The sequence below is a fragment of the Eumetopias jubatus genome, unplaced genomic scaffold (genome assembly GCF_037043125.1).
Source record: "Eumetopias jubatus isolate StellerSeaLion01/CBP00866 unplaced genomic scaffold, mEumJub1_p1.0 scaffold_3, whole genome shotgun sequence".
Lineage (NCBI taxonomy): Eukaryota > Metazoa > Chordata > Mammalia > Carnivora > Otariidae > Eumetopias > Eumetopias jubatus.
The window spans coordinates 174,337,590-174,409,678 of record NW_028274809.1 but is presented as its reverse complement, the minus strand read 5'-3'; the positions used below and the strand labels follow the sequence as shown (position 1 = coordinate 174,409,678).

At 35.3% G+C, this 72,089-nt stretch overlaps 1 non-coding gene and 1 pseudogene across 1 annotated transcript; both read left to right on the top strand.

The window, feature by feature from the left end:
- The first annotated feature begins 37,005 nt into the window (after positions 1 to 37,005).
- On the top strand, positions 37,006 to 37,112 carry LOC114211563 (U6 spliceosomal RNA). The gene has a single exon (XR_003609790.1). It is a non-coding gene; the product is annotated as a U6 spliceosomal RNA (small nuclear RNA).
- Positions 37,113 to 60,868: 23,756 nt separating this feature from the next.
- On the top strand, positions 60,869 to 61,211 carry LOC148164775 (acyl carrier protein, mitochondrial pseudogene; annotated as a pseudogene).
- Positions 61,212 to 72,089: the final 10,878 nt, after the last annotated feature.

The window sequence follows — 72,089 nt, the reverse complement described above, 5'->3', positions numbered from 1 at the left end:
AATATTGTCTTCTTATCTCATTTATCACTGTATCATCTTGGGCAATGCACCAGGTATGCACGTTTCACTTTGGATTCCATCCATAAAAAATGAAGCTTAAAGTTTATTGGGCATAAGATGAAGGGGTTTGTTAAAGTTTAACAAGCCCCTCTGGTGACTTTGCTAGAGATGGTGTATAGACTACAGAACATCATGTTCTGAGGTTAAAGCCATCCCCTCGAGTTCAATGCAATCTGTCAACAAGTTACCATTTCTGGCCTCATTTCCAGGCTTTCCCTTTTGAAACCTATTATCTGCAGTTCACTCACAGCCATTCTTTCTCACATCTGCCTTTGAACTTGATGTCCCCTTTACTGGAATATTCTTTTTATGTTTTTAAGATTTATTTATTTATTTGAGGGAGAAAAAGAGAGAGTGTGCGCATGCACTCATGCCCTCGTGAGCAGGGGGGAGGGGCAGAGGGAGAGGGAGAGAGAATCCTCAAGTAGACTCCCTGCTGAGTTTGGAGCCTGAAGCAGGACTCCATCCTACGACCCTGAGATCATCACCTGAGCAGAAATCAAGAGCCAGACGCCAGTCAGTCAGTTGACTTGAGTCACCCAGGCGTCCCCTGAATATTCTTACTTTACCTATCTAGTGAACCCACTCAGTTCAATACCAACTCAAATGTCACCTGCTTTAGGAAGATGAATGGTGATTCTTTGCATTCAAACAAAACTTTCTTTATAGTGTTCTATAATTTCAAATGCTTATCCTTCTAAGCTAAGTTCTTTATAGCCTCACATAAACACAAGATGTTCAATAGATGCTGTCATGTTCACAAGAAACACTTAAATTATCAAGAACCATATTATAACAATAATCATGGCTCAATGTAGAAAAGTAGATGAGGAAGTACATATTTTCAGATTCCCAAGTTATTTTCCCTACCTATATTAAAGATTTGTTTTTCTTTTTTCTTTTGCTGTTGGGGTTAAAGTGGACAGTTTACCCAGCAACACCAATCCAGATTTGATCCTATCTAGATTTACCCAAGAGTAATGTCCTGTCTTTTCTTATCACAACCATTAGCAGCACACAACTTCTTATTAGCCTTATCACCCATTGTTATGATAAACGAAGCACTAAACCATTCAACCAAATCTGCTGTCTTTAGAGGGTAATAGCTTCTTTATCTACTTGCTGCAAGAATCCTGACTTTTGTTAGTTGAAGACTGAAAACTTATTGTAAAACTGTCAAACTAGGCGAGTGTGAAGATGTTCCTTAATTAATTTTTTGAGCTTCCAAATTCTCTCAAGAAAACTCATTTTATAGAAGAAATGCCAATATTACAAATACTTAATACTTTTGGATGCAGAATATTAAAACCTTCCTCGAACATTTGAAGTGTCTATATGTTGTTCTTGTCCTGAGCAGAGTGCAATGTATAAACTTTTGAATCACTATGTTGTCCACCTGAAACTAATGTAACATTTTGTCCAATATACTCAAATAAGAAGGAAGAAAGAAAGAAAGAAAGAAAGAAAGAAAGAAAGAAGAAAGGAAAGAAAGAAAGAAAGAAAGAAAGAAAGAAAGAAAGAAAGAAAGAAAGAAAGAAAGAGAAAGAAAGAAAGAAAGAAAGAAAGAAAGAAAGAAAGAAAGAAAGGAAGAAAGGAAGGAAGGAAGGAAGGAAGGAAGGAAGGAAGGAAGGAAGGAAGGAAGGAAGAAAGAAAGAAAGAAAGAAAGAAAGAAAGAAAGAAAGAAAGAAAGAAAAAACAGGAGGGAGGAGGGAGGGAGGGAGGAAGCAAAGGAGGGAGGAAGGAAGGAACGAATGAATTAACAAAGGAACACATAGCGTTATTATAGGAAATTGTGAAACTGAAATTAAGACTTCTATTTGTTGTATCCATAACTGGATATGCACTTACATATGTTTATTTTAATATATTCATTTATAATCTAACTTGTTCCAAATTAATTTTTTGAAATGGTAATGTACTTAATTTTTAAACATATTTTAATTTTAAATATAGAAGTACCATTTTTAAGACCACAGAGATAATATATAAGATAATATTCAAAGAAAGCAAATTTTATATTTTTCTCACATATCAAAAATATAGAACAAAAATTAAAAGGCACAGCATAAAGAAGTAAGATATTTGGGTGATTGCTTTACTCTTCTAATAGTATATTTCATGATTTTCATTTGAATTGATAAAGATTTTAGTAAGAAAAAATGTGTCATAAGCTAGAAGAAGTGCTAATAAGTTACAAAGCACTTTATGATACAATGATAACTCACATTCTAAATATCAACATATTTTATTTTCTGTCCATATAAAGGTTAAAATGTCAGGGTAATGAAATGGTGACAAACTGTAGTTGCAGAACTAGAATGTAATCTCCAGGTTTGGAAAATAAGCATATAAACCTGTGAAGGTGTAGAGCACAATGTTTACACCTTTTATAGAGATAAAAATAGTGAAGCAATACTTTTACACAGATAAAGCCTATTTCTCAGTGGTTAATGATGGAAAGTGGGAAAAAGTGGTTCAGTCAATGGAAAAAAAAAGGATTTTTGAATAAATATCTGTTTTTTTAATCTCTACAAATTTTGGGTGATTTTTTTAAACAATATTTAAATAATTTAAAATAGAGCCTGGCACATAATCATTCTGAAATAAAAATGTGTTTTCCCTCTTCCTTTCCAATGTTTCTGGGAGGAATAGAGGAATTGTTATATATATATTATATATAATATATATTTTATAATATAAATTTATATTTATATCATAAATTTAATATGTAGGGAAAAATAAAGTGAACACCAGTAAACCCAGGAGTGATTATTTTGAAGGCATACATATATATATATAAATTTTATATTTTTTTCTTGGTGAAGTATCTGTGCTTTAAGAACTTGTAACTCTCATAATGTTTGACTTTACTAATAACAACTGGTTATTCTAGTGAAAAGGAAATTTTATTTGTATTTAAAACATAAAAAAACGTGGTGAAAGCATTTCTATACTATATTCAGAAAATTAGAAAGGTAACACCCCATAAGATATAATAACCAGTATCCTACATTAGATGGAAAAGCACTGTGTTTATGCTATATGTCAATTATTCGAACTATGCAGTTTGTTAACTTAATAGATAAAATAGATGCAACAGAAGGTATACATACGAAATAAGTCATTATCTGGAATTACAGACTGCTTCCTGGTATTATGTCATGTCCACTTTGCCCACTAGACCAGCAGATTACACTTATTACTGTCTTATACTACATACTTGTGTATCATGTTAATATGGTCCAGGGCTTAAATTTTTTTAAAGACGTCCTATTTTATATTCCTCTAAAATAACACATATATAGCTATCTGCCTAAACACCTATTTTATTTTATGCATTTATATGTGACAGATATTTTTTGCAGCTTCAAATATATTGACTTCATCTTGAATTCTGATACCTATTAAAAAGCCTCCAGATGCCTTCAAGTAAAGCAAATAATCACCTTGAACAGCACATCGCCAGGCATCAGTTTACATCTATGAGAAAAGAGAGTGCCTTGATTTTCATGTTACTAATCTCCAGAGTATCAGAAGATGGTGATGGAGAGACAGTGCTGAGATGTATACCACACCTATTTAGAGTATGATATATGGAGTCAATCTTACTTTCCTTGTGTTGTTTTTCTCACTTCGTGCCTTGCCTAAATATAAAGCTATCCATAACTCAGAAGATATATCATAAAGAATCACATGGTTACTGTTCTCTACATTTAAGATAGTTCAGGTGTGTTACTCCCTTCTGTATAACTAATAGTGATCTCTGACTCTTTTCAATTTTAATTCTGTACCCAAATGGAGCATTATGAGCAACTTTACCTCTGGAAAGACTGAGGGAGAGGATAGTATATTGTTGGCTGGAATCATATTTTGTCAGCTTCAGAGATGTCCTGAAAAGGCAGAAATAAGGTTAAAATTATTCTGACCAAAGATAAAAATTGCCAGTAGAGACAACCAAGGCAGGGATTTCTGCAGCACCTGCCTGCGTGCATCCCTCCCCTACTCATTTGTTCATAGCCCTGCAAGACAAAACCTCTGCAAAAGACGGTTTTTGTAGGAACTGGCAACATTGGTGTCTGAAGCAAAGAGGGAAAGGTCCTGGGGCATAAAGAAGAAATATCTAACAAATTGTTAATGGTAGAAAACAAGATGATGGTTATTTCTTAAAAAGTACATTGAAATCTCAGGATTTCTGGGCAGATAGAGGCAAGCCTGGAAACAGCTGCAAGGTCTATTAGCATGTTGCTAAATCTAGAAATTAAGACAAAACATATTTAGTTTCAGCTACAACATGGCAGGAAAATTTAAAGGAATTAAAAACAAGTAAAGGAAATATAAAACAAAGTATAACACCAAGAATGAATGTATACCAAAAACTACCTAAAATACTCAATTAGGAACATACAAACAATTGAAAGAAACAATGGTGGTAATAAAGTAATTTAAAAATAGAACACATTGGAAGAATTAAAACTAATTGGAAGATCTTATTATTGTATCAATTTAGGCTGTGTTGCAAAATTCAACCACTGTTATCAGAATGTATATTATAATTGAACTGAAATCTATTGTTTAGAAAAGTACAGTGTGTTTGGGAAAAACTTAGGCTTCCGAGTACGATAAACTTGGATAAGAGCACAGCTCCATCACTTACTAGGCTGGTACTGGAGTCACTGAGTTATATTCATATTCATATTCAACCACAATTTATACCTCTTCAATAATATTCCTTAGATTCAGATCCACTAATTTATTTCATGTATTCAAGTAATACTTATTGAAGTCTTATTATAGCCAAGTTACTCTTCTGAGCAGTGAGCATAAAGTGGTGGACAAGACCAATAACACCAAAAGACAATCCCACATGGATGAATTTTACATTCTACTGGAAAAAAAAAATACCCAGACATGCAAATGTGTTCATATACACATATGCATATATGAAATGTTGGAGAGTGTTCAGTGATAGGAAGAAAATATAAAATAATGTAAGGAGAAGTCTTGCTAAGATTTGACTAAAGTGAGTGAGTAACCTTTGCGAACAACTGATGGATGAATTTACCTGAGAGAACGGTGAGTGAAAATGTCCTGAGGTGGGAATATGCTTGGCATAATTCACGGCCCATATGGCTCAAGTGGATGAGAGGGCTAATGGGCATAAGAAATGCAGCCAGTGACATAACAACGGAACAGATTATATGGCTTCTTTAAGCCTTGGGAAAGATTTGGTTTTAATCTAGGTGTAGAATCATACTGACAGAAAGCATCGATGCCTGACTCATTTCCCATCCTAAAAATTAACACAATGTTATAAAAATAATTTTAGGAAATCTTGAAAAAGCAGAATAAACTAATATAATTTGGTCTCAAAACGGTTAAAGATAAGACTATTGGGAAGATAGGATATTTTATTTTTTATTTTTTTAAATAATTTTTATTGTTATATTAATCACCATACATTACATCATTAGTTTTTGATGTCGTGTTCCATGATTCATTGTTTGTGCCTAACACCCAGTGCTCCACGCAGAATGTGCCCTCTTTAATACCCATCACCAGGCTAACCCATCCCCCTACCCCCCTCCCCTCTAGAACCCTCAGTTTGTTTTTCAGAGTCCATCCCATCGTCTCTAATGGTTCGTCTCCCCCTCCGACCCACTCCCCTTCATTCTTCCCCTAATTTCTTCTTCTTTTATTTTCTTAACATATATTGCATTATTTGTTTCAGAAGTACAGATCCGTGAGAGGAATTCTTAATCTCAGGAAACAAACTGAGGGTTGCTGGAGTGGTGGGGGGTGGGAGGGATGGGGTGGCTGGGTGATAGACATTGGGGAGGGTATGTGCTATGGTGAGCACTGTGAATTGTGGAAGATAGGATATTTTAAATTGATCCAATTATAGTACTACATGTCAATAGCATTCATTACTGTGATAGTGGACCTAAGAGGTCCAACTCAACCGCACCATGCAAAATTTCCAGGTATGGCAGGAACTTTCCCTGCCTGGACTCTCAAATCATGGTAGGCACTTTTCCCCAGCAGAGGTGCCATGTAGGAGGCAACAGGGGCTAAGGTGCAACTAGAAATTTTTCACTTAGAAATAATTTTGTGCCAGGTTAGAATCAGCTGGGTTTGAGATAGAAGAAATTAAATGTCACACCACAGCAGAAGGCGCGGGCAAGGTGACTTTTCTTTGATAAAGATTCTGAACATAGAAGGGACATCACTTTCTTGAGTTGTGAACATGCCGCAAATTACAGAGCAAAGCACAGTAATGGTCCCATGTGATCAAAATAAATCAGATATTACAAAAATCTAGATGCAGAAAACAGTTTCTTGATGCAGCAATTTGTGTGTGTTTGTGTGTGTGTGTGTGTGTGTGTGTGTGTGTGTATTCATGGTCTACATCTAACAACTATAGAAGAGTAGTCATAGTCTGAAGCCTATTTCCATAGTTATTGAACATTTATCGTGTGTTAATGTCAACCAGAGCCACAATAGAGGAGTGTGGTAAATGATACAAGCAGAGAAAAGATTATTTCATCACGATTTTTTATAGTTTCCAAAAAGTTGCGTAGACTTTGCATCACTTAATTATGAGAACACGTATGGTGATAGTATGAGATTATGAGGCCAAGGACTATTGAAAAAATATGAGGGACGCCTGGGTGGTTCAGATGGTTGAGTGTCTGCTTTCGGCTCAGGTCATGATCCCAGAGTCCTGGGATCGAGCCCCACATCGGGCTCCCTGCTCCTCGGGAAGCCTGCTTCCCCCCCCACTCCCCCAGCTTGTATTCCCTCTCTTGCTGTGTCTCTATCTGTCAAATAAATAAATAAAATCTTAAGAAAACAATGAGAATCTTCAGCATTTGGGAGATCTCAGTGTAGACTCTGGGTATGAAACAATTTACAGGGCACATAGATTCTGGTCTTATAATTAGAACAATTTGCACTTGCCCTGACACTTGAGAGCTAAACAAATAAACAAATCATTTTTTGTTTGAAATGTTTGGTGTCCAATTACCTCCCTGCTTATAATGGAAGGATTAATAAATTTTACTGTGTTAATGAAATATTTGTGAATGAATTAATGAATTTTAGCATTGTTTCTTTTTTTTCATCTTGCTCATCAATATATATGGTGGCATATGTTGAACCAAAGCAATGTAACTTTGGAAATTAAACTTGATGATATATATGAATTTTTGGCAAGTATGGAAATGATTACTACAAGTCAATAATCTCTTTGATCTCAGTTTAGGAACTTGTTATGATTGTACTTTATCAGAAACTTACAATGATAATAATATTTAAATATTTCTTTAAATGTATTAATGTATTTTCAAAATATTAAAAATTTTAGTATGCAGTAGATATCTTCAAACTGTATTCCTGAAAACAATAAAGTGTTAAAAAACAATGGACTCGCCAAGAGGAAAAGAAAATATTAGCAAATACTTTTGTATCATTACATAAGCTATCAAGGCCATATACTATCCAAGAATACACCATATGGTTTTAATAGTTACTAAGTGTTTTGTTGTTTGACAAAAAAGACCCATACTTTTTTGAAATATATTATATCTTTATAAATCATATTTCTCTGGCATATAGAACATTGGGTAAAGTAATATAAAATACACAAGTGTATGTACATATTTAATAAATATGAAACACAGCATCATGATTACAAAAAAACTATTTTAACAAGTAAAATTTAACAAAGCTAATCAAGGTAGAAGATTTATGTTGTTAGCTTTCTGGAAGTCAAGATATTAAAAAAAGACTTGAAAAGATGTTTAGTTCTCATTGGGTTATAGATAAAAGCGTTTTAGTGTTTTACTTATATTTACTTGTTTAGTGTTTCAGTTATAGTGATTTGTTTTGTATTTTTGTAAAGACAAAATTTTTCCTAGCATTGAACTCTTATAAAAATGTAGCACATGGGTCATTTTATAAAAATCATAAAGTAACATAATAAACATTCTCCTCAACTTTATTTCTGTAGTGTATGAATAAAATAGACATGCTTTATAATGAATTTCATCAATTCAAACACATAGTATTTGGAATTGTAGCCATGCCAACAGATTGCTATAGGAAGCTAGAGAGTTTTAAACCAAATATAGAGTTTCAGGAGATTTAACTTGATAGAAATATAATAGTTAAAAACATTAAAAAATGTCCCTGGTATGATCTCTTATGTCTTGTAGGTAGCTTTTAAGTAGATTTAAGAGTTGTAACAATGCAATTTTAACTCTTCCTTATGTATTTGCATAGGCTAATTATGTTTATCATGTCACTTTAATAGCAGTATGGAGAAAATTAAAAACAAAAATAGGTATTTACTGTCGTTCTGGCTCCTTCCTTTCCTATCCCAAGCCACAGGACCTCATATTTTTATGTACCATTCACGTCACTTTTAAAATGGAAGCATGTGCCAATATATGCATAGTTTGTTACTGTTATTAAATCATTAACTAACTCATGATTCCCACTTACAATGTCTCACCAGGAGATAAAATAGGTCAATTTATTCATAGGAAATGAGCAAATCAAGAATAATGTGCTAGTTGCTGATAATTCAGTTTCTTATACAATAATCTTACTCATCTCTTACCTTCTTGTTTTTTTATAGATTTAATCCTAAGAGCTCCTAAAGTTCTTTAGTATTTCTAAAGATAAAGCGATTATATTGTTTTCAAATATATAATTTGACCAATCATAAAAATATATGGGAGATAACTTCCTACACTAGACTATATTTAAGAAGATATGTTAAACAGAGAAGTGTCTGAGGTATGAATATTCTTTACTGAAGGCTGACAAAGTTATATATGCTTAAAAAATAAATGATCAAAGCTCAAGGTTATACTCTACTGAAAGCTAAGAATGCTGACTTATATCTTTGTTTTGGTGAACACTCAACATATCTTCTCTGGGACATAAACACATATTTCTTTAAAAATCAATAAAAATACGTGTATCTACTGAAGAAATAATACTCATTTGAAATTTGAGATTAAATTTGATCTGAAAGGAGTAAATAATGATAATACCAACTATAGTCTTCACCATTAAACACTTCAACTTACATTATAGGGTTTTGAATAATATTACCACCATTTGGGAGTTGGCTGAAAAATATATTTTCAATTATATTTGATCTGCTGGACATAAACACTTTATATTTTAAATTAATATCTAATAACATTTACCAGAAGTCACATTATTTTTTTAATATTATGAATGTGATACTTAAAATATGTTATCTAACACATTTGGAAATTATCAGTTCTCTAATTTATCTAATGAGGTAAATGATAAACATGAACTTAGTGGGTTGTCTGTGTTCCAGACTTCTTTTATTAGAGAGGAGGTCTAAATAACCCTGAAAATTTGGGGAGATCTCCCCCTAAGAACTAAAGAAAAGAAGGTAATTGAAATTTATTGAATGCATACTCTCCTATGATTATTATTATTTAATTGAATACATAAGCCCAATGAATGGTGTCTTTTAATACAGTGACTCTACATTTTTCATTACAACTGGTCATTTGCAAGAGCTAACCCAAGGATGAAATAGGCAAGGATGAAATTCCCCACTGATATAAGACAAATATTCAAAATAGATTCAAGTTAACCTAATGATTTCAGGTGACCCTTGAGAATGTCAATTTTATATCCTCTTGTGTTACAATATATCCTCAGAACCCAAGTAAGTATATGGGTAACTCACTCTGCTAAATTTTCTTGACTTCTTAGCTTTGTGCATTTTTGAGGGTGTTATTTGTCATTCTCTCTGCTATCAGTGTGTTAAATGTTATTTTACATTACTTGTCAGTGTGATATCCCATTATAAACTTCCCTATTCACACTTTTCTACATGGTCTTGAAGACTGAATAAGCAGGGTTGTTAAAATTATATATATATATATATATATATATATATATATATATACACACATATGTATATTTTATACCTGTTTTAGATTCAGAGATACTATGTAAGGTCCTAAATTAAAGAATATGCAATTTTGAAAAATACTTCACATACAGGCCATTATGTATACAAATGCTAAAACAGTCCTTATGGATTCTAAAGTTTAAATTTTCTTACTAAATTAAATAAATGAGAGAATTTTAAAGGTTAACATCTGGGTTTTATTAATTTCTTCTTTTGTTTGTTTGTCTACTAATTAGTATTGCCTTGAGGATAGCATCCTCAGACCTAAGGAAATGGAGAATGTATAGAAAAATCTACAATATTTCTTCTGGATGGAAGAGTTTATTAAGAATATGCCTTCATCAGCATTATTTTCAATTAAGTTTATCTTTTTATAAGATTATAGAATATAACAGAGAGAGGGATAAAATGGACAGTCTATCTAAAAACAGTAGTCTTTTGTATAGGAAACATTTTCACAGAAGTGACTGTATATACACACACATGCCTAGATATTGAAAGTAATTTACGTTATAGAGTAAATACCTCATAGTACAATTGTTGGGTCATAGAGTAGTTCAATTTTTAACTTTTTGTGGAGGCTCCATACTGTTTTCCACTTTGCATTCCTACCAGTAGTGTAAAGAGGGTTCCTTTTTCCCCATATCCTTGCCAACACCAGTTGTTTCCTGTGTTGTTAATTTTAACCATTCTGACAGATGTGAGGTGGTATCTCATCAGAGTTTTGATTTGTATTTCCCTGATGATGAGTGATACTGAGCATCTTTTCATGTGTCTTAACCATCTGGATATCTTCTTTGGAAAAATATCTAATCATGTTTTCTGCCCATTTCTTAACTGGATTATGTGCTTTTGGGTGTTGAGTTTGATGAATTCTTTATAGATTTTGGATACTAACCCTTTATTAGATATGTCATTTGCAAATATCTTCTCCCATTCTGTAGGTTGCCTTTAGTTCTGCTGATTGTTTCCTTCTCTGTGCAAAAGCTTTTTATCTTGATGAAGTCCCAATTGTTCATTTTTGCTTTTGTTTCCTTTTCCTCCAGAGATGTGTCTAGTAAGAAGTGGCTATGGCTGAGGTCAAAGAGGTTACTGCCTGTCTTCTCCCCTAGGATTTTGATAGTTTCTTATGTCACATTTAATTTTTTCACCCATTTTGAATTTATTTTTGTGTATGGTGTAAGAAAATGGTCCCGTTTCATTTTTCTGCATGTTACTGTCCAGTTTTCCCAACACCATTTGTTGAAAAGACTGCCTTTTTTCCATTGGATATTCTTTCCTGCTTTGTTAAAGATTAGTTGACCATATAGTTGTGAGTCTATTTCTGGGTTTTCTGTTTTGTTCCATTGATCTATGTGTCTGTTTTTGTACCAGTACCACATTGTTTTGATCACTGTAGCTTTGTAGTATAACCTGAAGTCTGGAATTGTGATGCCTCCAGCTTTGCTTTTCTTTTTCAAGATTGCTTTAGTTATTTGGGGTCTTTTGTGGTTCCATACAAATTTTAGGATTGTTTATTCCAAAAAGCTGTGGGTATTTTGATAGGGATTGCACTAAACGTATAGACTGCTTTGGGTAGTATAGACATTTTAACACTGTTTGTTTTTCTAATCCATTAGCATGGAATGTTTTTCCATTTCTTCGTGTCATCTTCAATTTCTTTCATCAGTATTCTATATTCTTCAGAAAACAGATCTTTTACCTCTTTGGTTAGGTTTATTCCTAGATATCTTACGGATTTTGGTGCAACTGTAGGTGGGATTGATTCCTTGATTTCTTTTTCTGCTGCTTCATTATTGGTGTATAGAAATGCAACAGATTTCTGTACATTGATTTTGTACCTGTAACTTTACTGAATTTGTGTATCAGTTCTAGTAATTTCTTGGTGGAGTCTTTGGAGTTTTCTACATTGAGTATCATGTCTGTGAATAGTGAAAGTTTGACTTCTTCCTTGCTGATTTAGATGCCTTTTATTTCTTTTTGTTGTCTGATTGGTGAGGCTAGGACTTCCAGTTCTATGTTAAATAACAATGGTCAGAGTGGACATCTTGCCGTTTGCAACAAGATGGATGGAGCTATAGTGTATTACGCTAAGCAAAATAAGTCAGTCTGAGATAGACAAATACCATATGATTTCACTCATATGTGGAATTTAAGAAACAAAACATAGAACATAGGGGAAGGAAAAAAATGTGAGGCAAACCATAAGAAACTCTTAGCTATAGAGCACAAATTGGGGGTTGCTAGAGGGGAGATGGGTGATGGGTGGGAGGATGGGCAAAATGAATGATAAAGAGGGCACTTGTTGTGATGAGCACTGGGTGTTATATGTAAGTGATGAATCACTAAATTCTACTCCTGAAACAAATATTAAACTATGTGTTCCTTAATTAGAATTTAAATAAAAACTTGAAACATGGAAAAAAAAGCTCTTAAAACAGCTAAAATAGGATTGATTTCAAAATAAAAGAAAATTAATCATGAATTTGCTACTTAAATTTTTCCAATAAAAAAATCTTTGATCTTTATAAAGGGTTGAAACAGCTACTTTGTAACTTAGAAAAAGAAGAAAATGTAACTCTGATTCAATGACAAATAAAAATTATACACTTGAAATATAAAAATCCTATAATATGGTTTATTCTATAACTTTTCTAACTAAACAAATGGTTCAGCAATTTAAAAGCTGATGATACTCTTGAGGCAGATAGCAGAAGTGAGTACAAAAATTGCTCAGGAGGGTCACTTTCAAAAGCAAAGCCTACTTGAGATTACCTATAGTAAACAAGTTTCCTGAAAATGATCACACAAACAAAACTACCAAACATGAAGTTACAATATCATGAATGTAGGTCAACAAATACAATATGAAAGGAAAACTAGCATTGGAAGATTTTTAATTAATTGGATAATCTAAAAACAATATATAATATGTATACTGAAAATAATAAAGAAAATTGCAAAAAGGAAAATAGAAGCCATAAAGCTGCCACTACCCAGCCTTTCCCTTTCATGGCCACCTACTTCTGCCCTCTATTATCTGGTGGATGTTATGCAGAACAGTGTTGTGTTGATCCCTCAAAATAGGAGACTTCTAATACTGTGGACACACAATAGATTTTTTTGCACTCCTCTGAAAGTGGAGGGGGTTTTGTTTTTTTGTTTTATTTTCCCCTTCTTCCAGACTCAACTCATGGGTCTTTCTTTACCTGTGCCCTGGAGATATGAGAGCATTTGCTGTGTAGTTTGGTTAAAATTGCTTTCTGTGACTTTCTTGTAGTGGTGGCCAATCCTTCCATCTCAGGCAAGATAAAAAATTGTTAGAACTACTTGGAAAATAGTTTTCCAGATTCTTATAAACCTCTTCAAAACCTCAAGTATGACCTAGTAATTCTAATCTTGGGTATTTGCTCAAGAGAAACTAAAACTTGTGTTCAGACAAAAATCTGTACTTGAATGCTTATAACACTTTAATTCATAATCACCCCAAATTTGAAACAATTCAAATGTCCTTCAGCTGGGAAATGGAAAAAGAAATATAATATATCTATACAATAGAATATTACTTAGAAATAGAAGGGAGAGGCACCTGGGTGGCTCAGTTGGTTATGCATCTGCCTTGGTCCAGGTCATGATCTCAGGGTCTTGGGATTGAGACCTGCATTGGGGCTCCCTGCTCAGGGGAAAGACTGCTTCTCCCTCTGCCCCTCTCCCACTCATGCTCTCTCTCTCTCTTTCTCAAATAAATAAATAAAATCTTAAAAAAAGAAATACAAGGGAAAATTACTGATGCATGAAACTATAAGGATGAAATTTCATCACATTATGCTAAGTAAAAGAAGCCAAATTTAAAATGTAACATGTATGTTTCAATTCTTATTGTATTTTTCAGTTAGTTAATTTATATTATTGTCTATCTTACTTCCCATTTTCATTTGTTTCGTATGCTATTTTATTTTATTTTTTATGTGCTTTTTTAATCTTCTAAACACGTGAGTAAAATATTTGCAACTTTCTATAACAAAGTTTTATTGAAGTATAATTTACCAATAGTAAAATTTACTCTTTTTTTGGTAAGAGTTCTATGAATTTTGACAAATGTATACAATCATGCAACCACTACAAATCAAGATATAGAATATTTTCAGTTCTCCCCAATTTTCCTTTACACTGTTATTGTCAACTCTTCCCCAAAGTCCCATCATGCAACATCTATTTTCGGTCAGGATAGTTTTGTCTTTGCCAGAATGTGATATAAATTAAATTACACATTTCTTTGACCTATCTTTCTGCTTTCTTCCATTTCTAAGGGCCCATGTGATTATCTGGTCCCATCCGGTTAATCCAGAATAATCTCCCTTAGATTGTAAAATCTAAAACCGAATTCCATTTGCAAAGTTCTTTTTCATGTAATATAACATGTTCAGAGAATTAGGGCATGGACATCTTCAGAGGTTATTACAATCTATAATCTAATAGAGGCTGCCTCCATAGTTAATTCCGTTGTTTGAAGACAGGGGCATAAATTCGCATGGCAATTTTTTACCATGGCCTTTAAGATCCTAAATAATCTGCCATTCTACTGCTTCCCTGACCTCATGTCAGGCATTTTCTTAACACTAAGACAGCAAATGTGTTTGTAATTCAGCGTCATTACACTTGCTCTGACTTCTCTCTCAGATATTTTCTTCATCTTTGCACAAATAAAGTCTTCATCTCTGTATAATACATGTCTTAATGTAAATGGGATTTATTTTTTTTTAAGATTTTATTTATTTATTTTGAGAGAGAGAGAGAGAGCATGAACGGGGGAGGGGCAGACAGAGAGGGAGAAGCAGGCTTCCTGCTGAGAAGGGAGCTTGATGTGGGGCTTGATCCCAGGACCCTGGGATCACCATCTGTGAGGAAGGCAGATGCCCAAATGACTGAGCCACACAGGCACCTCTGTAAATAGGATTTAAACCCGTGATATCTAAAATAACTACTTTCCCCATGCAATCTCTGTGTCATATTACCCCAGTTTGCTGTCTTCACAACATTTATTGCTTTCTAAAATTAACTAATGAAGCAAGAATTAATCTGGCAAATAACTGTATAACTGAACTACAATGCATGCAATTCTTATTTGACTGAACAAACAAGAAAGCTATTTGGTACTTCTATAGGAAATGGAACAGAAGAGGGTTTCATGGAAAAATCAATCCATGTAAGAAAACAAAGCCCGATATAAAATATATTATACCAGCAATCTATTGTAATAAATGCATAATAAAACAGCAATGCAAATGGGGTTATATTAGAAGAGACAGGAAACTAACCAGAAGTCTGCTTTTAAAGATGCTTTTGGAATAGAAGGTCCATAAATTCCCTCATATAGTGTTACCATATGCAGAGCAGTGGAAACTTTTCCCTGACACTCCCTTCTGTTTTCAACGGCTTGATGTTACTATTTTAGCTAAATGAATTAGATGTGTGAAATTCTAACCTTATAGAATATGATTTCTAACTGAAAAAAATTACTTCCAATTTTGCCTCTTTCATGAAAAGAAGGAAGTACATTGTGAGTAAAATGTTCTACCCCTCTATGACTAGCAATAAATTCTCAAGTCTATGGCTTCCAGGATTTCTTTGCTCTTCCTGCTAGGACGTAGTAAATCCTACTAAGTCATTTGTTATAATTTTCTATATATAGGTATTGAGAAATATGTTATCCTGTTCCATAAAGAAGAAAACTAGCCAAGCAATTATTATTGATTTTATTAAATGATAAAGTTATATACAGACTATCAAATATGCCAGGAAATAATACTGTTAAATGTTGTTTAAATAAGCATTCATATACATTTTTCATAAATCATATTCTCCTTTCAGGTCAATATTATAAATCAATATCTCTAATATTTTCATTTTCACATTGAATAAGAAAATTTGTTAACTTATAATTTAAATTTTGATTCAAATCTCCATAAAATGATTCTGAGTGCTTGATGCGTATTTTCAATGAACCAAGCTGTATTTATTAACCATTCCTAAAGAGAATAAGAATGTACTCATTGAATGATAAGCCAGTATTTACAACAATCTAAATTTTTAAAATAATGTTTTAATGGTGTTTGATTTCATTCTCATTTATTTCATTACCAAAAGAATTACCCATTTTTAATACTTTGGCTAAATAGAATCACATAGATATATTTTGGTTTATTTCACATGTCACCTTCTAGAGATTCATATTTTTCTTTTAATTTAATGAATGATCTGAAAAAGCATATTGGAAATAAATTTTGATATTGAAATTTAATTAATGTTCCTTTAAAATAACATTTTAACTTAAACAACCTGGTATTTAAATGTTTGAGATTTACATAAAATAGAATCAAGTAAAATATACAAATATTCAAGGATGGGGGGACAAATATGTGGGGCAGATAGCATCTGACAACTAATTGGAAAAAATGTCCTTATGTATCCATTAGATGTCCTCATTTATAGAGCTGACAAATTTCAAGCATTTAAAATAGTTTATGGCCAAATTTTCAAGATGTCATCAATGAAGTTCCAGAAGATTCTCAAATGACACAATCCAATCTTTTAAAATACAATAGAACAACCATAACGAAAATCATTTCTGCCATCACAAAACCTTTTTTGGGTATCTGGGGTGTTCTGTTTGTGTCTCTGGTCTTTTAAGTGCCTTCAGATTTCCTTGGCCTCTACACTGAGAAGCACAGAAGCTCCAGGCTACATTTTTAACGCATTTGCCCTAGACAACTGTCTTTTTTAATTGGCTGATCTGTTGATCTATTGTTCCCTGCTTATATGACTGTCTTTCATGCCCTGCCTCTCTGTGTACTTTTAAATTTTGCAATTCCAATTGAATTGTTATGCATATGCATAACATATCCCAGATAAACAAAAATGGTTTTAGGTTGTCATTACTTTTTAAGTGTCTAAGACCAAGCTTGAGAACATATACTCTGCTGCATATGTCTTGCTTGTGTGTCTTACAAAATTTATAAGTTGTGTGTTATACTCTACATCAGTTTAGGTGTCAGGAATGATATATATAGTAATTTGTAGAGTAGTAGACCAAACTTTGATGAGCTGACAGGTGTTAGATATGTGCTATCTTTCTAAAGATGCTGTATTGCATCTGATTAAATTTACATTTCTGCTTTAGCAGGGTATATGTCTGTACATACAGTAATGAAAAAAAATGATGTAATGAGAATCTTAAGTCTGTGATCCTGAGGGTGTCATTGAAGAGATGGAGTAAGATTGGTTTTAAAAAATAAGTCATAAAAATCTGAGCCTATAATCAGCAGTGCTGTAGTTACAAAGTTTAATGCTGGGATATGTGAATCAGAACATAGCATGTACTATTTTTCATGCTTCCAATCAAAGTCACTGGTATATTATTTACTGCAAAAATTCTCTGTGAATAAAATAGAATGTGGAAGGTACTCAAAGCAACTTCAGTTTATTATGGAGCAGTGCCCACACCGAAGCCTTCATCTGGTGCCCTCTTAGCACAGAACCCCATCTCCCTTTCCAAGTAATGGCATGCGGAGCAAACTACTTGTTATAGTAAATGAAATATTCCTCCCCACCCTGTATGTACTCCAGGTTTCAGGAACTTCCCTCTCATATCTGTACAGTTTGTTGTGCTGAGAAATTCATGCCTTGTACTTGAGAATAGAATTGTAATCTGCTCACTAATATCTCCGAGACTGATGCATTCAATCTTGCAGTTATTTAGTGTGATGTGGTCATTGATTTCCCAGATGGTCAGATGGAATACTAACAATGTGAGTTGGGATTATTAATTTAGTATAAATAATGAACAAATTTTAAAAGTGTTCTGCAAAGTGAAAAAAGCCAGACACAAGAGACTTTCTATTGTATAATTGCATTTATGTCATATTTAGAATTAAATGGATGCATTTTTTGTATATAAATTAAATCTTGTTAAATTTTACTTAAATATTAAGTGAATATTACTTAATATTTACTTTTAAAATTTACTTACTTAAAATTAAGTATATTAAAAAATAGTTACTAGAGCATGTTTTACTTAAACTACCACTGCCTTTTACCATATTCTTAAATATTTTAACTTTTTATCTGTATTATTAAGTTTTTATAGGCTAAGTAAATGAATTGTGGTTAGACAAGCACGGGTAATAAGCAAAAGCTCTGGAACTAGAATCACACCGTCTCTAAGATGTAGGTTTTCATTTACTAGTATATTCTGATTTTTAGTATCTATACTTACAAATATTATCCTAAATATCAACATGAGGTTTCTGGAGCAGAACAGATTATTCTTCCGTATAGTAATCACCACACTGGTACCCTGTTGCCCCAGTTCTAGCCCCTGGTCTAAGTTGATGCGAGGTAGGTGACATCTTACACATAACTGAGTCTATTGCAGGTGAGGAGCCCACGGAAAATGAAGCTGCTTGGTTATATAGAAGAAAGAGAGCTATTTCTTATCCTCTCTTGAGTAGGAGGTCTTTCATTCCCTAGAGCAAACAATTTCTCCTTGGAAATACAAAAGAGAAAGGTCCAGACCCTTTACTCTAAAATGTAAATAAATTACTCCTCCAGGAAGTGAAACCCTTTTCTTCAGTTTTACAACTCAGGAATGATTTCAAGAGTTCAAGCTCTTATTCCTCCTGGAAATGTAATCCTTCAAGGGAGGTAAATCTCCCTGCAGGTATCACTAGTTACAGTCATAATTTAACTCCCAGGCTCAACCTTTAACGCAGGTCCCAAATTTTAATAAAATTTGCTTAGAAAGCCCAACAGAACAGAAATGGTATTTTTGCTACAGTTCAACATCTACGATCCCTCTTTATTACATATTCTCCTAAACAGTATTAATTCATGCATATTACTATATTATGCTGTATGAGACAAACTTATTTACCTATCCCATTTTATTGGACATTTAGTTTCCTTGCTTCTAATTTCTTGCGATTTTAAATAATATATAAGAATTGCAAATGATATCCATTTCAGGTATTTCCCCAGAATAAATTGACAGTGGTGGAATTGCAAGATTGTAAATTATTTCTTCAGGTTAAATTCATTCAAGTGGGATAGTCTTTTCAAAAAATTATATTATAAAAGTGCCCTCCAAAAAAGTGATGACAATTTATACCTACAAAAGAACAATATTTGAACCATAGAATATTAATATCAACTTAATGCATATTGCAATTATTTTTGTTTTTTCTATTTTCTTCAATTTTGGTTTATTGAGTGCTTTGATCTCAGACATTTTGAATTATATATTGTAAATTATGCCATTTTCATCATTTATATCCTTCTCATTTATATTTATGGTTGTCATGAAAGAACAATCCAGATAAAAAATGACATTTTCTTCTAGTTATCTTAGAGTGTTTTTTATAATATATGATTACTTACTACATTTGATAATATCAAAAATAACAAACACACAGGACAGGAACCTAACAATAAAACTTTGTATTTATACCCAGATCCTGCTTAACTACTTTAATGACAATTGACCAAAATGGCTTTATGTTCATTGTTTTAAATGCAGTAAAAATTCAAACCATATTGTATATGGCAATTTGCATATAGTAAAACTTGTACTGTATTGCATACAGGAATTTGAATAAATTAAGTAAATAATCTACAAAATAATTTAAATATAATAATTTAAATGTAGTAAAATTAAATTAGGTTAAAAATGGAGTGACAGGAAGACATATGATCAGCTTTTTGATACAAAAAGAGGAGGATGGGAGGAGAACCATCAGAATCAAGAAATGAGCTTGCTAATAGTAGGTCTGGGTACCGCAGCCCCAGGGGCTCTACATTTCCATAAGGGGCTTCAGTTTTACTAATGTAAGAAAGGGAAATGAGAGGAAGCCACAGATGTGGAAGGGATGTCAGGTAAATCCTCCACCTCTTAACTGGGGCCTAGTACATGGAAGAGGAGTGGCAGTTCATACAGTTTGGACCCAAACACAAGGCCCACTTACATGGGGAAAGCCTGCTTGACCAGAGCAGCAACCCGTTAACGCTCCAGCTCTGTAGGACAGTCAGCCAACGGTCACCTTCAGAAAGAACAGCCAAAATAATCCCAGGAATACAGAACATTCACAATAGAGATTTAATGTATCTGCAGAGGGAGACCATGCCCTTGCTGAGCAAAGGGGGATATTTTTACCAGGCAAGAGATATCAGAGTGAGGTTTTGTTTATGCATAGCCACACTGTGTGTACAGAGAAGGAGACAAAACTCCAGGTGTGGGGGGGCACCTGGGTGGCTCAGTCATTAAGCGTCTGCCTTCGGCTCGGGTCATGATCCCGGGGTCCTGGGATCGAGCCCCGCATTGGGCTCCCTGCTCTGCGGGAGGCCTGCTTCTCCCTCTCCCACTCCCCCGCTCGTGTTCCCTCTCTCGCTCTCTCGCTCTCTCTCTGTCAAATAATTAAATAAAATCTTTAAAAAACAAAAAAAACAAAAAACTCCAGGTGTGGGAGAATAGAGGAAGCAAAGGATGATTCTATCATTGCTCTATTATGGCATGGGATTAACATTTATCATCTCTTATTTCTTAAAAAGTTATCTTTTGTACTATTTAGTGCTCAGGGAATATTTTGTCACATAAGTAAATCATCAAAATTTAAATAAATACATAGAAATCTTTTTATAGATGAGAAGATAAGAATGAGAGAGGTGGAGAGAGATAAAAACAAGGGGGGATGCAGTCAGAAAGAAAATGAATTAGGGGTGCCTGGGTGGTTCACTTGGTTTCAGCTCAGCTTGTGATCTCAGGATCCTGAGATCGAGACTCTGTGATTAGCGGAGAGTCTGCTTGAAACTCTCTCTCCCTCTCCTTCTGCCCCTCCATCCCTTGCTCTCTCTCTCTCAAATAAATGCATTAAAAAAAGAAAGAAAGAAAGAAAAGAAAGAAAGAAAGAAAGAAAGAAAGAAAGAAAGAAAGAAAGAAAGAAAGAGAAAGAAAGAAAGAAAGAAAGAAGAAAGAAAGAAAGAGAAAGAAAAAGAAAGAAAGAAAGAAAGAAAGAAAGAAAGAAAGAAAGAAAGAAAGAAAGAAAGAAAGAAAGAAAGAAAGAAAGAAAGAAAGAAAGAAAGAAAGAAAGAAAGAGAAAGAAAGAAAGAAAATGAATTAGGGGCAAGTGAAGTAGGCTCTGACTTCAATCCTGAGATAGAGATGTATGTCAGGAGTGAACATTTCAAGTGATGAAATTAATTGCCATAAATGGTTATATGCATTTAAACACATTATTTTTGCTAAAGAAAAAACTGGTAAAAGTCATAATGAGGAATGGATATCGGAAAGAATATAGGAAAAAACAATAACATTTTTTTAAAAGCTTAGACCATTATTTCTTTTCCTATTTTCATTATTTTCTATTCCTAACAAATGTATTACTTATAAGTACTTAACTGCATGTGGAATCTTTGGTATGTTATGATATTCATTTTATTATCATTCTTTATATGCATTTTGAATATGTATACATTTATACATTTTATATAATTCTATATACATATTTTGAATATATTTTTGAATATATATTCATATATACATAGAGAGAGAGAGAGACTGAGCGAGAGACAGCTTAATCATCACTCTGATCGTGGCTCACATTATCTTTTTCAGCAACACTCCTTTTCCTCGCTCACAGCATGAGGTTTTTGCTCATATTGAGTTGCTCTGTCTCAGACACCGGCACGACTCCATGGGATGTTGGAAGGTCTCACTTCTCATCAGTAGGGAGTTCTGTTATATTGTTTCCCACTGTGCTTCACTGAGTCCTCGGTACTATTCTTCAAGCTCCTTGCTTGCATCAATCTCCTTTCATCTTTCTGTGGTTTTGTACTGTTATCCATTCTTTCCCCACACTCAAGCCAGCTCTGCTATTTCAAGGGCATCTTTGATACCAGTGGATTGAGTAGGATAGAAAGCAATCTAGAGGTAGTCCTTCACTTTCTTTCGTTAGGAAGGAAATTAGTATAACTCTTTTATAAAGACTTTGAGATTTTGATATACGTCCTCAAGGGAATATAATGAAAGCATGTTGGTTCACAAACAGTCCCCTCAACACAGAGAGCAAAGGGAGACCAAAGAAAGAGTCAGTCGTTCCAGATTGGTAGGTAGCCGTTTGAACAAGCAAGGGAACTTACTATGTGGCTTGTCTTGCATAGCCACAAGATGAGTAGATCTCTGCCCCCACCTGCCATGATGTAAACATTTATAGAGAGGTCTTAACCGGGTTCAATCACAGTATACGATCCAGACTGTCTCAACAATACATTGCCTTTCAAGTCTGGTCCTTGAAACAGCTTCCCTGTGGGAACAGTGGGGAGAGTACACGTCAAGCACAGGGGAGAAGGTGAGATGCCTCTGATTGCAGAGTCCAGTTCCTGGGGCAACTGTGGGTCATGTCCTCTCTGTTACTTCCTCCAAAAAAGCAAGAGAAATTTGGTTTGTCTTTTTATCCCTGACCATGTTCAGTTATATAGGTTTATTTGCTATTTTTGCTTTGCTCCTTCCTTAAATATTTTTGGGAAGTTATAATAGAAGATCAAAATAGGCAAAGAATGAAATTGAATTCTCTAGCTTTCTGATCCTAGACTTCTGTACTAATCTTGCTTCACCTTTGCATGCTCTTGCTACTCTAGTTGGTCTCAATATTTGATTAGCCTGATCATTATGCATGTGATAAGCATATGAGTGAGAAAAATGATTGCCTCTATCAAGCAAATGATATTTCATTCATCACTCTCCTTCCTCCCAGGATAAGATTTTTAAGATTCCAGGTACTCTGGGTTCAGATAGCCTCTATTTGTATTAAATTATTAGCTGTGTGATCCTGGATAAATGACTTAATGTCATTTTCTCAAATTTATTAAGTTTATAATTTCTTGAATTTACCAATAATAGCAATGATAATAGTAATAACACCTAATCAATACGATGAAGATTAGATTAATAATTTAAATAATTTAACTTAAAATTCTGACACATGGTAAGTGCTCAAGAAGTGACACATCATTATATTTATTGCATCATTTTTCTCTGCCTACAGCGTCACTATGTCCTTCTTGTCTTCTAAACTCTATTTTCTACCCTTTCTTCTTCCTGACACCAACATCAGCTTTCTACTTCCCCAATAAGCAAAGGTCTTGAAATAAAACTCTACATCCTACATTTTAAACTCAGCATATTCCTCATAAACAATTTCAAGGTTGTTTCAAACATGAGACTATCTTGAAAATTCATCTATGACCTGCTAAGTTCCAAATTAAATTGTACAAAATCTTTAAAGTGTTTGATAAGGAATTTTAATGAACACTTAAAGAAACATGGGAAAATCATAAGAGACTCTTAATCATGGGAAAAAAAACTGAGGGTTGCTGGAGGAGAGGGGGGGTAGAGGGATGGGGTAACTGGGTGATGGATATTAAGGAGGGCACATGATATAATGAGCACTGGGTATTATTAAGACTGATGAATCACTGACTTCTCCCTCTGAAACTAATAATACGTTATATGCTAATTAATTGAATTTAAATAAAAATTAAAAAAATAAAAAAATAAAGACCCCCCTCTCCTAAAGAAGGAAAAAAATGTGGTACCACTGATTTAACCCTTAAGCCAGATGAAAGGGCATGATGGGAGGGCAAGCCAGGGAACTGACTTCCTCTCAGAGATGGAAGATGTTGAGCTCCCCTGCCTATAAAATGAAATTTCATACGAGGTTTCACATGAAAAACTATAACATGAACTGCTTATCCTAGGATGTTTACATAAAAATGAAACTCCCCCCACACACACAAAACAAAACACAAAACAACAACAACAGGAACAAAAACAACGCTTGAGGGGGCAAAGAAAACCACGTGGGACCATCTGTTGGGTTGATATCTGAGTCTGTGCTGTTTTCCATGTTACCACAGGGCAGGAGTCTTGAGTTACAGATATATAATGTCTTCAGGATTTCAGAGCACATCATCAGCATGGAGGCAACTTGAAAAACTACAAAACATGAAGTGTGGAAAGAGACAAAGATGGCAAAAGAAAAACTCAAGCCAAGATAAGTTTACCAAATAGAAAAAAAAATAGAAAAAGAAAAAAAAAAGTAAATTTAAAAAAAAATTAAAAACCCATCTTGAGATGGTTTGATTGCAGATGAAATGAAAATAATTCAGTAATTTATGAAATGAGTATAAAATTGCATGTGTAACATTTGCAAATATCAAGCGAGAAGCAATGTCCATTCCAAAATTATTTAAAAAACAAAAAGAAAGTATAAAATATTTTTATTCCTGACTGCCTGCTCTATAGATTTCAAGCTCCAGTATCAGATACAATGACAAGAGCCTTAAAACAGTTTTTATCTCCATTCTAGTGGTTCTGTTTTCTGACTGAACATGAACTGACAGATTATTTTCTACTAAAAGTGTTTTCAGAAAACAGAACCTTAATGGATATATTCTGTGAATTGATTCTTAGATATCTGGAGTTGTTTTCCTAATCTGATTAGATGTTAAGGTGTTATTGACTCTGTTTATAGTATTAAAGGGGTATGCAGTGGCAATATATTTATGGAGATAATCACATAGTAATCAACTGGCAAAATATTTGTTTCCTATCCCTGCAATGTTAGGTTCTGGTGATGTAGAGTTCTTAATTCCAAATCAGGGATACTTCCACCACTGTGCACAAACAGTGGTTCTCTTCATGGAGAAGTTGAGACTGCCACATAAACACTTGGGGGGCCTCATCCCGACAAACCAACTGGCAAAGAAGGGTGTTCCCGTACCCGTGATTGATTTTGATAATTGAGGCAGGATTGGGGTTGCTACCATGCAGAAGGAGGAATGAGGAATACATCTGGAAGGTAGAAAATCTTCCAGGGGTGTTCCTTAGTATTCCCATGTCCTGTGTTAGAAGTTCCTGGAAAACGACAATAACCCCAGTGTGGTTCATTCTCTAGGGACTAAGGCTTTGGTCATCCCAGCTGGTAAAAAACAAAACAAGCAAACAAACAAACAAACAAAAAAACACAGTCAGCTGAAGTTCTTTCTAACACCAAAGACAGAGATTGGATGGGGGAGAAGGTAATTATAAATACCAGCTATAATTATGAGAAGAGTTGCAGAAACAAAACTACAATGGTTATCAATAGTTCTTTCTTATTTTCATAGGAGTAGATTTGTTTGTGTATGTATGTGTTATGGCTTTGTTAAATTAACATTTAAGTAAAGCCTCTGGGTGTTGGATGGTGAACCAAGTTTTAAGAAAAGGGAGTAAGAGAAATTGAAATAGAGAGGTTTGTCCCTCATAGGTCCTGGAGGAAGTACATGGTGTACATGGAGGGGCTGCAAGGGGAGATCCAGGCAAGGTGCAGGCAGAGCAAATGATAGAACCTGGGTCAAAAATCTTTATTAGAGTCCATGAGTAGAGTGCTTTGGGATTCCCAAGCTATGGCCAGATTGGGCAATTAAAACAAACAAACAAACAAAAGTGGGGTTTTGGTGATCTCCATGGGCTCTTATCTAAGGGGCCTGGGAGATGGAAGAGACTGTTTACCAAAATGGCTCTTTGGAAAGTCATTTCAGGAACTCAGATTTGCTTGTGACTTTGCAGGCTGCGACCTAGAACGCGTGCTTGTGTGGGGGTTTAGTGTCAACTTGGATCCAAAGGAAATGGATACTGAGGCAGCAATAAAATGGAGTGGCTTAGCTAAACTCCCAACAGTATGTATGTATAAGAATTTCCCCTTTAACCTTCTCCTATCAACAACAACAAAGTATGTTAACAGTAGTTAACTCAACATCTCAGTATCTATGTTGTAAGCAGGGGAATGAGACCCACGTAGAAAAACAATGAACATCAACTAAACGTGGAATATAGTTTACATATCTTTTTGTGGGAATAAGAGCCAGCTTGTTTTCAGTTGCACTTATGACAATTGTATCAGAACTGGTGGAACATGACTCCATTCGTGTTTTATTTAGAAGCTACATATGGTTTTCGGAGTCCTGTTTGGAGGCTGGGTTTATGAGTTGTACTGCGGTGGCTTTATGATACATCCACATGACTCTGCTAAATTACGTTTCCTAAAATTTTTCCTCTCGATATATTCCAGTTAGGAGAGGACAGGAGAGATATAATGTGTGTGATTTGGAAGGTGAACATGAAGCAGCATCCGTATCTTTTTCATAATCAGAAGGCAATGAAGAAGCACCAGGTGCTGTTTCAGTTCGCACAGGTTGGTAGTTAAATGCTGGCTCACCTCATGGGCAAAGGGACAGCGGTTCCCCAGAAGCTATTGTACCTTCCCCAGCTGTGCAGCTAGATACAGGTTTAGGTCCATGCCGAAATTTGCCAAGTTTTCTGCAGGACACGGGCTTTATGGAATTGGGAGGTGCTGAGACACAAACACAGTTAGTATCCACCTGTTTGCTGTGTGTGGCAATGGGTCGTTGCTCTCCTCCACTCTCTACCAGCTTTTTTTTTTTGACCGCTTCTTCTTCATGCTTTATAAAGGGTCCAGCCTCAAATCAAAAAGCAAAAGACAGAGTCTTTTCGCTCATCTCCCACAGTCACACACACACTTCTATAACAAGTACACAGGAAAGTTGGCTTCTCCGATTGAACCCTGAATCATGTGCAGGTTTATCAGCTAGTGAAGTTTATCACAACACTTCTATATTTTAAATAGTTATTTGCTGCAATATGAGCTTTCTTTGGAACATAATAGAAAATTTAGATATGGACTCTTTCATACAGAATTTTCACAAGAGCTAAAAGTGGCATCTCAAATTCATAGAGAAATGAGATGATCTAAAAATATATCATGTGGAGCTAACTGGACAGTTATTTGGGAAACAAGGTAAAACTGGATGCACATGTCACACTGTATGCAAAGCTAAATACCAAATGGATCAGAAATCTAAACTCTGGAAAGGGAATCATGCAAATACTGAAAAAGGAGAGCATACAAGCACTAAACAGGTGATTTCTATCATAATATTCCAGGAATAAGAAAAACCTCCCTAACTCTGCCCTGAAAACTCCAGAATCTATGGAAGTCTGTATAAATAAATTCAACCACTTATTGCCTGTATGAATGTGGGTAATTACAATCCCCTATATGTAAAACATGATTAATATGATTATGACTAATACACAGCATCTTATAAATATGAAATATGATGTTACCTGTGAAATGTATATGGGCATATATCATGTCCAGAGAAAGAATGGAAAATCTCTTATTGTTATGATTGCCATTACTATTGGTAGTAGTAATAACAGCAGAATTAGTATTAGTAAGGGTAAAAGTACCAGTATTATATCACGTTATTTAGGTTGAAGACAATTTATTCTAAGAAGAATTAAGGACTGAGAATGAAAAAAATATGTGTGTGCATGAAAAAATTGCACATGTACATGAAAAAATTATGGCTTAAAAAATGACTGGGAAATATCCAAACATTTCTGGGTTGAAATATGACTGCTATCTGAGTAGTCTGGCTGGCCTGTCAAATAAAATTCAAAAGACTTAAAAGAAACTGTGATAACATTTTGAAAGACACATTGAATAGTTTTTATGAAAAGTAGTTCATTAAAGTCAATCTTAATGGAAAATCCAAAATTTTTAAAACATTATTAAAATTCTCTAGTAATAGCTCAAACAGTAATTAAAACACAAAAGATATAAAAATCACTTTTGTATTTAACTCTTTTTGCTGTTTAAAAGAAGCCAAGCATTATTTTCCTGTCCTGATTACAAAAGTTTCATACACCGGCAACAAAACAAGTTAATATGCTTTACTGCTTTTCTTTCTGGCCTAACGATATGCTTACAAATTTGAAATCATTGCACTTTCCTCAACAACCTTTAATGAAGATATATTGCTGCTAATCTCACTCGGAACTGTCTTCCATATCATAAAATTGCATCAAACATGAATACGTGAGGTTGTGTGATTGAAGATGCTTGTACAGCTGCAGTTTGCTTCTCCTAAACATCCTCTTATTACAGGAAAAATAAACATGCTTTATTTAATAAGATAACTTACAAATTAGGTAAAATGCAGTTATGAGGAGTCAAGAAATATGGGGAAATGGCACTTTGAATCAACATCAAAGTCTGGGTAAACAAATATTCTGATGGATGGAAAGAAAGCACAGGACTACATTTGTGATCATTTTAATTTCGTTAAACATTTTGGATTTTTATGTTTCATATTTTTAAAAAAGGAAAGCATGTAATTTACTAGGGTATGCACTATTATTAGTGTTCATTCTTTAGGGAGGTAACCTCTACCAAATATCAAACATTTCTGTGGGGACTAGTGTATTAAACCCTGATGAACAGGAATACCTTACTTGAATTAAGGAATCAGTGTGACTTTTTTCACTCAGTAGAATATTAGAGGCAATGTGGTCGAGGGTAAATCCAAATGATTTGGAGTCATAGCACATGGTTCAAGTGGAAGCTAGAATGCCTTTATTACCTTTTTTTTCCCCTCCGAGTCCATAGTCTCTCATGGTTGTCTCCCCCTCCGATTTCCCTCCCTTCGTTTTTCTCTTCCTACTACCTTCTTTCTCTCCCTTTCTTTTTAATGTATCATGTATTATTTGTTTCAGAGGTACAGGTCTGTGATTTATCAGTCTTGCACACTTCACAGCGCTCACCATAGCACATACCCTCCCCAATGTCTGTCACTCAGCCACCCCATTCCTCCCAGCCCCCCGACTCCAGCAACCCTCAGTTTGTTTCCTGAGATTAAGAATTTCTCTTATCAATGAGATCATATGATACATGTCTTTCTCTGATTGACTTATTTGGCTTAACATAATACCCTCTAGTTCCATCCATGTGGTTGCAAATGGCAAGGTTTCGTGGTTTTTTTTGATGGCTGCATAATATTCCATTGTATATAGATATACCTCATCTTCTTTATCCATTCATCTGTTGATAGATATCTTGGCTCTTTCCACAGTTTGGCTATTGTGGACATTGCTGCTATAAACACTGCGGTGCAAGTACCCCTTCGGATCACTACATTTGTAACTTTTGGGTAAATACCCAGTAGTGCAATTGCTGGGTCATAGTGTAGCTCTATTTTCAACTTTTTGAGGAAACTCCATACTCTTTTCCAGAGTGACTGCACCAGCTTGATTTCCCACCAACAGTGTAGGAGGGTTCCCCTTTCTCTGCATCCTCGCCAACATCCGTCATTTTCTGATTTGTAAAATCTAGCCATTCTCACTAGTGTGAGGTGGAACCTCATTGAGGTTTTTATTTGGACTTTGCTGATGCCAAATGATGTTGAGCCCTTTATCTTGTGTCTATTGGCCATTTGGATATCTTCTTTGGAAAAATGTCTGTTCATGTCTTCTGCCCATTTCTTGATTGGATCATTTGTTCTTTGGGTGTTGAGTCTGATAAGTTCTTTATAGATTTTGGATACTAGCCCTTTATCTGATATGTCATTTGCAAATATCTTCTCCCATTCTGTCGGTTGTCTTTTGGTTTTGTGGACTGTTTCCTTTGCTGTGAAAAAGCTTTTTAGCTTGATGAAGTTCCAATAGTGCATTTTTGCCCTTGCTTTCCTTGACTTTGGAGACGTTTCTAGGAAGAAGTTGCCGCGGCTGAGGTCGAAGAGGTTGCTGCCTGTGTTCTCAAGGATTTTGATGGATTCCTGTCTCACATTGAGGTCTTTCATCCATTTCGAGTCTATTTTTGTGTGTGATATAAGGAAATGTCCAGTTTCATTCTTCTGCATGTGGCTGTCCAATTTTCCAGACACAATTTTTTGAAAAGACTGTCTTTTTTCCACTGGACATTCTTTCCTGCTTTGTTAAAGATTAGTTGACCGTAGAGTTGAGGGTCCATTTCTGGTCTCTCAACTCTGTTCCATTGATCTATGTGTCTGTTTTTGTGCCAGTACCATACTGTCTTGATGATGACAGCTTTGTAATAGAGCTTGAAGTTCGGAATTGTGATGCCGCCAGCTTTGCTTTTCTTTTTCAACATTCCTCTGGCTATTCAGGGTCTTTTCTCATTCTATACAAATTTTAGGATTATTTGTTACATTTCTTTGAAAAAAGTGGATGGTATTTTGACAGGGATTGCATTGAATGTGTAGATTGCTCTAGGTAGCTTTGACATCTTCACAATGTTTGTTCTTCCAATCCATGAGCATGGAACGTTTTTCCATTTCTTTGTGGCTTCCTCAATTTCTTTCATGAATATTTTATAGTTTTCTGAGTACAGATGCTTTGCCTCTTTGGTTAAATTTATTCCTAGGTACCTTATGGTTTTGGATGCAATTGTAAATGGGATCGACTCCTTAATTTCTCTTTCTTCTGTCTTGTTCTTGGTGTATAGGAACACCACAGTTTCTGTGCATTGATGTTATATCCTGCCACTGTACTGAATTCCTGTATGAGTTCTAGCAGTTTTGGGGTGGAGTCTTTTGGGTTTTCCACATACAGTATCATATCATCTGCAGAGAGTGAGAGTTTGACTTCTTCTTTGCCCATTCGGATGCCTTTGATTTCTTTTTGTTGTCTGATTGCTGTGGCTAGGACTTCTAATACTCTGTTGAATAGCAGTGGTGATAGTGGACATCCCTGCTGTGTTCCTGACCTTAGGGGGAAAGCTCTGAGTTTTTCCCCATTGAGAATGATATTCGCTGTGGGTTTTTCATAGATGATATTGAGGTAGGTACCTTCTATCCCCACGCTCTGAAGAGTTTTAATCAAGAAAAGATGTTGTACTTTGTCAAATGCTTTTTCTGCATCTGTTGAGAGGGTCGTATGGTTCTTGTTCTTTTATTAATGTATTATATCACACTGATTGATTTGCAGATGTTGAACTAACCTTGCAGCCCGGGAATAAATCCCACTTGGTTGTGGTGAATAATCTTTTTAATGTACGGTTGGATCCTATTGGCTAGTATTTTGGTGAGAATTTTTGCATCCATGTTCATCAGGGATATTGGTCTGTAATTTTCCTTTGTGATGGGGTCTTTGTCTGATTTGGGGATCAAGGTAATGTTGGCCTCATAAAATGAGTTTGGAAATTTTCCTTTTGAATATTTTGGAAAATGACAGAGGTTGAATCTCATTTGAACAAGTGACATAATATTATATGACTCAAATATTTTGGAGTATGATTAAATCAGAGTTATATGTCAAAAACACAATATAGATCATTAAGTAACCATCAAATATGTCCTATTAGTAGTAGGATGTTACTCCAAAAAGGTGTTAAATACATCTTTAATTCCTGGATCCTAGGTAACACCCTACACCGAATAGGTACTTTTGACTTCAATTCTCATTAGAGCATGGTTGAGATTGTTTTTATGTCCCCTATAACCAATTGTAAACATTTAGATACTGTCTAAGCTAAAATAAATGTTTCTTTGATGAATATATTGAAAGTGTGTGGCATTTATTTTTTCTTTTAATATCTGTGAGCTGAATCTTAAAATTTGGTTCTGCTTCAGGTATATCTTAGGTTCATGTTTATTTGTGATCAGAATAGAAATCCATCTAAATGAAGGTCTAAAAACATGTTTTCTGTTTGGTTCAAGTATGCCATGTTTATTATGTTCATTTAACTTCCAAGTTTTTGTTTGAAATGATCTCATTAGCCATGGAGGTATTCTCTCCCAATTTTTTGAATATTACTTCAGGAAACATGGAAGTATATCAGCATTCACATTTACACTAACATTAACTCAATTTTGTATCACTACCACCATAAGAGCAATGTACTCTGTATCTCCATTTTTCATAGAAAATAAAAACATACAGAGAAAGGTAAGCAAATTGTCCTATATCACCCACTAGTAAGTAGCGGAGTGCCCTTGCAAGCAGTCAGATTCAAATGATTACAATCTATTGTGCTATACCTTAATACCTTTTCAATCTATAAGGCAGATGGAGTTGAGTTGAGAAAAATATTGTAAACATTTTTCTCAGTACAAACACTTGCATGCACACACACACACACACCCCTCTTTAAACAAAATAGGAAGATACTGTAAATCATCCAGCTGGGCAAGTTGTCAACTTGCCATACAATATGGAGCCCATACAGCTCTCTATTTGGCATGCATAAATCAGGATGCTGTTTGAATTCCACAATGACTAAGCTAATAAATAGGTTTTATTGCAGAAGGGAGCCACAATAACCAAAAGTCAGCAAAAAAAGAGAAGACATGGGTGCTCCTAATCTGCCCATCATACCACAGAAAAGCACAGAAGTAGGCTGACTTTTAAGATAAACCACAAGATTCTTGCCTGCTTATGTTCACACTCTGTATAATCCCATCCCTTTGAGTTTGAGTGGGGTCTGGGATTATAATAAAATGTTACTCCAATGATTAGTTTCTGTGTTCTATGAAAAACATGACAGGATTTTTAGATGCAGTTAAGGTCCTCAGTAGTTGATTTTGAATTAATCAAAAGGCAGTTTGTGGTGGACTTGACTTAATTAGTGAAAGCCCTTTCAAGAGGACGTGGGCTTTTACTGGCCCTGAAGAAGCAAACAGCATGCTGTAAACTGCCTCTGAAGGGCCCCTGTCTTTAGGAGTTGAAGCACAAGGAAATGAATTCTGCCAACAACTTGACAGAAACTAGAAGTGAATTTTTTCATGACTAAGACTCCAAATGAGAAGGCAGCCCAGTTGACATCTTGACAGGAGACTTGGAAGATCTTGAGCAGAAAATACAGCTAAGTCTTTTGACAAATGGAAATTATGACATTATGCATGGGTATTGTTTTAAGTCATTAGGTTTCTGAAACTGTGCAGTACAGAGAACTAATACAGGGATGATACGTTTAGGTCTTTGTTGTGCCAGTGTAGTTTTGAATTTCTGTACTGGGGCCCTTTTCTCTTTATGGCTCCTTCTTTTAACAGGATAACCCTTGCCTGGGAGAGGTACAGGCTGCTTGGCACTAGGTTGTGGAGAATCGGTGTACCAGCTGTTTATGACACTGACCCGACAAACCCAGTTACCCTGTGCCTGGGGACATTGTGTTATAATTCTATATATTGCCATTTTTTCATATTTAACTTGCTTCATGACTGACAAGAACTGTTAAATTTAAAAAGTGGTATATCTAGTGCATTCCTAGATGAATGAAAATATTTTCAGAGTCCTTAAATTGTTCTTATTTTATAATCTCTTTTCCAGATGCACATCTTGTTCCCCTACACAATTTGATTCACTTTTTCTATCCCATAATACGCAGAAGCTATATGAATGAAGATTTATATATAATTATCTAAAGTAAGAAACAGAAGACTTTGCTGATTTGTGTCTCCAGATGTTTTATGTCAGATGAAAACCATTATATAATGCCTTGCTTAATATAGTACACCCATGTGATTATCATCACTTCTCCTGGAAAATATTTCCTTTAGTGTTAAAAATATAAACAAACCAGGAAACTAAAACATCTGTAAGTCATGATTCCATGTATAAACCTTAAAGTAGACATAGTAAGTCACCTATTTCATTTAAATAACTCAAAAACAAATATAATTTAATTACACATGGTAAATATAACATACATGTTCTTGCAACTTCAATTATTTTATCATATTTCATGTCTATATTTCAAATTTTTATGTCATATTTATGGTTTTTTAAAATTTTTCTAATCTTTTCCCCACATAGCCTAGCTACTTTTTAATATATTTTTTTCATGTCTAATGTGACTGTGAAAGTATTTTCTTCGGTTGGTTATTTTAGGACACATAAAATCTGTATTTTATTGTCTGTTCTAAGTTAAAGATCTACAGATTGTAAGGAAACAGCAGTTATGTAATTATAGTTTTAGGGAAATACAGAAAATGGTGAATAAATTGGTGAAAATATTTAGTTATTTCCCTAAGTCATGTTAACATGAGTTATTGATTACCAATATTTGCAGAATTGACGATTTCTGAGGGCAGTCTTTAAGACTTGTTCTGAATCCAGGAGGGCTGCTTTTGCTGTTTTTCTCCCTGGTTCTTCCTACTAAACTCGCGGGCTTTTCTAACATTTTAGCTTTGCTAACATGAAGCTACCAGCCTCTCGATTGCTTGCCACAAAAATGTCCACTGCTTTGAGAGCATTCTTACAGTAGAACTTCTCTAATACACTGTCCCAAATAAAGTCAGGGCACTTGGGGAGAGCTTCAGACATCTCTTTGGTTATGGCCTGCCTTTCCCCCTGGGAAAAATCTCTGAGCTCCTACTCCAGAGTGGGGTGCTGGGACAGGGACCCTCTCCTCTCAGAGTGATGCCCTTTCTCTGTGAACAATGAGCTGGTCAGGAGCAGTTTTCTCTGTTTGAGGCTTGCTTCTCTGGGTAAGGAACTTCCACCCTACAAGTGAGCTGAAGGGAGGGTGATTGGGGTCTCTGTTTTCTTGAACTGCTCTGTCTACTATAGAAGTTTTATCCTATGAGTGAGGGGCTGCATGGAGGAAGGTAATCCCCGAAACAATGAGTTTAGACATGAGAAATGCTGTACCTTGCCTCCCCTGGGGAGACACTGCTGCCCTAGACTGGAATCTAGGGAAGAAATTCTTGTTCACCCACTCAGAATGTAGTTTCCGTCTTGCTGTTGGGAGTGGGGGACATGACTAAAATGCAATAGACTAAGTTTTATGAGATTTAGTAGATTTTCTTCAATATATGCTTCTTCATTTGTTGCATGCACTTTGGCCAATTTACAGAGATTTTAAACGGTTCCTTTGCTCATTTATGTATTTATTTTTTTTTCTAATTTTCACCTCTTATTATTTCATCAGGGTGAGGGTCCACAGAGTTCCCCCAAGCCATGATTCCATAAGTCATCTGTCCCAAAGATATTTTGAAAACATATTTTAAGTAAGCTTCAGAACTGAGGAAAATAAAGGAGACAGGAAACACACTGTTGGCAGAGTAAAGAACCTAAGGAGAGTTTTAAATGACATTGAAAATACAGGACACATTTTTTTTAAAGATTTTATTTAATTATTTGAGACAGAGAGAATGAGACAGAGAGAGAGAGCACATGAGAGGGGGGAGGGTCAGAGGAAGAAGCAGACTCCCTGCTGAGCAGGGAGCCTGATGCATGACTCCATCCAGGGACTCCAGGATCATGACCTGAGCCGAAGGCAGTTGCTTAACCAATTGAGCCACCAGGCGCCCGAAAATACAGGGCACATTTAAGGAATAACAAATAGTCCAGCTTTGTAGATATGTTAGAAATATAGGAGAGTTTTGAAAGAAGAAATGGGGAAGACTGTTGGGATCATAGTTTCTGCTGAAGAATACAAGGGATATATATTTAATTTTGTAGACAATATCGTGGGATCAATCATTTTACATAGTAGATTAACCTTTTGACAGGCAAGATATTGATAGTTCCCTTAAAAGAGAGACGAATGGATAAACACTTTATTATACTTAAATATTAAAAGATATATACACATATATATGCTTCTGAATTCTATGAATACACAATTGGTACAAGAAAGCACCTTAAAAGTAGGTTGAGAATTTCAATTTAAAGCTTGACAAGAAGAGGGTTATGAAATTAAATCTCAAAGACAGCTCATTGTCATGATGTGAGGTAAATTTCCTAGTGAACAATATTCTTCTTAAAATTGTTATCATGGTGAGCACTGAGTAATGTATGGAATTGTTGAATCATTACATTGTACACCCGCAACTAATATAACACTGTATGTAAACTATACTGGAATTAAAATTAAAAAACTTAATTAAAAAAGAATTGAGATTTCAAAAACAAAACAAAATAAAATAAAATTGTTTTTCTCATTCACAGGTCTCATTCAACCGATATGGGTGTCGTGTGCGGTGGTGGTGGGGTCAGTGGGTAGAAATACCACTCTGAGTGTCCACATGATCCAGGAGGAGAAAAGCCCACTTCTCCATTCATCAATCTATTCAACTCAGTGCCTTGTATTCTCATTAGGGAAGCCTCTAATGAATTAGTGTTCAAATGGGACTATAGGGTACATGTCTTCCTTACACCATAGCTTCTGAGTCTGTGATATTAAATGAGGAACTGCAGAGGATACATGGCCAGTCTTCAGAAAATAAAGAAATGAAACATTCTCACAAGTGGTTTTTTCCACAGAAAAATATTAACCATCAGACACAACTAAATATATGCAACACATAGTTAAATTTTAACATTATGTTTGACAGTGATGCACCTTTTCTCAGAAATAATTATTTAATCTGTTCACACCCTTTTGACATGGCCCTCTTGCGAGAGTAGTGATGACATTTTCCCTGACAAAGACTTAATGACTTCATACGAGAACATAAGAAAAAAGGACAAATAAAATGCCAGATTGTTTCTGTGCTGTCACTGTTTTCTTTCCTTAATGTGGTTGCTGACAGCCAAAATTGAAAACATGCTGAGTTTCCTCAGCACCTGATGCTCACTAGATACTGCATGTCAGAGGCAGAGATCCTGTGACAGGTGAAGAGATCATGGCAAGGGAAATAGAAGCATACAAGTATATCAGAGGCCAAGTCCACGTCTTCATTGCCAGGAAAATTGAGAAAACAGTACCCAGGATTATTCTTCTCCCCTCCAAGATGCAGCACGGTCTAAGAATCTCTCTAAACAGCTGCTACATCATGTAGGAGGAAAGCGCTTTCAAAGCACGAGAAGATTCAGATTTCTAATATAAGGAAGTGCTGAGGAGTTACTTCATTGTAAATTGACTGCAAAAAATAAATAACCATAGGGAAATCATTGCAGAACATGAGTGATTCTGGATATGTGTTAGCCAGAAGGACAGCTTTATAGAACAAGAATGAATCTACATGTACAAAGACATGAAGTAGATACATGATCTTTCATTGCTGTTTACTTGGACTACACATGAATTCATGTATTTTTGTTTATTTAAAAAACAATTACAGTGCTTGCTTCAGCAGTACATATACTAAAATTGGAATGATATAGAGACGATTAGCATGGTCCTTGCACAAGGATGACATGAAAATTCATGAAGTGTTCCATATTTTTATAATATAATGCTAAGTGGAATAGGTCAGTCAGAGAAAAACAAATACCATATGATTTCACTTATGTGGATTTTAAGAAACATGATAAACAAGGAAAGGGCAGGAAAAGAGAGAGAAAGACAAACCAAAGAACAGATTCTTAACTATAGAGAGTAAATTGATGGTTACCAGAGGGGAGCTGGGTGGGGGTATGGGTGAAATGGGTGATGGGGATTGAAGAGGATGCTTATCATAATGAGCACTGAGTAATGTACAGAATCATCAAATCACTATATTGTGCACCTGAAACTAATATAACATTTTATGTTAACTATACTGAAATAAAAATTAAAAACTTAGGAAAATTATTATTTTTGGAAAAAATTTTGTGGTAAATGTTTTCTTGAGTTTTGATTAAAGAAATATAGTAAAAATATGCTTAGTAAGGGTAGTGGGGATCTGATTACATGTTTGCAAACTGGGGAGATGAAAAGTTTTGGTAGGGACAGCAATAGGAAAACTTGTCCACTAACATATTATCAGGTCTAGACTAACATAAGGTGGCACCAGGGATAAACATACCTTCAAACAAAGTGATAAAATGAAGATAGGAATTGGCAGAATTGGGAAGAATGTAACACAAGCTAAAATGAAAAATATTCCACCAATACCATGTTCCTGAATTTATTTAAGACAGAAGATGCAATTGTTTTGTTTTGGTTAGGGAAAACAAGAACTAACTTACCTGAGATCAGTGACAGTGGAACTGGAAATGTCCTTCAATAATCAGATTTGTTCATCTAGATTATTTACTGTATTTTTGCTGATTTATAACATGCATAATCTATAATGATTATATATATGCATCTATAACATGTATAATCTGTATGTACACTATATATATATGCATCTATGCAAAATATATGCATATGTAATTTTAAGTAAATACATTTTATAGGGCCATGAAATCAATTTTATTTTAATTTTATTTTTGAATAGGACATGATCAAATATGGTTTGAGGACCAAAGTTGCACAGATTATTTAGAAAATGTACAAGGATAATGATGCTTGTAAAATTATTCAGTATCTAAAAATGACTTTCAGTGTTCTTCACTTAAAAAGGGTAATTTGGAACATTATGCATCAACAATCTTCACCCCTGACTCTTTCCTAAAGCTTTGGAGATACATTTCTTTCCTCTGGTGTGTGGGAAGATATATAGTATTGTCCAAATAAACTCTGGGATGGTTTCTTTTCAATTTAGTTATTTTATTTTTTTGCATTCTGGAATTTTTCTGTCTTTACTTGGAAAAAAAATCAATCCAACATATTTTTAAGTGTTTCTATTTAATATTTTTTCAAACATGATAACTACTCTCAACTTCCGGAATTGTATCCTTTTAAATTTTGTCACATAAATTATGAAAATGTAATTTTTGATTAGTGTTTCTGAACAATTTGTGTTTTTCCTTATGTAGTAGGAATGGATGCTTCCTGGTCAAAGTTAGGAAAATTTCTAATAATAGCCAATATTTATTTAGAGGTCATTATATTGCAGACATTTTGCTAGGTTCTTTTTAAGTATTATCTCATTCTCAAACAATATTTAAAAGGTTGATATTTGCTTTATTAACTAAATGTGTATTCAAAATCACATAATCAATTGACTTAATACCCACATCTTATGTCCCTGAAAGCCTATACTTTCTCTTTTCCTCCAGCTTTATTGAGATATAACTGACATATACTATTATGTAAGTTTAAGGTGTCCAATGTGTTGACTTGATACACTTATATAATGTGGAAGGATGATCACCGTAGAGCTGGTTAATACCTCTGTCATGTCACAATTATCATTTCTTTCTTGTAATAAAAACACTTAAGATCTACTCTTTTAACACCTTTCAAGTATATGATACAGTATTGTCAATTATAAGCACCACGTTGTACATTAGATCCCCACAACTTACTCATATTATAACTAGAAGATTGTATTCTTTGATCAACACTCTCCCCATTCCCTTCACTCTCCATCCCGGGGCAACCACCATTCTACTCTCTGTTTCCATGAGTTTTTTTTTTTTTTTTTTTTTTTAATTATACATATAGGTGAGATGATACAGTGGTTGTCTGGCTTATTTAATTTAGTATACTGTCCTTAAAATCTACCCATCTTGCTACAAATGGCAGATTTCCTTCTTTCTTCTGGCTAAATAATATCCATTGTAGATACATACCACATTTTCTTTGTCCATTCATCCATAGAGAGATCCTTAGGTTGTTTCCCTATCTTGACCATTGTGATTAATACTGCAATGAATGCGAGAGCATTGGTATCTCTTCAATATCCAGATTTCACTTCATTTGGATATATACCCAGAACTGAATTTGCTAGATCATATAGTGGTCCTATTTTTAATTTTTTTGAGGGACTTCCATACTATTTTTCATACTGGCTGTACCAATTCACATTCCCATTAACAGTCCACAAGGGCTTCCTTTTGGCTGCACCCTTGGCAACACTTATTGCTTGTCTTTTTGACAATAGTCATCCTAACTGTTATGAGATGATGTCTCATCATGGTTCTGATTTGCATTTCCCTGATGATTAGTAATGTTTAATACTTTTTCATGAATCTGTTAGCCGTTTGTATGTTTTTCTTTAAAAATGTCTATTTTGTTCCTCTGCCCATTTTTAAATCAATTTTTTTACCATTGAATTGTATAAATTCCTTGTATATTTTGAATATATTGCTTTATCAGGTGTGCCATACACTTTCCATTGATCAATATTATCAGATGGCCAGTATTAAATTGTTATCTCTACCATCTCTTCCACTACAAATATTTTCTCTGTTCCTTTCATCTTTTCCTTTCACTCACTCTCACACCCTCCATCTTTTAGGTCTAATAAATATTCATAAAATATCTATTTCCACACATTCTAATACAGTAGCCTCTGGCTACATATGTTTACTAAGCCCTTGAAGTGTTGCCAGTCTAAATCGTTAGCTGTCACAAATGTAATATACACACTGCATTTCAGTGAGTTAATATGAAAAATAGGATGTGAAATATAACAATAATGCCTTTTAAGATACTAAAATCCAAATGCTCCAAGTCAATGTTTTTCAGGTATGTAACCATTTTTTTGCTCCCTCTCTCCTTTCCTTCCTCCATTCCTTGCAATTTAAAAAAAAAAAATAGAATTGTAAGGTAGTTGTAAGAAATAATACAGAGAGATACTATGTATCCTTTATACAGATTCCTATAATAGTGGCATCTTAAACTCTGGTTAAAGGATATCGCAATCAGGATATTGACTTTGATGAGTGAAGATACTGTATCACCACAATGATTTTGCCCTTTTATAGCCACATCTACTTCCCTTCGCACACTCTCCTGCTTCATTCCTAACAACTACTGGTTTGTTCTGTATTTCTATAATTTGTTATTTCAGAAGCATGATATAAATGGCATTATATGATATGTAAACTTTTTGCAATTGTTTTTTTTTTTTCACTCAGTATAATCCTCGGGAGATTCTGGGAGGTTGTTTCATGTATCAATAGCTCATTCCTTTTATTTTTAAATAGTATTCCATGCTATGGATATATCAGTTCATTTAGCCATTCATTCATTCAAAAAATCTGAATTATTTTCAAGTTTTGCTATTTTTGTAAAACTCCTACAAACATTCATGAGTGGGTTTTTGTGTGCACATATCCATTTCTCTCAGATAAATGCCCGGGAGTACAATTGCTGTGCTATATGGTAAGTGCATGTTTAGTTTAATAAACAGACAAATAAACAAACAAAACTTACCGTTTGGGGGGAAGGATTGTATCATTTTACATTCCCAATGGCAAGAGAATGAGTTATCTAGTTTCCCCACATCCTCAACCAAAATTCGACTTGTATGATTGTATATTTTTATTTTTACCATACAGACTGGTGTATAGTTCTATCTCATTGCGGTCCTAATTTTCATTTCCCAAATGGTTAATGATATATAACATCTCTTCCTGTGCTAATTTGCCATCTGTTTATCCTCTTTGGTAAAATATTTTCTTTTGCTCATATTCAAATTGAATTGATTTTTATAATTGGGTGTTGAGGATTCTTTATATATTCTAGATACAAGTATGTTAATATATATGTAGCTTATAAATATTTTCTCCCACTCTGTAACTTGTCTTTCCATCCTCTTACAGCATCTTTTGAAGACGAAAATGTTAAATTTTGATGCAGTCCAATTTGTCAAATATTCCTTTAGTGGATACTACTTTTGGTATCAGGACTGAGCTCTCTGTTTACCCTTAGATTTTCTCCTAGATCAATATTTAAAACCTCAGTAATGGGCACCTGGGTGGCTCAGTTGGTTAAGCGACAGCCTTCGGGTCAGTTCATGATCCTGGAGTCCCGGAATCGAGTCCCGCAATGGGCTCCCTGCTCAGCGTGGAGTCTGCTTCTCCCTCTGACCTTCCACCCTCTCATGTGCTCTCTCATTCTCTCTCTCTCTCATTCTCGCTCTAACAAATAAATAAATAAATAAAATCTTTAAAAAAATAAAAAATAAAAAAATAAAACCACAGCAATTTTTCATTTTTTATTTAAGTCCATGATCAATTTTGAGTTAATTTTTGAATAAGGTGTGAGATTTAGCTTCAGGTCAAGATTGATCGATCAGTTGGTTTTTGGCTCTAGACAATTTGAGGCATATTGCTATTCTTGATTGATTGGCCCTTTTAATCATTAAATAATGTTTCTCTTGGTCTTTGGTAATTTTATTTGTTCTGAAATCTGCTTTATTGGGTATAAGATAGCCACCTCTACTTTGTCTTAACTAATATTTTTATGATATATCTTTTTTCATGCTTTTGCTTTTAAGCTGCCTATATCAGTATATTTGAAGTGAATTTCTTGTAGACAGCATATGGTTGGGTTATGATTTCTAATCCGTTTTGACAATTTCTGTCTTTTAAATTGTATGTAGATCATCTGCATTTAATGATCTGTATGTATGTAATGTAAAAAAGCTATCTTTTATTTTAATTTTTATTGTTATGTTAATCACCATACATTACATCATTAGTTTTTGATGTAGCATTCCATGATTCATTGTTTGTGGATAACACACAGTGCTCAACGCAGAATGTGCCCTCTTTAATACCCATCACCAGGCTAACCCATCCCCCCACCCCCCTCCCCTCTAGAACCCTCAGAGTGTTTTTCAGAGTCCATAGTCTCCCATGGTTTGTCTCCCCCTCCGACTTACTCCCCTTCATCATTCCCCTCCTGCTATCTTCTTCTTTTTTTTTTTAACATATATTGCATTATTTGTTTCAGAGGTACAGATCTGTGATTCAGCAGCCTTGCACAATTCACAGCACTCACCATAGCACATACCCTCCCCAATGTCTATCACCCAGCCACCCCAAACCTCCCACGCCCTATCACTCCAGCAACACTCAGTTTGTTTCCTGAGATTAAGAATTCCTCATATCACTGAGGTCATATGATACATGTCTTTCTCTGATTGACTTATTTCACTCAGCAAAACACCCTCCAGTTCCATCCACATCATTGCAAATGGCAAGATCTCATTCCTTTTGATGGCTGCATAATATTCCATTGTGTATATATACCACTTCTTCTTTATCCATTCATCTGTTGATGGACATCTTGGCTCTTTCCACAGTTAGGCTATTGTGGACAGTGCTGCTATAAACATTGGGGTGCACGTACCCCTTCGGATGCCTACATTTGTATCTTTGTGGTAAATACCCAGTAGTGCAATTGCTGGATCCTATGGTAGCTCTATTTTCAACTGTTTGAGAAACCTCCATAGTGTTTTCCAGAGTGACTGCCCCAGCTTGCATTCCCACCAGCAGTGTAGGAGGGTTCCCCTTTCTCCACATCCCCGCCAACATCTGTCATTTCCTGACTTGTTAATTTTGGCCTTTCTGATGGGTGTGAGGTGGTATCTCATTGAGGTTTTGATTTGGATTTCCCTGATGCTGAGTGATGTTGAGCACTTTTTCATGTGTCTGTCGGCCATTTGGATGTCTTCTTTGGAAAATTGTCTGTTCATGTCTTCTGCCCATTTCTTGATTGGATTATTTGTTCTTTGGGTGTTGAGTTTGATAAGTTCTTTTTAGATTTTGGATACTAGCCCTTTATCTGATATGTCATTTGCAAATATTTCCTCCCATTCTGTCGGTTGTCTTTTGGTTTTGTGGACTGTTTCCTTTGCTGTGCAAAAGCTTCTTATCTTGATGAGATGCCAATAGTTCATTTCTGCCCTTGCTTCCCTTGCCTTTGGCGAAGTTTCTAGGAAGAAGTTGCTGCGGCTGAGGTCGAAGAGGTTGCTACCTGTGTTCTCCTTTAGGATTTTGATGGACTCCTGTCTCACGTTTAGGTCTTTCAACCATTTGGAGTCTATTTTTGTGTGTGGTGTAAGGAAATGGTCCAGTTTCATTCTTCTGCATGTGGCTGTCCAATTTTCCCAACACCATTTGTTGAAGAGACTGTCTTTTTGCCATTGGACATTCTTTCCTGCTTTGTCAAAGATTAGTTGACCATAGAGTTGAGGGTCCATTTCTGGGCTCTCTATTCTGTTCCATTGATCTATGTGTCTGTTTTTGTGCCAGTACCATACTGTCTTGATGATGACAGCTTTGTATTAGAGCTGGAAGTCTGGAATTGTGATGCCGCCAGCTTTGCTTTTCTTTTTCAATATTCCTCTGTCTATTCGGGGTCTCTTCTGGTTCCATACAAATTTTAGGATTATTTGTTCCATTTCTTTGAAAAAAGTGGATAGTGTTTTGATGGGGATTGCATTGAATGTGTAGATTACTCTAGGTAGCATTGACATCTTCACAAGGTTTGTTCTTCTAATCCATGAGCATGGAACGTTTTTCCATTTCTTTGTGTCTTCTTCAATTTCTTTCATGAGTATTTTATAGTTTTCTGTGTACAGATTCTTTGCCTCTTTGGTTAAATTTATTCCTAGGTATCTTATGGTTTTGGGTGCAATTGTAAATGAGATTGACTCCTTGATTTGTCTCTCTTGTCTTGTTGTTGGTGTATAGGAATGCCACTGATTTCTGTGCATTGATTTTATATCCTGCTACTTTACTGAATTCCTGTATGAGTTCTAGGAGTTTTGGGGTAGAGTCTTTTGGGTTTTCCATATACAGTATCCTATCATCTGCAAAGAGTGAGAGTTTGACTTCCTCTTTGCCGATTTGGATGCCTTTGATTTCTTTTTGTTGTCTGATTGCTGTGGCTAGGACTTCTAATAATATGTTGGAATAGCAGTGGTGATAGTCGACATCCCTGCTGTGTTCCTGACCTTAGGGGGAAAGCTCTCAGCTTTTTCCCATTGAGAATGATATTCGCTGTAAGTTTTTCATAGATGGCTTTTATGATATTGAAGTATATACCCTCTACCCCTATACTCTGAAGAGTATTGATCAAGAAAGGATGCTGTATTTTATCATATGCTTTTTCTGCATCTATTGAGAGGATCATATGATTCTTGTTCTTTCTTTTTTTAATGTATTATATCACGTTGATTGATTTGCGGATGTTTAACCAACCTTGAAGCCCAGGGATAAATCCCACTTGGTCATGGTGAATAATCCTTTTAATGGACTGTTGGATCCTATTGGTTAGTATTTTGGTGAGAATTTTTGCATCCATGTTCATCAAGGATATTGGTCTGTAATTCTCCTTTTTGATGGGGTCTTTGATTTGGGGATCAAGGAAATGGTGGCCTCATAAAATGAGTTTGGAAGTTTTCCTTCCATTTCTATTTTTTGGAACAGTTTCAGAAGAATAGGTATTAATTCCTCTTTAAATGTTGGGTAGAATTCCCCTGGGAAGCCATCTGGCACTGGGCTTTTGTTTGTTGGGAGATTTTTGATGACTGCTTCAATTTCCTTAGGGGTTATAGGTCTGTTCAGGTTTTTTATTTCTTCCTGGTTCAATTTTGGTAGTTGATACACATCTAGGAGTACACGGATTTCTTCCAGGTTATCTAATTTGCTGGCATAGAGTTGCTCATAATATGTTCTTATAATTGTTTGTGTTTCTTTGGTGTTGGTTGTGATCTCTCCTCTTTCATTCATGATTTTGTTGATTTGGGTCATTTCTCTTTTCTTTTTGATAAGTCTGGCCAGGGGTTTATCAATCTTGTTAATTCTTTCAAAGAACCAGCTCCTAGTTTTGTTGATCTATTCTACTGTTCTTTTGGTTTCTATTTCATTGGTATCTGCTCTGATCTTTATTATTTCTCTTCTCCTGCTAGGTTTAGGCTTTATTTGCTTTTTTATCTCTAGCTCCTTTAGGTGTAGGGTTAGGTTGTGTATTTGAGACCTTTCTTGTTTCTTGAGAAAGGCTTGTATTGCTATATACTTGCCTCTCAGGACTGCCTTTGCTGTATCCCAAAGATTTTGAAGAGTTGTATTTTCATTTTCATTGGTTTCCATGAATTTTCTTAATTCTTCTTTAATTTCCTGGTTGACCCATTCATTCTTTAGTAGGATGCTCTTTAGCCTCCATGTATTTTAGTTCTTTCCTACTTTCGTCTTGTGATTCAGTTCTAGTTTCAAAGCATTGTGGTCTGAAAATATGCAGGGAATGATCCCAATCTTTTGGTACCGGTTGAGACCTGATTTGTGCCCTAGGATGTGATCAATTCTGGAAAATGTTCCATGGGCACTAGAGAAAAATGCGTATTCCATTGCTTTGGGATGGAATGTTCTGAATATGTCTGTGAAGTCCATTTGGTCCAATGTTTCATTTAAAGTCTTTACTTCCTTGTTGATTTTTTTGCTTAAATGATCTGTCCATTTCAGTTAGGGGGGTGTTAAAGTCCCTCACTATTACTGTATTGTTGTCAATGTGTTTCTTTGCTTTTGTGATTAATTGCCTTATATAATTGGCTGCTCCCATGTTAGGGGCATAGATATTTACAATTGTTAGATCTTCTTTTGTATAGACGCTTTAAGTAGGCTATAGTGTCCTTCCTCATCTCTTATTACAGTCTTTGTTTTAAAATCTAATTTGTCTGATATAAGGATTGCCACCCCAGCTTTCTTTTGGTGTTCATTAGCATGGTAAATGGTTTTCCACCCCCTCATTTTCAATCTGGGGGTGTCTTTGGGTCTAAAATGAGTCTCTTGCAGACAGCATTTTGATGGGTCTTGTTTTTTAATCCAATCTGATAGCCTGTGCCTTTTGATTGGGGCATTTAGCCCATTTACATTCAGGGTAACTATTAAAAGATAGGCATTTAGTGCCATTGTATTGCCTGTAGGGTGACTGTTACTGTATATTGTCTGTGTTCCTTTCTGGTCTATGCTGCTTTTAGGCTCTCTCTTTGCATAGAGGACCCCTTTCAATATTTCCTGGAGGGCTGGTTTCATGTTTGCAAATTCCTTTAGTTTTTGTTTTTCCTGGAAGCTTTTTATCTCTCCTTCTATTTTCAATGACAGCCTGGCTGGATATAGTATTCTTGGCTGCATGTTTTTCTCGTTTAGTGCTCTGAAGATATCCTGCCAGTCCTTTCTGGCCTGCCAGGTCTCTTTGGATAGTTCTGTTGCCAATCTAATGTTTCTACCATTGTAGGTTACATATCTCTTCTCCTGAGCTGCTTTCAGGATTTTCTCTTTGTCTCTGAGACTCGTAAGTTTTACTATTAGATGTCAGGGTGTTGACCTATTTTTATTGAATTTGAGAGGGGTTCTCTGTGCCTCCAGGAATTTGATGCCTGTTTCCTTCCCCACATTAGGGAAGTTCTCTGCTATAATTTGCTCCAATATACCTTCTGCCCCTCTCTCTCTTTCTTCTTCTTCTGGGATCCCAATTATTCTAATATTGTTTTGTCTTATGGCATCACTTATATCTTGAATTCTGCCCTCATGATCCTGTAATTGTTTATCTCTCTTTTTCTCAGCCTCTTTATTTTCCATCATTTGGTCTTCTATATGGCGGATTCTCTCTTCTGCCTCATTTATCCTAGTAGTTAGTGCCCCATTTTTCATTGCACCTCATGAATAGCCTTTTTGATTTCGACTTGGTTAGATTTTAGTTCTTTTATTTCTCCAGAAAGGGTGTCTCTAATAACTCCCATGCTTTTTTCAAGCCCAGCTAGTATCTTTAAAGTCATGATTCTGAACTCTAGGTCCAACATTGTACTAATGTCCGTATTGAGTAGGTCCCTGGCAGACGGTACTACCTCTTGTTCTTTTTGCGGAAGTGATTTTTTTCATCTTGTCATTTTGTCTAGAGGAGAATAGATGAATGAGAGAACAAAATGCTAACAGGTTAAAAACGTCCCCAGGAAATATACTCTAAACAAATCAGAAAAGACCTGAAACCAAGGGAAAAGAAAGGGAAAGAAAGAAAAAAGAAAGAGGAAAAAAAAAAGAAAAAGAAAAAGATAAAAACAAACAGACCAGAACAAAACAAAACAAAAAACAAAATATGATCAAATATGATCAGGCTAGTGCATAGATCAGTGCTACACACTAGATTTTGGGCGTATTTTGGTCTGTTAGAAGAAAGTGCCTCCTAAAATTTTAAAGGAAGAAAGACTTATATATGTACAAAATAAGGGTTGATACAATGAGGGGTGGAAGATGACTGTAAAGATTAAAATTATAAAAGGTTTTATAAAAGGAATTGATAAGAAGTTGTTTGAAAAAAGAAAGAAGATTTAAAAAAAAAAGGGAGAGAGTGTGATCAGGCAGACTAGAACAAAACCATACAGTAGTGATTTAGGTTATATTTTGATATGTGAGAAGAAACTGTATCTCAAAATTTTAAAGAGAGAACAAGTTATATATATATGCCAAAAATAAAAGTAACTACTATGAAGGGATAATATATGACTCTAAAAATGAAAAATAAATTTTTTAAAAGAATTGGTAAGGTGTTGTTTGAAAAAGGGAAAAAGAAAAATTAAAAAAAAAACAGTTAAAAAATTAACTTTGAAAAACTAATGAATCATGGTAAAATAAGCCATAAATTCTATGTGCACTCTTCCTCTAGCACTGGAGTTCTCCCATTCACCTTGATCAGTAAACTTGGTCTTGGCTTGCTGGCTGTTCGCGCTGATCTTCTGGGGGAGGGGCCGTTGCCTTGGTTCCCAAATGTCTTTGCCGGAGGCGGAATTGCCCTGCCCTTGTCGGTCCGGGCTAAGCAATCTACTCGGGTTTGCTCTCAGGAGCTTTTGTTCCCTGCAAGCTCCCCGCACCGCATTTGAGGACGAGAGTGAAAATGGTGGCTTCCCAATCTCCGCCCGGAGGAGCTGAGAACTCGGGGCCCCGCTCCTCAGTGCGCCCCCAGAGAAAAGCAGTCAGTTACTCCCATCTCCCCGGTCTCCGGCCGCACTCCGTGCTCACCCGGCCTGTGACCGAGCGTTTCGATCTCTGGCACCTGACCCCGTGTGGAGTCTCCAAACCCAGCAGATCCCTGCGGTGCGCTCCCACGCCCCTCCTCCCCGGGGGGGGGGTCTCCCCGGCTCTGCCGCTTGTTGGGTCCCTGCTGGAGGAGCAGTGGCCCGACTGGGCCGCGGATCACAGTCTATGGCAACCCCGAGCTGAGAGCCCGCGCCTCGGCTCCATCTCCGCAGCCGGCTTCCCTGCTCCGATCCCTGGGAGCTCTGCCGCACTCAGGCACCCCCGGTCTTTCTGTGACCCCGATTGTCCTGAGACCACACTGTCCCGCGAGGTTTCCACCCCCCGCTTAGCCACTGGAGCGACGTCCCTCAGCGGAGCCGACTTCTAAAAGGTCCGATTTTGTGCTCCGCGGCTCTAGCACTTGCCAGAAGCGGCCAACGGAGGCCCCCTCCCCCGCCGTCTATCCTCCCAAATATCGCCTCGGATTCACTTCTCCGCACGTCCTACCTTCCAGAAAGTGGTCGCTTCTCTCTTCAGAGAGTTGTTGCTACTCTCCTCTTCGATCTCCTGTTGAGTTCGTAGGTGTTCAGAATGGTTTGATCCCCATTCAGCTGAATTCCTGAGACCAGACGAAATCCGGGTCAACTACTCCTCCGCCATCTTGCTCCGCCCTCCGATCTGTAGGTGCTTTCATCTGCCATTTTATTTTTCTGTTTTCTGTTTGTTCATTTTATATATACTTTTTCTTTTTTCAATTCCTTGCATTATTGTGATCTACTCATACATTTTGGGGACTCCATTTTTCACCTATCTAGTGATTTTTGTGGTTGTTCTAGGTATTACATTTGCTGGGGTGTCATTTTAAGTGTGAGTAAAGTATAGAAATGCTACCTGACTTTGCATCCCTTTGCTCATCTTCCAACTTTTAGAATATAATTGTTTTAAATATTTCTTATACATATATTTAGAGCTGCATAACACAATGTTACAATTTACTTCAAATGTCAAAATTTAGAAACTCAAGAAGAGAAAATTCTCTTGTACTTAAGCATAGTTTTGCTTACCATGTTCTTTCTTCCATTTTCACATTCCAATGTACCTTTAAAAAAAATCATTTAATTTTTTGTTTAGAGAACTTCTTCCTTCGGTCATTCTTTCAGGGTAGACAGCAGATATATTGATTTCCCCTTCATTTCTGGAGTACATGTTTGCTGAGTATAAGATTCTGAATGAATAGCACTTATTCTTCAGTCCTAAAAAAAGGTTTGATCCTATTCTTTTTGGCCTTCTTAATTTCAGATGAGAAATCTGTTGTCATTTAAATTTTGTTTTTCTTGTAGGATAGGTGTCATTTTTTTCTTGTTGCTTTCCAGATTGTTTTTCATTTGTCTTCAGATTTCAAGATTTTACTAAAATGTGTCTTGATGTTTAGCTTCTTGAATCTGTAGGTTTATATCATTTCCAAATTTGGGGAGTTTTAAAACACCATTTCTTCAAGTACTTTTAAAATTTGCCCTTTTTTTGGGGGGCGCCTGGGTGGCTCAGTTGGTTAAGCGACTGCCTTCGGCTCAGGTCATGATCCTGGAGTCCTGGGATCGAGTCCCACATCGGGCTCCCTGCTCGGCGGGGAGTCTGCTTCTTCCTCTGACCCTCTTCCCTCTCATGCTCTCTATCTCTCTCATTCTCTCTCTCTCAAATAAATAAATAAATAAAATCTTAAAAAAAATAAAATAAAATAAAAGTTGCCCTTTTTAACCTTTCTTCCTGGGACTCCAAAAACATGAATGCTAGATCTTTTGTTATATTCTCAGAGGTTCCTAAGGCTTTATTCATTTATTTTCATTCTCTTCACACCCTGTTGCTCAGATTAGGTAAGTTCTCTTCCTTCATTTGCCCATTCATCAAGTCTTTCCTGTGTTCCCTCCAATATTCTATTTATTCCATTTATGAAGGTTTTTAAGATTTTTTATTAATACTATTTTGGTAATTGTATTTTTAGTTTGAAATTTTCTATTTGGTAGTTCTTTACATCCAATATTTTTTTTTCTGATTCTTTCTAATTTTTATTATTTCATGTGTGCACACAGTTGCTCACTGAAGCATTTTTATCATGACAGCTTTAATTCTAACATCTCTGTCATCTCAGGTTTTGCATCTACTCATTGTCATTTTTCACCGGGTTTGAGATCTCCCTTGTTCTTGGTATGACAAGTGGGGTACAGAGGTACCTCATTATTGTTGGGGGTAGTAAGTCTGGGCTGCTCTTGAGCTTTGCTGTGACACTGAGGGAGATTAGGGCCTGTTAGCAGCCAGCAAAGATGATCGTCCTGACTCCTGCTTGGCCTTCTTGACACCAGTATGACAGAAGTGTGGGAGTACTTTCTTACAACTTTGCAGGATGGGATCCAGGAACTTCCCACTTGGCATTTGCTGACATAGGTTGGAGTAGAACCACGCATCTTTCTATGGCATTTGGCTGAAATGAGCATTTCTTGCCTAAGAGTTTTCTGTCTTGTTACGCTCCTTTTTTCCTGGTCCTTTGGCTAGAGAGAGCAGGCTCTTGGCAAGGCTTTTGTTTTTTTCTTTCCTTTTTTCTTTGTCTGCATCTATTGATGTCTCTGGATTGCTGGCCCCTTCATATCCAAGTCTGAGATATACAGGGAAAAAGAAAGCAAGAAGTTTACCACTGAGTTGTACTTTGCACCCCAAGTTCTCTAGTGTTTTTTCTCTCTTCCAAAGTTTTCTTATATTTGTGTTATACACAATGTCCAGGGGTTGCAGTTGTACTTAGCAAAAATAATAGGGAAAAGCATGTCTACTTCACTTTTGTGAAGATAGAATTCTCAATGTAGCAGATTTTTAAGGTCTTGAGTTAGGCAGTGAACATAATATTCAGGATATTGTATTCCCTGTTAAAGTATTTGGCTTTTATCATGAGTGAAATTAGAGATGTGCAGAAATATTCCCATGACACAATCTTGAGTAATGTGGGATATGGTGGAACCACTTATTGAAATGAACTTGAAGGAGCATTAAGTAAGTAGGAGTATCAAGTATCCAATATTGGATATGTATTATATATCTATGATTCACTTATAGGTCTGATGTTTAGAGAGAAGTTAATTTAGATTAAAATATTCCATTCTGTCAGTATATGGACTCCATTGAAAACATGGAAAAGGAAAGTTTAAAACCTGGAAAATTCCGGGTGCCTGGGTGGCTCAGTCTGTTAAGTGTCTGCCTTCAGCTTGGATCATCATCCCAGGGTCTTGGAATAGAGTCCTGCATCAGGCTCCCTACTAGGCAGGGAGTCTGCTTCTCCCTTTGCCCTCCCCCCACCCCAGTTTGTACACGTTCTCTCTTTCTTTCTCACAAAAATAAATAAAAATAAAATATTTAGAAAATACAAAACAAATAAAACATGAAAACGTCATTAGAGGCAGATTTTAGAGATAGGCAAAGAGTGGGCCCAGAATATTGCCCTGGCAAAAGTCAAAGCATAGACATTAGGCAATATGGAAGATCCAATCAAAGACACAAATTAAAGTCAAAGAGATTATGGATGGAGAGTGGACATTGTTGAGTCTCAGAATCCAAAAGAAGACAGTGAGAAGTCCAGTTACAATGAATGAGGAAGAGAGGTTAATGATATGAATTTTGAAATATGGTCATCATGTTTGGGAACATGGAAATCACTATCTTGGAAAGAAATGTTCTTGTATGATTGTCTTGAGTGGACTTGATGAGGGGTTGGTTACTCAGAGAGTAAAAGGCAAATGATGAACTGCATGCATCATATGAAGATAACTTTCCAAATTATCATGTGAGAAGGAGAATCCAAAATGGCACAATTGCTAGAATGAGGAAAGGTAAGTTTTTAAGGTGTTCTGGTTTATTTTAAAAATAGTTTAATGTGTTTGTTGATAGGATACAGTTGAGAAGGAGAGGTTAAAATGCACAAGATAAAGTATTAATTGAAGGTGTTAAATATGTGATGAAGTAGGAGAAATCAGTCTTGTACTTATAGCTTTTTATGTATTTTAAACTTACAATATGTCTTTCGTGTATATCCTGACACTTGCTTAAGGAATTCTGATTATGTAAAGGGAGATCAGAAAATATTAAATGATTTCCTTATTTAAATATTCAAACATAGTTATATTTTTATATGTTTGGAAGAGATGCAAGTAAGTAGCAAAATATCTGAAAACTGTAGATTTTTTTAATTATTACTTGCTTGAGATTATTGCAGAATCTGGTTCATCGTTCATAAATAGTATCAATAGAAAAATAAATACAAGATGTTACTTTGAACTCTAAATCATATTCAATGTTTCTTTAAATATTAGTTTATAAGTTTTTGTGTGCATAAAATTATACTGTCACCAACAATTTCTCCTTCCTTGGAAAAGTGGTATGTACTAAGATTAAAAAAAAAAAATTCTGGTTCAATTTAGAAAGTTTGTTGTTTTAAGATCTTGCTTGACCACCTACAACATGTGTTTGCAAATCCCTGCTTGCAGCTTTGTGTTTTTCATGAGACTTTTATTCCAATAAGAACAGCTGGTGAAATTAAGGTTATTGTCCTAAATTTCAATTGAAACCATTGGTGTAAAGCTATTTTCAGGATCATTTACTTGGCTCTCAAATAAACTCCTCTTAGTTGTTCGAAATGTGATCTTACTTTGATAATGTTCAAATCACGGATGGATATTATCATGCTTCTGAAAATGAGTTTATCTTGGATAGGTTAAATGTATATAGTAGATTTTTAAAAAATAATTTGGACATCATTTTAAAAATTATCATTTTAAAAGCATAATTTTGGACATCAAGAACTTTGGTAGTATTATCTGTTAAACTATAGATTTTTACATTTTTAAATAATTATTTATTCACTTTTGTTTGCAGTGGGGGGTGGTTGCTCTTTCATTTTTGTTTGAAGAAAGGACTTTATTGATATTTATAAAAGACTTCAAAGGACAAAATCCCTATGGTCATCTGGACTAACCCCACCAATAAAGTTATCAGAAATACAATAATCAGAGAACATAAGTAATACGTGCCCAGTGATGACACTACAAAGTGACAGACCCATGTTTTTTAATCCTTGATATTTGCTTTTTCCAACAGAGTGCTACTCCTTTTTGTTTTCAAATTTGACTATACTGAACAGTTGTACATTTTTATGAAAAGGGACTACAAGAAAAAAGAACAGACTTTTTTGTTCTAAAATTAAATGCCACATGCTGGAGTTTTGAGGTTTTAATAGATAATGTTTCCCTCCTTTTTTCCTCACCCAGCTTGAAATCAAATGACAAACAGGAAAAACAGTTGGAAATGAAAATAGCATTTTATGATAATAAAAGTATTCAGAAAATATGGTTTAGGTCTATGGATATCTTCAAATTAAAATTATACCTCTAGTCATTGTTCAATCCACTTTGATGATTGTAACCTCAGAAAGTTAGACCATAGGATTACAGAATTATTTGCAGAGGACAGATCCCCCCAAAAAATCAGAAGGGCTTGAACATTAATTCTCTGTTCATCTTACCAAATTCATCTACCAGATAATTTATTTCTTCCCCACTAGAAGTGAGTGAAGATGCATGACTGTGCCCAGTATACTACTCCAATGGAAGGTCCTTTCCATGCAAAAATGATGAGCTAAGAAATATCACAGACAAATCCACTAGATAGTGTGAAAAAGATTGTATTATTAACTGAGCTTTCTTAAATCCCAACAATATCATCCTAGGTGTGACTGTGGCTAAGATATGAACATATTGGAAGTATAACTTCTATAACTCTAGATTCTGGAAAACTATTAAGCTAGAAAATTAAAAATAAAGAAAAATAACCATATCACACACACAAAAAAATCTCATCTTCCATCACCAAACATGGGATTTATTTTTGACATGATGGGATTTAGGCCATGGATAAAAATCTGATGTCAACTAATAATTTATTAAGCAATAACAGCACTTTTTAAAAGAAAAATTATAACTACATAACTAATATTGTTATTTTAAGTCAAAAACCATTCCAAACAATTATATCATGCACTGCTTCTAAAATACATTATAAGAATAAAATTTGGAACAAAATTCTACTTTCTTAACTAAATAAAACAAAGCCCAAAGTTTCTTTTAATCCCTGACCAGGTCATTAATCAATGATTAATTATTGAAGTCCCAAAGAAACCCTCTAGCTTTCTAAGAATAATTGAAGAATTTGTTACCAGAATTAGTGTGTTTTCTGAACTCCTAGATATTTTGCTTTATATAGTCATTACCAAGGGGAACCATGAATCATATCATGCATTTTATATATCCATAGATTGTTTTTTCTCTTGATGTAATTTTATGAATTTCACAGCTCTCCGAAGATGTTTTTGTAATTACATTCTTGAACACTTGTTCTTATAAAATTAGTATGTTATGGACTGAATTTTTGTGTCCCCTTTCCCCAAATTCATATGTTAAAACCCTATCTCTCAATGTGATGGTATTAGGAGGTGGGGCCTTTGGATGTAATCAAGATAGATAAGGTCTTGAGGATAGAGCTATCAAGAGTGGGAATTGTGCCCTTTTAAAAGAGCTTGCTTCCATCACCTGAGGACATAGTAAGAAGTCTGCAGTCTACAACTAAGAAGATGGCTCTCACTAAAACCTGACCACACTGATGCCTTGATTTGGACCTCCAGCCTCCAGAACAATGAAAAATAAATTTTTGTTGTTTATAAACCACCTTCTGTACTTTGTGATATAGCAGCTTGAATGAAAATATAATGACTAAAACTTCAATAATAAAATATTGGATCATATGGGCTTTTATTATTTAATCCCACATATCATTTAGAATTAAAAAAAAACTTATGTTATTATAAACTTATTTTCCATTTCCCATATGCAATGAATCATAAAATTCTACTAACATATAATATATTTTCTCTTTCTATTGCTGTCAGCTACTGTCTTGGTCTAGGCCCTTATCTTCTGGGTTGATCCAATACAGCCTAACAGAACTTTCCACCTGTATTGTTTCTGCTCCTTAATCTACAGACTTTTGCCAATGTAATATTTCTAAAATTTTACTGTGATTAAGTCATGCTCATGCTTGAAAATCTCCAAATATTTTAATTTGAACAATAGCCACTAGCAACAATCAAATTGATTCAAATGATTCACTACAACTGATGCATATACTCTTCTGGGGAATGTAATGTTAGAAACTACACTTACATGTTCATTCAAGTGAATGCCACCTACATTAAAATTGCTTAGATTATACACTGTATACCACCAGTCGTAATGAAGTCAATATAGGAACTTTAAATTAAGCACATCCCACTATCTCCTAAAAATGCCAAAGATGACAGAAAACAGACACACACAAGCAAAATTAGATCAGAAACTAAGATAAGAAAATGAGAGAAAACTTTAGTATCCTCTGTATATATTAAGCAGAATTGATAGAGATCAAAGCAATACAAAATAAAAGAAAATTTATTTCATTTGCTCCAATGCTATAACAAGATTACAACTCAAAAAAAGCATATAGCAGGGTAGAGTGAGAAAGACATGCCATATCTTCTGTACTCAATATCTCAAAGACGTAAGTCCCATACCAGAAAACTATACCCTACTCCCTCCCAAAACATTCAAAGGAGACAGTAAAGGAAGTATTAAGGCAGGAATGTTAGTTGTGATTTCCACCCTGGAAGATGGAGTCTCCATTAAAAAAATAATAAAAAAATAAAAATGAAAAAATAGAGGTACTAATGAGGAAAGAAATGCAAAAACCTTTCAGCAGAGCATACCTTATATCTTTTGTTCGTGTTTTCCATCAGTTCAAATTACTTGATAGCAATACAGTGAGTCCGAGAAGCCATTACCTTTTTCTATGAGGAAGTGCACTGGGTGAAGGACTCTGGAAAGTAAGAGTTTGAATGGAAATTTTAGACATCAATCTGATGTCTGGTTCAATGCGGACAGTTAAATATAAAACCATACAGAGTGTCAGGGCAGGGCAAACCATTCAGACAAATCATTAAAAAAACTTAAAATTGGGCTAATATTAAACACTCAAAGATGTTAGATGATGAGACAAATCAAACATGAGACATACTTGTTGACTCCAACTCAATTCAAAATGAGAGCAAATAGTGAAAGGACGGACACATGAAGATACACAAACAAAAGTAATAGCATTCATCTAAAAAGATTTATTGACCAATGCAGAAGAAAATTTCACAAATCCTTAGCTTTAAACACAGAATGAGAGAACAGTTGGTCCTATGAAACTGCAGCATATACCCCTAACAACAATGTTCAGGTAACAAAATAGGATACCAGAAAGGGAGAGTACAGTTTAAAATGAAAGCAAAAGAAATGGGGAAGCTATGGCACGTTTGCAAGAGAAAGAAACTGGTGCCCTGTAACTGTGTAACTGATTCAGTGACATAGACAACAGATGTGATTAATCTTAGGAAAAGGCAAAAGAATAAAAAAATATTAGGTGTGAGATATTAAGAGAGATGGCAGATAATAAAGAACCAATAAATCCAAAATGAGTTTTCTTGAGAAGAATAGAACAAGTAGAGCAGAAGCAATAATTACATTAGGGAGAAAATTTCTGAGGGGAAGCAAGACCAAAATGTTTGTAGGTGGAAAACAATTGTCACATTCGTGGCAAAATATAATTTTTCTAAATTGAGCTTGTAGGGCTTTAAGAAAAGGTATTAGAAGCTAAGAATACTATATCTCCTCAGTAATAAAAGTTTTCCTTGGAGATTTACCTGTTTCTTTTATTGGAGGCTATATGCCTTCCACAGCCAAAAATTCCAGCTGAGACTATTCAGAAGTTAAATATAGTATGTCTAGGATGCAAGGAAGATGTGTAAATGACAATGAGTGATTACAGGCATAGAACAAAAAAGAAAAAAACATTTTAATTTCAGATTTGTTAGTTATATCACAGTCATTGTATTAGGATGTACATTTCATGGATAGAACTTATAAACAACTAAATATGTACTTCTTGACGAACACCATTGGAATGGGAAATATGGCGACCTTAAAACACTTCTGAACATAAATAAAATTAAAGTTATTTAAATTAAGTTAAAATCAGAATATATTTTGTAGTTAAAATAAGTTTATATTTGTAAGTAACATTATTTTCCTTTCTGATTTTTGGATACCTTAATATAATTAAATTTTTTTCCTGTTATTCCAGGTAAGGTTATATGTGACCTACTGAGTCACATAGAATTCAAAGCTCATTTAACCAACGGAGCCACCCAGGCGCCCTGCCATCTTGCAATTTTTAATAAATTTTGAACAGGGCACCCTATATATTTGTTGTGCTCTGTGTCTTGTAAATTATGTGATCTGTGCTGGGGCCATATTTACGTCTTATCTTATTTTGTTTATTTTACTTCCTTTCCTTCATCCCTCTCTCTATACTTTCTTCCCTTCCTTTCTTTAATATGATTATCATAATCACTTGGGGTAGAATATTTCAAACAACTGGAAAACCCTAGCAAATAAAAAAATCAACACCTATGTAATCCCAACTCTTCAGGTGTTAAATGACCACGTATGTACCCTAATGAAAGGAATGACACAGACCTTGCCCAAAATAATAAAGGGCATTTAAAGAGGATTTCATAAGAGATTCTAGTGTGAGAATTACTTCAAAAACTGTTGTAGAAATGTTGTGTGTATCTCTTACCTTCACCATGATGCACAGAAGCTCTCTACATCTCAAACCCAGGGATGCTCTTAGGACATTAATAGTTAGTTTGACTGTGTTTGTGGCACATAGAGGACACAGATGTGGGTGTGTGAGCCTTATCTGAAATGGCAAAAGGTGAGAGACTGGTTTGAGCAGCCTTGTAGGTCTTCAGAGAAGAACATGCACTCTGGGTAAGAATATGAGTTTTTCTGTCTACTTAGTGATTCTGTAAAAGAATTCTACCCACAATTTTTCTATCAGAGGCGAGACTATCTAACAAACAAGGCACATCAACCTGGAAGGGCATCAAATGATACAGCAGGAAGGATGGGTGACTTGGAGGGAAAAGATAACTTCACCAATGCCAGGGAGCTCTGGAGAGGTCCCAGTAGAGAGAGGTCCCTGAGGAATTCACAAATTTGTTCTGCTCTAGCAGATATTTGAATATCTCTCCAAATGTTTCTCTGTTCTTGCAACTTTTGGTAAGCCTACAGTGGTCAGCAATACTATTTTTTCCTTACTTATATTTTTCTGCAATCCTAACTCTTATTTATATTTCCTACTTTTTTTCTCTCGAGTTTAAGAGAGAAGGAACCCTTTGACATCCCAGTCTCTGGCTTCAAGCTCCCACGCTCTTCTCATGTGGAACAAAATAACAAACTTTACTCTGCAGCACTGAATTCCCCGCAGCAAATGCTATTCCAGGACCCTGGACAAGTCCATTCAGTGTATAGGTGGAATGGAGGGAGATTTAATGCTCAAATTTCTGGTACAAGAGAGGAAAGAGGAAATAAAAAGACAAGGGCTCAAACGAACTTCAAGTGTACTGCTTTAATTGTACTAAAAACAAGGTATCTTAATAAAAAAGTCTCCTGAGGCATACAATTTAAGGACAAGGTTATGGTTTCTAGACCACATGCATGGCTATGTTTCCAAGGCAGCAGGATCACTGCTCATCTCCCCACCAGACTACTCTGTGGTGATGGTGACGATCATGATGCTTGTAAAATTCAGTGGTTCTGTGATGGGTTTATTCCCCCAGAAATATCTTACTTTATCTATTTCAGTCTATTTCTCAGAATGTCTGTTCTCATCTTTCTTGATATCACCATATTCTCTCTATTGGTTTCACTCTTCCGCTGCTGGTATATGACCTCTGGGTTCTCCTCTGGTGCTTGAAGGTTCTACATTTTTTGAAGGCAGGTGTGCATGTACTAGTGATTCATGTTGAGCCAGTTTATGAAATCCAGAGAATCAAAGTACAATGCCAAGTTGGTAAGTCCGATAATTTAACATCTAAGGGAGCTGATGCACACATGAAGAGAGTTGAAGCAAGTCTGTTTCTTTCTGGACTGAGATTTCTAGGTCAGAGGTTTCAATGTGAAGCAAAGAAAACCTATCAAAGCACCACTTCTCAGGCTTAATTCTAAAATAGTTGCTATTTTTTTAAGATTTATTTATTTACATTAGAGAGGGAGAGAGAGAGAATCTCCAGCAGACCCCCTGCTGAGCACGGAGTCTGACGACATGGGGCTGGATCTCAGACCCTGAGAACAGAACCTGAGCCAAAATCAAGAGTGAGATGCTTAACAGACTGAGCCACCCAGCTGCCCCTACATGTTACTATTTTTTAAACCACAGAAACATGTTACATATTTTCATCTTCAAAATATATTTCTTTTTCTTCCCTCAAAGGAATGGAGTTTGTTAAGGTGACATCTGCACATGTCTCAAAAGGTTGTTTATTGAAACTAGATAATGTGTTTCAATAGAAAATATTTTACTACAAATACTCTAGAAAAAAAAACCTTCTTAAATTCAGTGATTCTCATCTATTGCTGGCTTTGTAGTTGGCAACCTTATTGAAAAAATTATTCTGACACTTATTGAAGACTCTAAGTCAGACTTTATTCAGGAAGTGAAGTACAGTGGGGTTTTGTGTTGAGGGAGTTGAACTCAATCTCTGTCCTGCATAACAAAACCCCATGTAGTAACCCACACAAAGAACAGCACAGCCAAATTTGCCCTAGGGACACATTAGAAGAGACTTCTCAAATCAGTATCTGAATGCTGGCTCCATCATTAAATAATGATAGAAAATCCAGAAGACTTTCAGACCTTAATTTAAAAAAAAAAAGCCATACAATTTAAAGTACTAGAAGCAGGGTTCTTTGATTCTAAGGGAATGAATCTCTATTCCTCTTTTTAAGCATGAGGTGTTCTAGAATGGATGCTGGCCTGAGCATCCAAAGTAATCATAATATTATCATTTTATTGTTCCTTCTTCCCATATCTGGTAGTTCTTAAATTATTATCATGAGGATAATCGTTATTGTCCTTCTTTCAGTAGATAGTATTTTCTTATGCTACAATTATTACTACTAATGTTAGCTAATAACACTTTATGATCACTAATAATTACTACTATTGATATTAGTTAGCTAAGTCTATATATATATATTTAAAAGCTATATGCTATATCGATATCTATCTATATGTATAGCTATATGTATTTGTATATCTATGCTAGAACCATTCCAACTCCTTTTTGGGAGTATTATATAAATCTTAATAATGTATCAGGGAAATTATCATTATCCCCAATTTTAGATTAGGAAATGGGTTGGGTGGAGAGACTAAGTAATGTAGTAATACAGTGCCGCCGGTACAGTGACGCACCCCCTTTGACGTTAGAGGGGATCAAGGACCGTGTTCTTTATGTCTTGAAACTTTATGACAAGATTGACCCAGAAAAGCTCTTGGTAAATTCCCAATTTATGAAAGACCTGGGCTTAGACAGTTTGGACCAAGTGGAAATTATCATCCATGGAGGATGAATTTGGATTTGAAATTCCTGATACAGATGCGGAGAAGTTAATGTGTCCACAAGAAATTGTAGATTACACTGCAGATGAGAAGGATGTATATGAAAAATCAGACCCCCTTTTTTCACTGAGATAAGAGTTGGAAGATGCTGGCAAGTGTCTGGAAGTGAGAACGCATTTTGGCATCATTGCTGCCTTTGACAGAGTAATTCTGTTTAGACTTGTATTTAAACTGTCTGTTTTTTCCTTTGAAAATAAATCTATAAAGCCAAAAAGAAAAAAAAAAAAAACCTGAACTATGCAGAGGTTAAGGGTGCTGACCTCCCACACAGTCAAAAATCCACATATAACTTTTGACTCCACAAGAATTTAACTATGAATAGCCTCCTGTTGACTGAAAGCCTTACCAATAACATAAACAATTGATCAACACGTATTTTATATGTTGTATGTACTATATATTATAATAATATAAGCTAGAGCAAGCAACGTGTTATTAAGAAAATCATAAAGAAAACACACTTACAGTCTTGTATTTATAAAAAAAAAAGTCTGCATATAAGTGGACCCACACATGTATTTTTTTAAACATCAAAATGTTAGCTTGTGATCAAGCCCAGACTTCAACCAATGTTGTCTAAATTTAGAGCTTTTGTTATGTATAAGTATATTCTATTGTTTCTTACACATGAAATTCAAACCTTAGAATTCAAAAACGCTGTATCAGTATCAAGTGTAGGACACTTTATCTGGACACTTTGTCTTATATAAACTTACACCAGATACATTTTTTTATATCAAGGGAAGAACAGGAACTCTAATAGTAACTGAGTCTCCACTGCAGGCAAAATCCAGTTATTTTAGTAAAACCCTCTGGGTTGTTTGTAGTCACAACAAATTTTGGAATTATGTATCGGTATCTATTTTTTCATATGAGAAAACTAAGGAACCAAGAGGTCAATTGGCAATTATCTTTTGAAAAGCCCAGCATGCTTATCTAAAAAGATAGTGGATAACCCTTTATTTAGGGGAAAGACACAATAAATCAAAGAAAAGACAAAAGGAATTTAGTTGGAAAAAAACTGAGAATCTTATCAAAAGTTTTCTTCTATCAGAGAATTTTATAGTTAGAAACCCTGACTTCTCCTCTGTTCTATAATGGATGATTGCAATTCATTCTGGGTTTCCTGCTTATCCTTTTTTATTACTTTTTAATGCATCCCGTTAATAATGGTGTTTTACATGCATCTATACCATGTCCATCAAGTGGTTTTTCAGACTCTTAAACTTTATGACACCACCTGGTATGTCAGATGAAAGCAGGTTCCCAAAATCTGGCCATGGTTGGAAAAGTGAGGAAAAATCTTATGTTATTATATTTAAAATATAATATATATATCAGTATTTTATCAATTAACATTATACATTAATAATTCAGTTATGTCTTCAATAAGCAGAGTATTACTTTTCAAACCATTATTTACTTTTTTACACTAGTCACTATCTTCCTTGGTCTTGTATCATAATTCGTATGCATATTTTGACAATTATTGGTCTTACACATTCTTGTAAGCTTTTCCAAAACTTTATGATACTAGGGAGGCACACATATATGTACATGTGGAAGTATGTATATATATATATGTCTATGGCTTTGCCTTTCTAGACCTGCTAAATTATTGCTGGACCATAATGAATAATGATAATCATAAGTGGAAAACTTAAATCCACCATAGTCAATATTTCTTCTCCTTGGCTGTCCTATAGCAATTCTTCTAGATTTGTTAAATTTATAAGTAAGAGAGCCTTCTTTTTCATCCCCTCCACAATCTCTTGTTTCCTTGGAAAAGTGTATTTTGATAGTTAAGTATTAAAAATATGTTCATTTACAAATCACCGCAAACCAGTGATTACCACATTGGATTTCAAAACTTATAAGGCATGGCACTAAATGTCAAAGAAAAATGATAGGGCAAGCATGAATCTTTATTTTATTTCAGAACTTAAAGTTGAAGTTTTATAAAATTTACCTTCCTGTGCATATACTGTGACCTCATAGTATGTTTAGTAACTACCAATGTCCAAGTAGCCTAGAGTTCAGAATGGGGGAAAAAAAAAGACATTACTTCACTCCTCATGCAGTAAGAGAAAGGTACAGTGTTTGGCAATATTACTTAATATGCTTAGACTCATGACAGATGAAAGTAAACCAATGTATTTCATTAATACTAGGACAGAATCAACAATTTCCTTTTAATTTATACATTCCTATCTGTTGGGGTCCTGGTGTGCAGTTAATTAACTAATAAAAATATTTAGCATAACTGTTCAGAAATTTTGTAATTTGTTCAAAGGTCACTAGTAGTGAAAGAAAAATCATTGATTTATGTATGTTTTTCTCTTCCACCTCTTTCAATAATTGTTTAAGACAGGCTTCACATTCTGTCCTAATGACTAATCATATGTAATTAAACAAATAATTGGTACAACTTTCTTGATGGCTCTAAAAGCTCTGTCTCATCAAGGTACACTATGCACTGTGATTAGGACTTGCTTCAGCTGTTAATGAGAAATGTAAATGACTTAAATAAAATTATTTCTTTCCCATATAGAATGGCAGAGGTAGGTTCCTCCACCAACCATAAGCTCCATTCCTAGAGTCTCTTCAGGGTCCAAGATGATTGCTCCAACTCCAAATTCCCTTATCTACAATCTGAACAGCAAGGGGAAGTAGGAGGAGAAAGTCACACACACTCCTTTTAATGGCAACCCTTGGAAGTTGTACTTAACCACTTCTGTTAATATTCCATTGGCCAGTGGCACACTAAGCTTTAATAGTGTCTGCAGAAAATGAGGTAATCTTTGTGTATTACCAAGTTCCCAACTAAACATTGGCTCCTCTAATTCTTTAGAAAAATGTAGGACAGAATTTAATTGACTCATCCTATCTGTGCCACAAAACTAAACTGGTCAGTGAATACTGGTCAGTAAATAACACTGATACCAGAGCTGTAGTTAATGCTGATTTATAGATTACGTTGTTCTAATCCTAAAGCTATAACAGCCAGCCATTTGTTTTATATTCCAGCTACAAAATATTTTCTAGATGTGTGATTGAATGTGCCACAAGGCAAAAAAAGACTTGCTTAAAAATTATCAGTTACATCAGTAAACTAGAATATCATATCTAGCAATCTTGACATCATTGTTTAGAATTTTATGTCAATAATGAATATTTTAAGGAAATGAATATTATTATATTTTACATTTTGAAAATGTGTAAATCAGGGGCGCCTGAGTGGCTCAGTCGTTAAGCGTCTGCCTTGGCTCGGGTCATGATCCCAGGGTCCTGGGATCAAGCCCCGCATCAGGCTCCCTGCTCCGTGGGAAGCCCGCTTCTCCCTCTCCCACTCCCCCTGCTTGTGTTCCCTCTCTCGCTGTCTCTCTCTGTCAAATAAATAAATAAAATCTTAAAAAAAAAAGAAAATGTGTAAAATTGTGTAAATATGTATTTTCTCAAGTGACGTGTCACCAACAACTAACTTAATTTCCCGAGAAGATCATTGTACCGTGATTTTAAAACCTTAAAAAGAATACACAAATCAGTACAATTACCATCCAGATGGACTAATAAACAATAATGTAATGATTCATCACACATTCCTACCACATTTTCTGGCTTGTCTGTAGTTATTCTTTATTTTACCATGCACTATGTGTCAAAATGACTAATGCAAACAGATGTAACGAATGGCAACTTAATGCACAAGCATGGGGAATTAGAGACGCAGAACCTGGTATAATCATTTAGTATGGGGGTTAACCTCAAAATAAAAATGGGCTTATTATTATATATTAATGGATTTTAAAAGTATATTATTTTCTTTTTTGTATAAATTTTCTCTATTTTATTAAATCAGTAATTTATTTTTATCACATCATTTTCCAATATAAAGACATGAGAAAAATAATGGAAAATGGGAAAAATTTAACACCTTAGTTTTTATCAAATGTATTAAATATGCATGAGACTAATCTCTTTATAATATTATATAAAATATATAAATGTTATAAACATATAATTAATTCCAGTCTCCATTCACTAAGTTACACCTGGTTTTCATCACTATGACACTTTACTTCTGGTCCCGGTATGGTATAATTTCTGTGGTAATCGTGCCTGAGAGATATTTTACATTTCTTTTTTTTTTGTTTTAAAGATTTTATTTATTTATTTGACAGAGAGAGAGAGATAGTGACAGCAGGAACACAAGAAGGGGGAGTGGGAGAGGGAGAAGCAGGCTTCCCGTCGAGCAGGGAGCCCAACACGGGGCTCAATCCCGGGACCCTGGGATCATGACCTGAGCCGAAGACAGACGCTTAACGACTGAGCCACCCAGGTGCCCCGATATTTTTACATTTCAAACATCATTGAAAATTCAAGGAACCTACAGTTTAGTCCTGCTGCTAGTCTGGACTTCACTTTGGGGATAAGTATTAGGTCCCACATACTTCATGATTGGCGGCCTATAGTGGATATTGACACCTACACAACATAATCTCTATGCCCCTCTTTTGCTTGGCCCATAGTCCCATTTACAGTCGTGTTTGACCATGCTACGAAATCTGAACCAAGAGAATATAGCACATGATGTATGAAATACCCAGGCTAATGCATTGAAGAAGCTGTGCCTCCAAATTTTCTCTTCATTTCTCCCAGCAGATGAATCTGAGAACAAGGTAATAGTGGTTGACAGAGCCATAAAATGGAAAGACCCTCAGGATCTGCCCCCCACCCCCATGGAGAAGATCTACCAGATACACTATTTAACAGGATTATCAGTGGAATGCAAATGTATTACACTATGCTTCGTGTTTATGATATTTAGGTCTAGTTGTTATTGCAGCCTATTCTACTCTACCTAACACACAGCCAAATATATTCTCCTTAAGCTTAAGCTTTTCACCTCAGTTCTCTTTTTGAATACTCCAAATGCATTTCTTCACTCCAAATGTGTTTTTCTGAGATTAGATATGGCATGATTAAAACAAAGTAAAAATAAATACTTCTAGTATAAAAAATATACAGTGTAAAACATAGGATTTAGTAATAAGTATTTCTCTTTCAACTACTCCCATTAACATGGGAACATAAAAATGTTTATGGTTTTATACTCTCCTACATGTTTGAGACATTAAAAAGCCTAACAAATTTTAACAAAAATGTAAAACAAAATAGTACCATAGCAAAAGTTTTTGTTTTGCTGATTATTCAATTATGTCTGAATTAAAATATCTAAGAAATCTAAAAAATGCGGCTCTTATTTTTTTAGTCAAGACCCTTCTCAGGAGAAAATTCTTTAGAATTTGTTTTCAATACAAGATTCCCAGAAGTGAATTTTATAAATATAGAGTCTTCTTTGCTCAAAATTTCTTATTTATCTTTTGTCATTTGTGGACTGATTTTTTACAGAAAATAATTTTGTGTGAAAATTATCCTTTCATACACAATATTCTACTCGGCTCTATCTTTTCCCACCAGGTTGAACACCAACCTGAGTTATACTCATTAGTATGTGATAGCCATTGCCCTGTCATTTGGAAAGGAATTTTACTGCATGGATTGCGAGGTTAAAGATCAATGGTAAGTGGGAATGCATTTCATAACTTAGTGGTGGACTCACTTTTCCTGAGAGACTTCAGAACTCTTTGTAATTCTTTGAAGACTTCATGTTTTTGTATCCGAGAATTTGCACTTAATTTCCCCCAGCCTAGAATGACATTCATGGCTCTGATCACCTGGTGAACTACATGAAATTCTAACATAACCTCGTCCGATAATATTTCCAAAGCATTTGCTGAGTGGATCCTCCATCTTCTTGGCTCCCATAGCTCCTGTAATACTAGCACATTGGAGTTACTTAGATTTCCAGCTAAAATCTTGGAGAGAAGAATTGTGACATGCTCACCTTTATAAGCCAGTCCAATATGTGGAACATAGAAGTCTGTGGATGGATACTGAAAATAATAAGTCACAGTTTTGTTTTTTAATGAGACAAATCTTCTACTGATCCAGATTAAAGAGTTCATGTACATTTCAATCAGCAGATCATAGGAAAATGAGCCGGTTAACATTAGAACAACACCAGAATTGTGCCTCAATATACTGGTAGTTGCTGTAGCAAATGCTCCTTAAGTAAACTGTAAATTAACTTTCAATGTTTACTTCATTCTGCAACTTATCATTCTGTTGCATTATAACTTTGCACATTGAAGACATTTCCTGGGTACTATTAAGAAGAAGATCCACAATGCTCAGGAAAGGCAGCCAAGAAAACATATTTGATGAATTTGAAGGGGAAAAAAAAGATAGTTTCTTTTAAATATGTATAACTTTACAATTTCAGGAAATGGCCTTTCTACTTAACCTTATAATAACCCCATGAATAGTGCTTATTCCAAATTTCAATTATCTTCTTAAGTACTGAAGTGATTTTAATAATACCTCTTTTACTTTATAAGAAAATGAGGTCCAGAACGATTGAGACCTGCCCCAAACCACATACCAAATAGATTTAGATGAGATTAAGAACCAAGGTGAATGACTTTAATTGGGTTCAGTTTGCATTTCAAATATGTAACAGTGCTTCTATTTCTTTAATACAGTAAATGTAAATATGTACAAGATAGTTCATATAAGTGTTTTAAAACTGAATAATACCACTGATAAAATATTTATTGAACAGGCTGCCTGGGTGGCTTAGTTGGTTAAGCGACTGTCTTTGGCTCAGGTCATGATCCTGGAGTCCCGGAATCGAGTCCCGCATAGAGCTCCCTGCTCAGCGGGGAGTCTGCTTCTCCCTCTGACCCTCTTCCCTCTCATGCTCTCTCTCTCAAATAAATAAACAAAATCTTTAAAAGAAAGATATTTATTGAACAATGCCAATTGACAGAGAGTATATATAAATTCAGTTCTTTCTGAAGTTTTATGATATTATACATATGGCAATTTAACAAATAGCTACCATTAGTGATCTTTTTGAGTTGTTGATTTTTTATTCATTGAAACTAACATTTTGATAGAACCTCAGCATTTATTTAGCATATGGTCTAATTTCTAATTTCCTGATTTTATTTATTAGAAAAGAATAGATTATGGCATATTTATTTATTTTTGAAGATTTTATTTATTTATTTGAGAGAGAGAGAGAAAGCACAAGCGGGGATGGGGGCAGAGGGAGAAACAGACTCCCTGCCCTAAGGAGCAGAGAGCCTGATGTGGGGTTCGATCCCAGGATCCTGGGAAGATATGACCCCACGAGTCATAAGACTCATGCTGAAGGCAGACGCCCAACCAACTGAGCCACCCAGGCGCCCTGATGATGGCTTATTTAATCTCTGGGTGGTGTCAGGAAGATGCATACATGTGGGAAATCTATGTCTTCCCATGGGATTAAGGGTCTTAGTATCACTTTTACTTTTGTTCTTTTGGCCAGCATGACCTCTGTGCATATGGAGCACAGGACTATTGGTAGGGATTGTCAGTGGAAAGCAATTTAGTAAGACAGAGCCAAATAGCAGCCTAGAGATCTTGCTAATGTTTTCCTGTGTAAGTATATGCTCTATTGCTAATTAGCATAGTAGCCTTGCTTAAAAATTTCACAGTGCAGTAAATCGTGCTTCTTCTGCAGGGGGATCATTACAGCACCTGCTTTGCTTACACATGTTATTTATGCAAAAATGTGTGCTGGTTCAGGTTCAGGTTGCTCAAACAGGAGAAAGGGAACGCTCCCAGAGGTCAGAGGGTTATACTCCTGCTGATATGGCAAGTAGTGTCTTCACTCTATAGCTCAGTTGGGATTTTCATGGTCCTGACAGCACAGGCTAAGTAACTCAGAGTGTAGAAGATGGCTACAGAATTTGCTTCATTTAGCATAGACATTTATTGCTAAGTGAAGTTAAAAGTGTTTAAAGCAAATGTGATGATATGTAAAATACAAAATGAGCATAATCATTAATATAACAGTAAGTGTACAGAAAGATAAAAGCATCAATAGTTGCACATCCTAGGATCATAGTAAAAAATGTTGTAGGGCAAATGCAAACAGAATATTCTCAAATCAGCATACCAAAAATAAAGACAAAATTCCATGAGCTTCCAGAGAAAAAGAATTGTTCACCTTCAAATTAACATAAATCAGATTTGCTTCAAGCTTCTCAATAATGATACTGGGGAAAAATTAACAGATTCATAATTGTTTCCATACTGAAGATAAAAACACTTGAACCTAAGATTTCATGTCTAGCTAAATCATCATTTAAATGGAAGGGTATAATATTTTTAGGCATATAATGCCTGGGAGAGATTGCACCACAAAAAGCCACCTTGTAAATATTCTTGAGGAGAAAAAAAATCAAGACAGATGATACAATAGACATGGGAAGCAAGAGTGATCAAATGACTTAATAATGTGCAAATAAAGCACAGAAAGCATAAAAGGGGAGGGAAGTATATCCATATTCTAGAGAAGACTAACCCAGTTTATTTGTACATTCTTAAAACATAACGAATGAAAAGACAGAGGGTCTCAGATTTCATTAAAATGCACACACACACACACACACACACAGTGTCAACAGAATGAGTTCTACAAGAGGCACACATAAACATAAAATGCGGTGAAAATTTGAACATCAAAGGTTGGGAAAGATATACTTGGCAAATATAAAACAAAAGAAGACCGGGGGCAGGGGTGTTATTTTCTAACAACAACAAAATAAACAAAAACTAAACAAAACATTTAAACCAGAAAATGTCAAAGAAACAAAGTAGAGTGTTATCTACCCATACAAGGAACAACAGAAGTGGGAAGATATATTCATCATAAACATAGGTGTTCCTTCCTAGTGTCATAGCCTCAAAATAAACAACGACAGCAGGACTGGGAGAGATATGCATTACCTACTGAATGCACATCCTTATATATCAGCATTTGTGGGACACATCTAGAACAACATCTAGAAGGATATTTATAACTTTACAATTACCAGAATATCAGAATGGTTGTAAACAAATTAAAACTTCAACACATCAGGGTGGTTAAAGAGCCACAAAGCAAATCCAAAATTAAGAAAGAAGAGAATAATAAGGGCAGAATTACAAAACAGGTTGAAGAAAATAAAATCTTTGAAAATATTAGGATAGATGCTCTTTCATTAAGACTGGCCAATGGGGCGCCTGGGTGGCTTAATCAGTTAAGTGTCCGACTCTTGATTTTGGCCCAGGTCATGAACCCAGGATCATTAGATAGAACCCTGAGCTGGGCTCTGTACTCGGCAGGGAGTCTGCTTGAGATTTCTGCTCTCTCTCCCTCTCCCGCTGCCCCTCTCCCTGCTCTCTCTCTCTCAAATAAATAAATATTTAAAAAAATACTGACCAAGAAACGAATGTGAAAATAAAATACAGAATGAAAATGATGGGTAGCTCTTAAAAATAATTTTTAAATATTGCTTTAAAACTATTTTAGGAAATTTGAAAAGCTAAACTAAATGGATAAATTTTTGGAAAAAATGAAAAACATTTATAGATGAATAAACATCGAATAAGTCAAAATGGCAAGTAAAGCTCTGCATCACTAAAAAAGATACTCAAGATGACAGATGAGTTCTATCAAACTTTCAAGGAACTATTCATTATCTTCTATTAGTCATTTCAGAATGTAGAAGAGTGAGAGACTTGTTTTACATGGTGGATGTTATTTAGTAAAAGGCGAAAGATTTATACGATCTGAAGAGAAACCAGAGTATGGGTGGATGTTATTTAGATTCACAAACTAAAGACAATATAAGAAAAAAAATATGTAAACTCAATTTTAATATGTATGAAAAAAGCTATAAACTCTAGAAATATTCACAATTATTTTTCAGTAAGTAATAATTTTTCCTCAATTTAGTTTATTGACATTTGTCCTGGCAGTCAGGTGTTGTAATACTAAAATGTCTATGTATATATGTAATTTTCATAACATAATTACATATCTAGCTACTGAACTCCTGAGAAAACTATCATCACCCGCCGATGACCATCAATTGCTTCAAATTATATATAAGTTATTCAAATATTCTCCTACCCCAACTTTTCAGACCTCCTGGTTTCTCGTGCCTTCTATGAGCAGCTCTAGCATGGGAATAGCACTTCCGAGTTGTTCAAAATTAGGCAAGGAAATTAGTCTCTCTATCACTAGCCAATCATTGGATGCAGGACACCTGAGAGAGAGCAGTCAAGAGCTAGTCTCAGTGAGAGACACGGCTATGAATCATTCGCTGGTTATAGGCCCAGCAACTGAGGCATGTGCATATTAGCACAGAAGAAGGAATCTGGGTGGAACCCAACATTATCCACTATAATCTCTTTCTGGCCCCACTCATCTCTATTTACTTCTCATAATAAGTTGACCCTAGCTGTAAACAGGATTCTTGCTGGTCCTGTTTCTGAAAAACTTCTAATAGTTAATGGAACAACATTGATTACAAGGAAATAACTAAAGTTTATCACCCCTCATTCCATCTTCGATTCTAGATTTCCCTCATCCTCAGTTAGCACTTTATACTGGTCTAGGTGGAATGCCTAGTGAGAAGACTCAAGCATACAGCCTTGAGGAGTATAAGCCTTAGAATATCTTTATAACAAAAATACAATAACCTGTGTGGCTAATAAACAACAGAAATTTATTTTTCATGGTTCTGGAGGCTAGGAATTCTAAGATCCAGGCTAAGCAGATTTGATGTCTGGTGAGAGCCCACTTTCTTATTGAGGAACCTTACAAGGTAGAAGGAGCAAGTAAGTTTCTCAGGCTGCTTTTATAAGGACATTAATCCCATTCATGTGCTTCTTCATGATCTGGTTACTTCCCAAATGTCCCACCTTCTAATAGGCTAAGATTTCAACATATGGATGTTTGGGGGAGACAAACATTCAATCTACAGCAAACTGAAAGCTCAATTCCCCAATGGG